This window comes from Canis lupus, chromosome 6 (genome assembly GCF_048164855.1).
Source record: "Canis lupus baileyi chromosome 6, mCanLup2.hap1, whole genome shotgun sequence".
In the NCBI taxonomy this organism is placed as follows: Eukaryota; Metazoa; Chordata; class Mammalia; order Carnivora; family Canidae; genus Canis; species Canis lupus.
The window spans coordinates 42,942,693-43,003,015 of NC_132843.1; the positions used below are offsets into that span (position 1 = coordinate 42,942,693).

Below are 60,323 nucleotides of genomic sequence, written 5' to 3' on the forward strand. Positions count from 1 at the left end.
AAACCCCCCCAAACTCCCATCTTCCGGGACTTGAACAGATCTTAAGGGAAGTGACACCACATAGAGACCTAGGAAACCCCTAAGGAACCCAGGTAACATGGGAGTGTCACAGGACGACCCTGGCAGGTCCAGGTCTGAGACCCAGACTTCCACAGCGACAGACACCCGGTGTCCAGAGACAGACAATGCGCTGGGCGGGCCTTCAGCGTGGACACTAACTGACGTGGCGGTGTCTTCGCCCAGGCGACAGCCCGCAGGCACAGCGCTCTGGGATGTCGTAGGGGTGGCTCTCTGCCTCCAGCGACGGCAACACCCCAAGGGTGGCAAGGCTGAACTGCCAAGGGGATCCGCCAGCTGCCACCCTGGAGGGACCGGCATTGTCACCCGGACCCAGGGCTGCACCTGTTTCCATGAAAGGCTTAAAAAGAAAAATTAAGATTACCAGTATGCATTTCAGCTACACCCTGGGATGGGCCTGGACTTGTAAGTAAAGAAACTCATATTTTTTTTTAAAAAAGAGATTTTATGTATTTATTCATGAGACAGAGGCAGAGACACAGACAGAGGGCGAAGCAGGATCCCTGCGGGGAGCCTGATGCGGAATTCGATCCCAGGACTCTGGGATCACACTCTGAGCCAAAGGTGTCCCTTAAAATATAAATATTGAAGCATAGTATGGCGGGTGCCCTTTTAGAAGATGTGAATTTAGAAATGCGTCACTCTAGGAAGTCAGTTGTGAGGAGGGAACCCATGGAGCAATCACTCCAACCTAAAAATACTTTAATCAAGGACTGGGAGAGTAATTGCCGTTCTCTGCGCCAAGGACGGTAAAGAACTCAGAACATTCTGGATCCACAGAGCCTGAGTCTTGCTGAATGGCTGATCGGGAGCACATCTCAGGTCAAAGGCACGAGGGCCGAGTGGAGGACACTGGACAGACACAGGACCTACTTTCAAGTGGATTCCCCAAATCCCCTGCTGTTGCCATCAAAGAAAGCCTGCCTGGGTCTCTGGTCAGGAATGACGTCTGCTCCGTTTCCCTCACCAAAAACCCCACAAAAACTTGTTTCAGAAGTCATTGGCTCACTGTGCCTGACACTGAGGCCCACACTTCTCATTCTCCCATCAAAGGCCCTGTGTCCTTGCGATCACCCTAGCATGCTTTGGGGTCATCCCCCGCCCCTGGCTGTGGCGTGAGGCGGTGTGCTGTGGGCTCCGTGGATGGGAGGGTTGGCCCACAGGCCTCCACCAGCACCACCTACTTGATTACCAGAGGCCGTGGGCCCCCGACTTCTGGTTCTCTGCCATCTAGATGGGCGCTACCATGCCAATGCCATCTGCTGCCTGACATTCTTGCCCCCCCCCCCCCCGAAGCAAATGCCCCCCAGGTAGTCTTTATGGACCTTGTACTGAGGATGAACCCGATCCAATTGGAATGAGACCAAACACAATACACAACAAACGTAGAAACCATTTGTTTTAATTGAGAAGTACTGTTAGCCCTTGGGTGCGTGCATCAGTGATACCGTTTTAATCTGGAAGACAAGACTAGTCATGGGGAATACAGGAACTTCAAATGCAACTTTTAATTCGCTGCACTGCGCGTTCTGAGGGCTTCCACATCCAAGTGTGTCCAGAAACAGAAAGCACTTCTTTATTTCTAAGTGTGAGAAATTGTTAACATCCCTCCTCCTCCTGGTCTCCCCACGTAACTCATACAAAAGTGGGGGGAATAAAAGACGATAAATGCAAAATAAAAAAGAAAACCTAAGTAGTATGAAATTAGTTTTTATTTTTACCTCAAAATAAACGCTTAACATTTTTCCAAAACTGAAACTAAACGTGAACACTTAGAAGGGCGGAAGGAATACCCCCCGGGAAGCCAGTGAGTAAGGCAGACGTCGTGACGTGCGTGGTTCTTCCTGCAGAACTAGTCTAGAACCCCCTTCCTCTTCTACTGTCAGTCGTCCCCACCAGGGTGCTGGCCGCAGGGGTACCCCCTGCCCCACCCCCAGACCCATACAAACAAAGGATTTGAAAAGCGGGGGAAACATCGCTTAACACGTGAGCAAACATTCGTAGAAAATCCTTCCTAAGGAGACGGAATGGAGGTCGATCTCCAGGTGGTGGTACAGCGGCCATTGCCCAGTCAGGCAGTGCGGGGCACTGGGCACCCTCATCCCTGCCACCAGGCTGTGCCTCAGCCTCACGCCCCAGCTCACCACAGGGACGTCTTGAAGTTGAACTTGAGCTTCAGCAGGTATTTCAGGTTGACCTGAGCGATGTCATAGACAATGTACCTAGAAGGGGAGCGTGTCAAGGAGTGCCTGGTTTCATGCTGGCTGCCCCCGTCCCTCATACCAACCGGGCTTCAAGGGCGGGGGGCCTGGCTTGTCCCCCAGTGCAGGTCCGACAGAGGGTGTGCAGTCAGCCTGCCCCCCTGGACATCCCTTGGGGCATACAGCCTGGCATGCTCAGAAAAGGATACTCGTTATACAGCAGGCAGGTGTCGTTGACGCCAGAGGAAATCCCAGTTCCAAGAGGGACTTCTACGCCATCCAGAGTAATACTAGCGGAAGGGTCAGGAGTCGTCTTGCCCAAACCTGCAGAGCAGAAGGCATGATAGGAACTGTGAGAATGGAGACTGAAAACATTCCAAGAGGAGATCCATTTTACATTGGGTCTGTGTGTTCATCTTAAAGATACGCATGCATTCCATATTCTATCCTTCCAGCCAGAAACCTGTAGTTACCAATCAAGGTCCCAGGGCCAGAGCCTTACTGATCTCACCTGCCCCCACCCCAGTCCTATTTCTGAGCATAGGTCCAAAGCAGCCACTTCAATGTGGCAGGTAAGACCCTGGGTTGCCAGGTGCTTGGAACTCCAGCAAGCCCAGATGTTCTGGGCACCCCAACATCACGAGCCCCACCCCCAGCACCGCAGCTGAGAGTCACGTTAAAACCCTGGATCCTGGCACACGAGCGGCACAAGGGGGTGTGACCTGATTCTCTAAAGAACCTCCAGCTGTTTTACAGCTGGCCACAGACACACAGACTCCTCCCATGAATCCAGGGAGCAGCAGTTTCTGAAACACGTTACCTTTGACACTGTGCTTGCCCTTGGGTAGCTTGCTGATATGTGAAGCGTGCTTTAGTTCGTACCTACACGAGAAAGGACAGTCTCAGAAGGGCCTCTGAGGGCTCCATGCTCTCAAAAGGTCTGACCAGCAGGAGGCCAAGTGAGAAGAAGAACCCAGCCTGCCCTCCCTGCTGGGAGCTCCCTCCCACCCTGGCTTTAGGGAGTGAAGGGGCAGTTCTCTGACAACAGTCTGTGCCAGTGATTGCTACTACGTGGCAACTTTGCAGGAGAGGTCCTGTCCTGAGCTGTGGCTGGCCACTCTGGAGGCTTCTCTGCCCAGGCCACCCTCCCTGGGCCCCTGGTCTATTACATGACTCTGCTCTCCCATGTCATGACTGGACCAAGGTGGATGCCCAATGCAAGCAGGACCAACCTGACTTTTTCTGCAAGGAATCTGAAACTGGGATGGATTCCGGTTTGACCTGAGTTGGTCTCCAACAAAAAATCTAACATCTGTGTGCACACACTTGTGCGAGGGGGTGACCATCCCTTATGCAGCCCACAGAAGGATGGATGCCGCCAGTTCCCAAGGCCTGGCTGGATTCCTCAGCCTGGGTACTGGGAAGCACTCCTGGGTCTCCCTCATTCACTTAACTAGAACCGGTTTCTACCATCGTGGCAGGGAATTTTTAGGGTCCTATCCCGGCCAAAGGGAGCTCCCCTTTCTGGACCCACCCGTCCGTCCCCCCCCACGGGCTGCTCTCCCCAAAATGGGCTGACTCACATGTTCCCAAGGGCAACTTCTCCCAGCAGGATCAGGCCTATGGGGTCTCCCTGGGATGTGTGGCAGTAGTTTGCACTCTTGGAGACCATGTCGGCGAAATAGATCCCCTTACCAAACATGTAGCCTGTCTGGAGGATTGGAAAGGGTCACTGAAGGGGTGTTCGTGGCACCATCGATCCCCTGAGTGCTGACCAGGAGCCAGGCAACAAGGCACACACAGTGGCTGAGCTCATGCAGCAGGCTGTTCAGATCCTGGGTCCCGCCGGGCACCTAAGAAGCTACTTAATCTGCCTGCACCCAGCTTTCTTCCCCTTTGAACAGGAGAAAGAACCTCATGGGGCCCTCATGAAAATTAAATGACTTAGTGAGCAGGTAGATCAGTACCCAGCCCGTGTAAACACCCCATAAATGCTGGCTTATTAAATTTATGTCCTTCTGTTAAAAATGGGGTTCAGGGCGGTCAGGGCATGTGCCCAGGTCACATGGCACTAGCCAGTCACTAGACCTCTTTGCTCTTTTCACAATCTGAAAGCGAGAGGGTTGCAAGACTGCCTCTAAGCCCCCGACCAGCGGGTCACCTCTACAATCCAGTGGGTGATGCACCGACCCCTTGTGTCCGGGCAGGGCTTCACTCAGGCAACGCCACGTTTTCCTGAGGAACACACTGGGTTCATGAGGTCACCCAGCTGGAAGCGGCAGAGGCAGGTCTGGACTCGGCTTGGCCTGTGGCCAAAGCCTGTTCCTTGCATGTCAACACACCCGTTAAAGCAAGGCCCAGACACCCGCTTCTTTTGTTCCAGAAACTATGGCTGATAGAGGTGCAGCCACATCCCCCAGAGTTAGGGGCAGGAGGACAAGGTGAGACACTCTGGGTGCCATGTGTGAGGGGCCCGGAGAGAGAGGTCTGTCAATAGTCTCCTGTTGCCGTGACTCAGCCAATATCTCCTGTTGCAACAGACCCTGTATGGGGGCATAGGCCCTTCCCACCCAGGCCCCCGCCCCAGGCCAGGCACCTACCACAGGGGCCTCAGGTGGGGCTATCCGGAGGCCCTGGGACAGGATCCCCGCGAAGTTGGTGGTCCTGGACCCGTGCCACAGCAACCTCCGGTTATGCAGCTGCTTGAAGGGCTTGTAGCGTTGGCTCTCGCCTTCACGCTCAATCTTAAAGATCTGCTCGGGGGTGGGGGTGGGATTAATGGAAGGAAATGCCAGAAGCCGTTGGTTAACAGATTGGCCTGACCCAGGAGAACAGAACGGTCTCTAGAGCTAGAGGCCACAGCAGAGAGAGAGGTTGGGTCAGGTGGGGATGAGCTACTCCACCAGAACCCCACCTTGCAGAGGCTGCCTTTACCCTGAACGCTACAGGTAGCAGAGGCACCCCTGAGAGGTGCTCCGAGGTGCATCTCATTGTACATTCTGGGTCTCCATCTAGGCTTTGAGATCGGAAAGGAACAGAAAAAGAGATACAAAGCGCCCCCCAAACCACAACACTGCTAATTTTTCTCAACCAACAAATCAGTCACTTCCTCTAGTTAAAGTAAAGGAAAGGTTTTTTTTTCCCCTGCCTAGACCCAGGCGGGAGTGAGTAGGCAGGAGCCTGTGGGACTAAACAATGGTAAGAGGAGGAAGAGTCTTACATCAACAACCTCCAGGTCATATGCGTTGTGCGTGGTCGCGTGAGTGTTCTTAACGTACTTCCTGATGGTCTCGGCTTCCTCAGAATCTCTGTCCACCACCTATAACGTTGTTGGGAGTCAGAGTGCAGAAGACCCCAAGTACAGTCACCCCACACATGGGCCGACACTGCATGAACTGTCAGGTTTTGAGGACAGGATGAGAACTCCGAGTCTCTGGAATTCTCAGGGCTGGGCGCACCATGGCCAGCGTGTCTACCCAACAACCGCCTACTCGTTAACATTATCCACGGCGCACAAACATGAGTGCACTATGAGGAAGGCCGAGGTTTCATACTCTCAGCCAAAGTGCAGAAAACCCAGGAATTCTGGTTTTCTTCACAGCTTAAAAGGCTTAGAATCTGTAAACAGAAAGCAAATAAGCCCTTCACAGAGAACTGGGCCCACAGCACTCCCGTCAGGAGGTGCCCCAGGGACCAAACAAGTGACCTTGGTGGCTTACTCTCTGAGGACCCACAGAACTCTGCTTTGTCTTAGGTAATAAAGCAAAGGCTCTTTCCATTGAGGTAAAATTTCATTCCAGGCTCACGTTAACCTGGCCACACCGCAGGGTCCCAAGAAGGGAGACACGCGGGAAAGGAGATCAGACTCAAGGTCAAGGCAAGCTGGAGGCTGAGTGCCCAAGCCCCCAACACTCCCAGAGTTCAGGGACTGTGCACCACCTCAAGTCCACAGTATGAACCTAGGTACCGTGTACTAGTATGACTGCCACTAGGAGCTTCCACTTTGGAAATGGGCACAACAAGCCTTATAGAGTTCATAGCACACAAGTCTCCAAAAACAGATCCTCTCTAGGTTAAGGAAAAGTGAACTTTCTGAAAGGCTGCTCAAAAACTAGTCTCTGTACCAGAGGCCTGGCTTGGAAGCTGCCTGGCCAAGGTGCTTACATACAGATGAGAAGCTCCTGGGTTCTCCAAGGGCCAGGCACACAGCATCTGGGGAACATGCTGAAATCAGGCCAGCTCCTGGGCCCCAGCCATTGGTTTTAAGGAGGCCTCCAGGAGAAACGCATGTTGTAGTTTGGGGACTGTTGCTCTCGGGATGAGTGGTTGGATGCTCCAGAGAAGGGGGTGCCTATTACCTTAATGTCAGTCTTGAGCTTCTCATAGTTGACGTCGATGGGGTCCTTGCTGCTGTCATCAGAGCCACCCCTGAGCAAACTGTAGGCCACCTCGATGTCCAGTAGGTTGTCCAGCATTTCCACCTTGGCCTGGAAGAACAGATAGGAAACCCTGGGCTACGGACCTGGGTGAGGGAGACACACCTTGTTTTACCAGAGAAAATCCATACACAGAGAACCAGAAGGGACAGTGAAAGGAGGACCCCCCAGCTGGTTGGGGACAGCATGGGACACCAAGAGGGGCGTGCTCCCTGGGGGAGAGGAGAGCCAGAAGCTACAAGGACATGCGGAGAACCGAAGGGGACCTATCGCTGGCACCCAGATGAGGCAGAGACAGAAACCGGGGAGGAACACGTGGTTAGAAAGGGCTGTCCGGCTCCTAAGGCTCGTTCCCCCAGACTAATATGGTAGAACTAGGGAAGGAAAACACATCTGTCTTGCCTGTGGTCGGTCTGCACTGATGTGGGAAGACATTGTACTTCAAAAGGAGGGCCCAAAGGTGGTCCTCCCAGCACCAGCCTCTACTCTGAGGAAGCACCAGCCAGAACCCGCACCAAAGCCCCGCAGATCCGAGGCTCCCTCCTGAACCCCTTGTGCTACCTGCACACAATCCGCGTTGTTCAGGAGTGGGGGCTTCTTCATCCCAAAGTCGTGGGGGATCAGGGTGTAGAAGCGATTCGAGAGATCCAGGATCTGGGAGTCACTGCTGCCCTGGGACACTGCCTTTGGGGGAGGGCACAGAGATTGAGGCAGCAGGGTCCGGGGTGGACACAAGCCAGGAAACAGAGATCATGTTCAAGACCAGTGCACATCATTGTCACACCAGCCTGAGCGCCGGATCCCCCTCCCGTGCAAGCATTCATTTCCAAAAGACCTGTATCGTTATGGACCTGCAACACTCCCCACCACAATGCAAGGTGTCCACTGCAGCATCTAGGTGGTGAGCTCAGGGGCATTCCCATAAAACCTCAACTTTGTGAGTGTTTGGGAACTTTTCACAACAAAATGTTGAAAGGGAAAAAGCCCCTCTCCTATGAATTCTGGTGGCCCCTCCACACCAATCCACTGATCTTCAGCTGTAAGGCAGGGAGTTCAAGCTCCCTTTGCTGCCACAATGCCAATTCGTGTTCCGTATACCTAAGTGCTCAGTATATGCAGAGATGGAGAAGCTAGACTGCCGTGATACTAGACCGACAGGCAGCGGGATGGCCACAGGGTGGTAAAGCACAACAGCTTGGTCCCAACACCCCTCCCTTCCCCCACCACGCAGGCTCTGCATCGTGGGGAAGGACGCGCTACCAGCCTCTCCTGGGGATTCTCGAACAGGGCAGAGCATGGGCGGAGACCGTTCACAGCTCAGCGAGTGGGTAGCAAGGGAAGGGCCCCAGGGCTCGGAGCAGTGTTTGCTGGATTTAAGAGCTCTGTCTCACGGTTTCTTTCCAAGCACCAGCAGGGAGTCTGCTTCAGCAGGAAGGTCTCACTTCAGCTTCCTGGGTGCCCCTCTTCCTTCACAGGCCAGGCCTGCCCCCCTGCCCCCTAGTCAGCCCCTCACAGCACAGTGTTAAAGGACCTGTGGACTAGGGGACGCTGGCAGATGGCCGGTAAGGTGATGTTCAATGAGGATGAACCAAAGTGAAAAAATACTTTGCTTTCCATTTGATTTCCTAGTAACTTTAGCCTTTTTCTACCTTTGTAAAGATTTTCTCTTTGGGCGCCTGGGTGGCTCAGTTGGTGAAAAGTCCGCCTTCAGCTCAGGTCATGATTTCAGGGTCCTGGGATAGAGCCCTGTGTCAAGGTACCTGCTTGGTTGGCATCCTGCTTCTCCCTCTGCCCCCTCCACTCATGTTCTCTCTCAAATAAATAATAAAATCTTTAAGAAAAAGATTTTATTTTTAAGTACTTTCTACACCCAACGTGGAGCTTGAACTCAAGACCCTAAGATTAAGAGTCAAAAGCTCCACTGAGCCAGCTGGGTGTCCCAATTTCAATTTTTTGAAGTTTATTTATTTTAGAGAGAGTGCACACGGGTGCACCAGTGGGAGGGTCAGAGAGTCTAAGGCAGACTCCCGATGAGCAAGGAGACTGACAAAGGACTTGGTCTCTCAACCCCGAGATCACGACCTGAGCCAAATTCAAGAGTTGGACACTCAACCAACTGAGTCACCCAGGTGCCCCTGAGCCTAACTCTTCAGATCACACAAAATCAGGCTATTTTCAGGAGGTAGGAGAACCAAATGCCTTTATTGGTTTCTAAGAGTTTGTTATACATCTGATGACTGAAAATACAGCTAACTCATTAGTTTTGTGACCCCTTTTGACAAGTAGTGGGCACTTACCCTATGTACTGAATTGAAAAAACCTAGGCCCTCATGAGTTGTGGTGCAGTACCTCACTGACCCAGAGTCAATGCCCCTCAGTGAGCCCACTACCCCCAGAGAGGCTGCCCCCTAGCCATGGGCCTGTCTTTACCTGCTGCACTTCACTGAGGATGGAGTACGCGGCCTGAATCTGCCGTTTGCTCAGCTTCCCCAAGGGCATCTTCTGAAGGTCAATCTGAGAAAATAGGGGAGAATTGTCCCTCTGAAAGCCTATCTGTGCGGTGGCCAATGGCAGAGCTAGAGGGTGCCGTGTCCGGCTTCCTGGCCCTGCTGGAAGCGATCACACAGTTGCCTGGTCTTCATGGGGAGATCCAGAGAGTCTGCCCTGCAGGGCCTGAGTGAGAGGGGGTCATATTCCCTTCATTTATGCAGTGATGAGCCACCAGGGACTCCTCTACCCCTGATTTGCACTAGGGTAGCTAACTTCCAGGAGAGGGCCCAGCACGACTCCCACTCAGGCCCAAAGCAAGTATGAGGGCCAGCCTACATGGCATACCCTGGGGTCTCAGAGCCTGGGCAGTTCCCAGGTGAGTAAGGACTATCAAGTGGTGAACAAGGTTTTCAGGAGTACACACTCCTGAACATATCTACTTATATTCAAATTAATGCCATCTTTTTTGAATCGGTTATCTTAAAAGGCTCCACAATTATTTGAGCGACGCTGCTGCTGCTCACAGCTGAGAAATTACCAGTAAGACCCGTGGCAAAGACGCAGTGGAAAAGCAAGAATCGCCGCTAGAGGGCCTGGTCCCCATCAGCTACACCTTCCTCCAAGGTCACCCACAGACCTAGTGAGCATCCTGGCCCATGTGGTTTGCTCCCAGTCCCCAGGGCCCCCTGTGCACCCCCACACGTGCACAGATGGAACAGATGGAGCTGAAGGAGCACCAGGCAGGGGCCAGTGGTTGCAGCATCTGATGCTGACTACACACATGGCTTCTCTCCCCTTGAATAGAAAGAAACTCTCCACCCTGAGGGGAGATGTGGTTTGCAGAACATTACGTAGCCGGAGCCAGGTCTGGGGAAGATAGGAAGATAGGTGAACCATGCTGGGACAATGGGATACGTCAAGGAGCGTGGTATCCCAAGTACGGACCAGAAACTGGCTCTGGGAGCCATAGAGGAAGGAGCTCTGAGCACAGCTCTGAAGGAGGCTGTGAGACAAGAGCAGGGCCAGTGCTCCCAGCTGCAGGGCCCCTGGCCTGTCTCTTCCTGGGAAGCTAAGGCACCTGAGCCAAAGCCAGGACAGGAATGGTATTCTAAAGGAGACTGGCCTGAGAAATTCTATCAACCAGAGCACAGGAAGCTAGAAATGTCATGTGGAACATTTCTCCTAAAACATAAAAAAAATGGAGACCATCCCTCCCCTGCGCCCATGTCCCTGTTGAGCTCGTCCACTAGCTGTCATACTGGTCAGCCTTCCTGACAGAAGTCGGTACAGGGGTTTATTTGAATGGCACTGCATGAGTCCTGGCCATTTGTAATCCTGTTAGAGGACCTCTAGGACTCCACATTGTTCCTCTAACAGCAGCTGGACAGGGTCGGCCCTGCCAGGGATTCCACACTCACCTCCCAGGGAAAGCTGAGCCAGGTTGGAGAACAAACAGGGACAGGTGGTCTCATCCAGGCCCTCCCTATCCTGCCCTGGGCAGGAGGAACAGGACAAACCCACACCCACCTTTCCCTGAAGCAGGAGGAGTTCTGATGGCCTAAGTGTCAGGAATTTCCCACACCTGCTCAGCGCTGCTCACTGGTCACTGTAAATGGGCTACACCTTGAACTTCCAGAACAACTCTGCCTACCCCGCCTCCCTGAGCCACACCCACATGCGTTCACATGGCAGCAAGGGGACAAGAGCAAGGGACGGGGGACCCAGAGGCCAGCTCTCCCTAGCACACTGTACATTTCATGGCAGGTCAGCGATCCCCTGCAAGGGCATGAGCAGCCCAGGCAGAAGCGGACACCTGCCACCAACAGCCCGAGCTCGCTAGTGGCCCAGTGCTCAACTCTTCAACCCCAGCAGAGCTCGCAAAGGAAGAAAAGTTCAATAACCTCATATTCCACCATGGCTTTCTTCATACTTTCCACGTCAAAGATCATTTTAATGAGGTCCTGTACGGGCTTGGGGAGCTTGGACTTGGTGCCAGGCTTCACTGTCAGCTTCTTCACCGCCTCTTCGTCCTTCATGGAAAAGAGATTAAATCGGTAAGAGACCCCCGTTCAACCACCCCAGTGAAATGGTGGCAGCATCTGGGCGGCAGATGAAGGACACCACAAGACCGAGTGTCAATGGCAGCAAAGGCTGAGGAAGTGTTGCCAGGAGGAGTGCGTAGGAGTCTGCCCCAGGATCAGACCCTTCCTCTAAATGCCGCTGGAAGCGCTCAGCTCTAAGCAGGCTGACCTGCAGGCACCCCCTGCCACATGCCCTCACCCCCTCCTGCTCATCACCTGCCCAGGGCCCACTATGGACCAAGAGGACTCTGGACAGATCCTCCCCATTCCTCTCCCACTGCCTCACCCCAGGGCCTCTGTAAGAAGTTCCTACAACCTTCTATACAGTCCCAAAAGATCAAGTACCCAGACCCATTTCCTGCCACACAGACTGATGCATGAGCTCTCCATCCTCCTCTGCCTCATCCCTGCTCCCTGACAAGCTAAGAGCACAAGACTATACTGTCTGGTTCTGCTATCTGCAGAACCCAGGCTAGGAAAAACAAAAAACAAAACAAAACAAAAGAACCCAGGCTAGGTCAGGACCACACTGCATTCAGAATGTCTGAACTCTTGTCACTTAGGAACCAGATAGGATAGGGACTGCGGCCTGTCCATCAGATTGTCCCTAGCAACTAGCCACAGCTGGTATTTGCTCTGAGTGAACATTGATCCTGGAATCTGTTGAGCTGCATGGAGGAACCTGTGCTGTGTTCATGCCCCTGGCTGCAGCCGTCAGCTTGACTTCATGTCCAAACACGGAGTCTGCACCGCTTTTGTATTCCCTGCTTATGGCTCCACTGTAAGGCAAACTGTTAATGGTTAAAACCCTTCGTAAGTACATATTCTCTGTGACTCGATATCTCCAACGCTAGTGGTAATAACCACAGAAATATTTATGAAAGCAGTAGCCTCATTACAGATGATTTATAGGCCATGAACTACAACCTGACATCTGTGCAGCCCTAACAGATAGTTGCTCCAGACCAGTGCAGATTAACTCACGGGCTGCTGTTCTGAAAGACAGCCAGTCTGAATGCAGACGTGTCACAAGGGCTAAAAACACACCAGATTTCAAAGATTTAGTTTCAGAAAGGTGGGGGAGGGGAGGAAAAAAAGAAAGGAAAATAAATTATTAAGATACTTTCAGTTTCTTTTTACTTTTTAAAATGTAGCGCCTGCAACAGTATAATCTACATAGGTGGTTGTGGGTGCTCTCAACACAGCCTGTGGAGCAGGACTCCAGTTCTCTGGTGAGGAAAAGTATCCGTGGAGAGACAGAGGCACTAAAGACATACACCATTATTGTAACCATACTAACTCTAGGTTGACTATGATTTTGTCTTTGTCTTTCTCAAATTTTCTAAAATGTTATTTTTGAAATCAGAAAAATTAATCAGTAGGGAACGCTGCTGAGTCAATCTCCAGGGTCTCAAACTCGTCATTACAGATACAAATTCTATTTTTCTTTTAAAGATTTTATTTATTTATTCACGAGAAACACAGGCAGAGACACAGGCAGAGGGAGTAGCAGGCTCCCTATAGGGAGCCTCATGGGAGAATCGATCCCAGGACCCCAGGATCACAACCTGAACCAATGGCAGATGCTTATCCACTGAGCCAACCAGGTGCCCCTAAGTTCTATTTTTTTTTTTAAAGATTGAAGTAATCTCCAGAGATGCCTGTGGCTCAGTGGTTGAGCATCTGCCTTTGGCTCAGGGTATGATCCCAGGGTCCTGGGATCGAGTCCTGCATTGAGCCTGGTTCCCTCTCTGCCTATGACTCTCATGAATAAATAAAATCTTAAAAAAAAAGTAATCTCCAAAGTCAACATGGGTCTCAGAAACTCACAACCCTAAGATCAAAAGTTGTTACCAACAGAGCCAGCCAGGTGCTTCTAAATTCTATTTTTAATAGTGAGAGCTTAAAATACTCTATTAACTAGAAACCACTCATTTGAAACACATTAAGCCTCAAAGATTAAGAATTAAAATCTCTACTCCTCTATAAATCTCTTGCCCTCTGGGAAGTAAACATGGTCCCCCACCTTTATTAAAGTACAGCTGACTCTTGAACAACACAGGTTTGGACTGTGTGGGCCCACTTATACATAGATTTTTAAATTATTATTTTTTTAAAAGTATTTTATTTATTTGAGAAAGAAAGAGAGCACACAAGTGAAGAGGGAGAAGCAGACTCCTAACTGAGGAGGGAGACCAACAGAGGACTTGATCCCAGGACCCTGAGATCATGACCTGAGCCGAAGGCAGATGCTTCACCCACTAAGCCACCCAGGTGCCCCTGGATTTTCTGTTCTTTAAAAAAGAAATACATGAATGCCCTGCTGGCTCAGTAGAAGAGCATGTGATTCTTGATCCCGGGGTTGTGATTCTGAATCTGACGTGGAGTATAAAGTTCACTTAAATAAATAAAAAATCATTAAGAAAAAAAGTGTATTTTCTCTTCATAATGATTTCTTCTCTCTAGCTTAGTTTATTATAAAACTACGGTATGGAATACATGTAACACAAAATAAGCTGTAACCAACTTTTCCTACTAGTAGGGCTCCTGGTCAACAGCAGGCAATTAGTGAATTGGGGAGTCAAGTTGTATGTGGATTTTCGACCGCATGGGGGGAGGGGTCAGTACCCCAAACCCTCCATTCAAGGGGCAACTGTCACAGATTTTCATATAAAAACCAGGGTAAGCATCGTGCCAGAGAAGACCTCCATAAAGCTATCTGGTGACGTACACAGGAAGGTGAGCTAGCTACAAATGTGTTAACAAAAACCATCAGACCTGGGACCCCCAAACCATGACCTAGGAGAGCCCGGGTCACTGTAATTCTATCTTGATGATAAATCAGTCACATGACCTGTGATGAAACACAGGGTCAGGGAAGAAGACGCATCTGAAGAATTACTCCCGTTGCACCAAATGAGCAAAGACTGACCTCCGCCACGCTACCTGTGTTGTCTGAGCTTATCCTGCACCATGTGGATTTGATTCATACGTACATGCGCTTTCTATCTGTGAGGATGCCCATGTGATTTGTTTACTATATTCTTGCTGCAGTGCACCGGTTTCTGCGTGTTGGGCTGACCTTGCATTCTCAGGTATTAAATCCTGTGCTGCGCCCCATTAATTAGCAGGTGGTTAGGACTGTGTCTATAACCCTACGGACACTGGAGTTGTCCTACCGTATCTCTGGCTTTGGTGTCACAAGCCTCACGTTTGGTAGCATTGGCCTCACGTCACAAGCTGGGAAGTGTCCCCCCACCCCCCCGACTCTTATTTGTGGGAAGAGTTTCAGAAGGATCAGTGTTAGTACTTATTTGAGCATTTGGAACCATTTACCAGAGAGGCTGTCTGACCCAAGGCATATTACAGAAACTCTGGCACCCATTGCTTTTGCCAAAAGCAGATGATGGAAGAAGCTAAGTGATTACCTGGCCATAGTCAATCTCCAGAGGGTAGAATTTTTTGGGATGCTTCGTGAAGTTCTTGGCATGCCAGGCATTCCCAGTTTTCTCTTCATACAATTTCATAAAGTGCTCGATGGCTTCCTCCTTGGACGGCACCTGCTCCAGTTTGTTGCTGCCAATCACGGTGCCCACACGGCCCCAGGACCGAAAGATCCAGTACCTGTGACAGGGCGTGGAGGGAGGGTAAGGATCAGATACAAACTGTGGGCTGGCCACTCACATCTCGGGAGGTTTCTCTTCCCTGCCACTCCACTTGGAGGAGAAAGAGCTTCAACCCCCAAGATGCTGACTGATACAGAGAACAGAAAAAAACACTGTAACAAAGGACTTTTGCTTTTGATGGAACTGAGGAGTAGAACTTTAAAGAAAGCCCCTTCAAATTTCATCATCGGTGAATGGGCCCTAGGACATGCCCAAGAACAGGTTACACTGCCATCTGGCAGGCAAGCTTGTGGAGTGAACCCCGGGGCTTATAATAAACTCTAACTTTATATAAACACCTGATTTCACTCCTCAAAGAAATACAGTAAGCATCATTTGGCAGTCCTGTGCTCAAGAGATGCAACCGTTAGGGACATGCTTGAAAGATTCTGAAGGCTCTGGGGCTCAGCTCAGAGGCTGAGATGTGACAAGCACTGGGTGTGTGTGTCTGTGTGTGCACGGGGGCTCGTGTGCACGTGTGTCAGCAGCATGGAGGCTGAGCCCACAGTGTAAGGCCACCATTCTCTGTTCCCATGTCAACCTGGGGTACACACCACAGGTACCTGACAAGCTGTGCTGCTTAGTTTTTTTTGGGGGGGGGGGGAGTTCGTCTTTCTTAAAATAATGGAAATAATGTATAAGCTGAGTTTTAAGTCACAATAAGATGGTATCAGAACCTCAGACACAAGATTTATTTGTATGCATTTTTTTTAATTTTTTTTTTAATTTTTATTTATTTATGATAGTTACAGAGAGAGAGAGGCAGAGACACAGGCAGAGGGAGAAGCAGGCTCCATGCACCGGGAGCCCAACGTGGGATTCGATCCCGGGTCTCCAGGATCACGCCCTGGGCCAAAGGCAGGCGCCAAACCGCTGTGCCACCCAGGGATCCCATGCACTTTTAAGAAAACCAAAGAATTTAAAGAAGATCTAGGGCTTCCTGGAGATTTTCTGGGTTCTTGCACAGAGATTCAGAAACACAATCCCTGCTTGTGTTTTTCCCTGGAAAGGTCTGGGAGGTGCTTTCCCCAACTGTCCTGAAGAAATGTCCAGATCTGAAAGCCCATGCTGCCCCTTCAGTGAAAACCAGTTAAAGTGGGCCACCAGAGCAGATGATAATCCACATGCTGGAAGGCTTATTTCTTCAGAAAATCTAAGTAGCCTACTAGATAGTTTGGACCCTCAGGGTCACTTCTGAGCCACTTTCCAGGTGAAACTTTTGGTGAGAAGTAGAGGCAGTGGGAAGAACCAAGCCACCCACTGCTTATAGATAGCCGCTGGCCACGGTTTCTTAAAAGGGCTGAGTTGGCTCCCACAGGGCCACCGCTACACAGCTTCTGCCTTTCAACTAACTCCTGGACTTCCAGTGGGGAAAATTTCTACTTGCTAACAAGAAACAGTCCAGGTTAACCCACAAGTTCTGGTCCCACCAAACTGTACCTCCAAACGTGTGTACAGGGGTCAGACACTCTGGATTCAAAGGGCTGTTAAGAGTCCTGGGAGATGGTGGGACAAAACACACCCTGTGAAGCTGGGGGGCCGGACTCTAGGGAACCAGGCCTCCCCACACCCCTCTCGGGCCTACCCCCTTCACGGGGCCACCTCGCAGGCATTCCGTCCTGTCCCCAGAACACACCTGCTTTCTTTGTCATCCTCCAGGAGCTGCAGCTTGTAGTAGGAGTTGGTTCCCTTCACGATGTCTACCAGGCCTAGGGTGGCGCTGAACACTTTACCACCTTTCTCCAGAACATGTGCAGAGTGTTCCAGACCTGTGGAAGAGGCAGGGTGCCCTGTTTTAACTCCCATGAGGGGCCAATGCACTCCGGGAGAAGGAGGTCTGCAGGCGGTAAGGGGCGGGGGGCTTTCACACCCCCAGACACCATACTGCCAGTCAGATGACGCCCAAGAGGTAGGAGGGCACAGGTGCAGCCTGGGCACCCTAGTCTCTTGACCACCCATCCACTCCCGCTCCTGTGAGCTCACCTGAATCTGGATCAACAGCAGCACCACCTTTCAGAGTTAATTTCATTCTCTTCTCAGATTTGTTGACGCCTTGGAAGGGGACAAGAACCGTAACTGCTCAAGTAAAACAGAACTAGGAAATACGGGTGGGGTGGAAGGCAGGGCGAGGGAGCGGTCTGCCAGCATCCACAGACCATCTCAGGAGTTTGTGGGCCTCACCTTCCTCCTTGACCGGGCCCTTGCTCTTCTTGGAGAGCGCAGCTCCTGATTTGGCTTTAGGGGCTGCAGGCTCTGCTGGCTCTGCCTTCACCTCAGCCCCCCAGGGAGCCAGCACATGGGCGGAGAGCAAATCCTGAAGGCTCCTGGTGGAATCAGACACGTCCCGGAGAAAATCCTCAGATACCACTCGGATGCTGGCCTCTCTCACCTCCTCCATCTTCTTGTTCATCTTCTCCACCTCCTCTGTTCAAACCAGGGGAAGAACGGCCTAAGCATTAACTGTGAAGTAAAGCCAGAGCCCTGCTGACTGAGCCTGAGCCCCTCCTTGTCACCTAGTGCTGGGGGCCCATGTACAGTGCCGCCTCCTGCACACGGGTCTAGGCCTGTGGGCAGATGCACCCCAGAAGAGGAGCCACCTGCAGCCCAAACGGTAGGAAAGTGCTCGACCCTGCACCTCCCCAGGGCATCCCCAAGCACACAACAAGCAACTGGTTGCCCCTGCTCTGCAGGATGCCCCTTAATTCTATGGACAATTTCCCTTACATGTGGAAGCATTCTAGTTTGATGTGGTCCTGTTGGTCTGTTTTTTTTCTTGGTGCCAGAGTCAAAAATCACCAAAACCAGGGTCAAGGAGCTCACCGTCTATTCTGTGCTCTCTTCTATGAATTTTGTAGTTATGGGTCTCACATACAAGTCTACAATCCATTCTGAGTAAATTTTTGTGAGCAGTGTGAGGCAGGGATCTGGCTTTCTCCAGAGTGTATTCTTGGCTTTCTACCCTGTTCCGCTGACCTCTGGGTGTTCACACGTCAGCTCCACACTACTCTGATACTAGAGCTCATAATGTAGTTTGCAATCAGGGAGCATGATGCCTCCTGCTCTGTCTTTTCTCAAAACTGCTCTGGCTGTTTGGAGCATCTGTGGTTCCACATGCATCTCAGGATCGTCTGCTCCACTTCTGTGAGGAACCAGCACCAGCTTTTCACAGGTAATGCAGGAATCTGTCCTGCTTCCAGTGTGTGGAGTGCTTTTGACTAGGTAAGCTACTTATCTCCAATCCTTCAAGATTTTTTCCTCTGAGACTTTACTGTGTTCTTTTGTTTTGAATTCATCCCCATTTTTCTGTCTTGCCTCACTCTATGGGTAGGTGAGACAAGTACCTCTCCTGGTCCTGAAGGAGCCCTCGTATAGGAGATGAGTGTTTGTCAGCCCCGCCCCGGCTCTGCTGTTCCTCAAACCCCCAAGCTTGTCCATGCAGCTGCTGTGCTTTTCAGAGCCCCCAGTGGTTGTGGTTGTGCCAAGACCATTCATGTCCCCAAAGTGAGGCGCTCTGGTCAGCTCGGGAGAGAAAGCATGTGAACACACAGGACAGAGTGGCTTCACAAAATACAGGCACTGGTATCCCTTCAGACCCAAACAATGCTGCTGACCAGACACCTACCTGGGAGTGCCCTGCGGATGCCACACCATACTCAGTGTCCCCTTACTCAAGCTCACCGCCATGGCAGGAAGCACACTGGGCACCTGTTCTACAACCAGGTTCAACTCACTTTTTTTTTTTTTTTAAAGATTTTTATTTATTCATGAGAGACACATAAAAAGAGAGACAGAGACACAGGCAGAAGGAGACACATGCAGGGAGCCTGACGTGGGACTCGATCCTGGGACTCCAGGATCATGCCCTGAGCCAAAGGCAGACGTGCTCAACCACTAAGCCACCCAGGTGTCCTGGTTCAACTCACTTTTGGTACTGATGCACAGGGAGGCCTTGTTGGCTGTGCCTGTCAACTTTCCCCCGAGTTTCTCAATCATGGCCTTCACTTCATCCTTGTTCCGCGAGAGTTTCCCAAGAGTCAGGATCTTCATGTTGGACAATGGCTTACCTGGGAAAAGAGAACAGTGGTTAGGCAGCGAGGTCTCAGGGAGGCTGGGACAGGCTGCAGGGCCTGGACACCCTCAGCTCCCCTCTGGTGCCCGAGTGATAAGTATATGAAAATAGAGGCTGAGGGCTATTGGGAAAGCAGGATAGGACAGCAAGTGGAGAGCCTGTCTCGTCCCCTAACACACAAAGGACCAGGCTAGGGGAAAAGCCACATAACAACACTGTCCTGTGAATAGGCTGGCCTGGCCAGCAGGGTCTCCTGGCTCTGTCCCACAGGGAGACCCAGAAAGCTGCATGTGGGGACCACCAGGCTGGTAGTGGGATGGGAGGCAGAGAGCTGAGCTCCCAATTACTTTTCTTTTCCCAACTCGCAATTTCTTATGTGATACTTATGAACCTCATCAAATAGATTAAGACTCATTAAGGGCAGTCACTCCACGCTGTGGTCAGCAGGATGCCAAGCTAGGTAACCGATTCCAAACACAAAGACCCTGGCACTTCCCTAGAACGGAGCCCAGATCAGAAAGCCCCATGACAGGGGCTGTGCCTAGGTGTGGTGAGGGTGGATCAGGGCTGGCTCCGCACTCCTAGAACAGGGAGGGAAACGTCCCTCAAGCCCTTCCTGTGAGGGCAAGTCAAGACTGACCCCACACCCCAAAAAATAGACTGACTCAGAATGACCATGCACACGTAGGCCTCCTTGGGAGGAAGGAGGAGGTCATTAACAGGCTCACATGCAGGGTCAGCCCCTTGTCTTCCACCCACCCACCTGTGGCTGTAGCCCTTAGGCTATACCATGTGTCTCTGAGTGAACAAAGGCAGCAAGTCTCTTCTCTGGATGGAAAACCACCAACTGATCTGTGTCTGTGGTGTGGAATATTTGTATTCATAGGAGTTGGAACCTGCTTTAGCGGCCAAGGTCTCTAGCAGGTCTCTGTGTGCAAAAGACCCAACCATCCCATCAGGCTCAGGATGACTGACGGACACAGGGCTGCCCAGAGGCACGAAAGCAAAGTCTGTCGTGTGGTTTGGACAACATTCTGAATGTCACTCTCGGTAAGGCTGCCCTAAGGATTGGCAAACAGAGAATCTGGAGAGACCCTCCTCCTGCTAAGATCATGGGCCCCCCCTCCCTGCAGGCGGCCCTGGAGCCCTACCTGGCGGAGTTGAGCTGTTTACACTAGCAGGCGCCAAGGCAGTGGAGGGCGGAGGTGCCGCTGCCACTGGGGCACTGGTCTCAGGGGGAAATATCCGGTCCTGCTTTTTGATCTTCAATTTCTTGAGATAAGAGATTTCTCGGAATTCCTAAAGAATTAAAGTTTCAGTTAAGAAACCAGTTCTCCCTTAAAATTACCGTCTGCCACAGCAAAGGTTTGGTCCGTTCAAACTAAGGAATTTCATTTTACTTCTTGTGATAAGGAATGACAAGAAAACAAGACAATGGGGCACCTGGGGGGCTCAGTGGGTTATGTCTGACTCTTGGTTTCCATTCAGGTTGTGATCTCAGGGTCGTGGGATGGAGTCTGTTAGGCTCCATGCTCAGTGGAGGGGGAGGTCCTGCTTGAGATCGCCCCCCCCCCACCGCCCAAAGATATTCTTTCTCACCCTCTGCCCCTCCCCCTGCTTGCTCTAAAATAAATAAATCCTAAAAAAGATTCGAGATTTCCAGCACAAAATACACGATCACTGCAAACACAGTGCTTATTTCTAGTGCTTCCACGTTTAGGATAATGCTGGCATGGATGCTGTAAGCAAAGAGTTTTCCTTAAAGATCAACCAACCAATCATGAATCAGCTGCCACGGCCTGAAAACCCCAGGCCTGGCCCTCGAGAGGCCCCTCAGGGGTCACATGCCCACTTCCCGAGACTGCACTGACTGGGAGAGAGGTTACTTCCCGAGAGGAAACCAGAGAGCTCCCCTCCCTTCTGAGAAGGTAACGTGGCTGCTGAGAGCAACAAGTGTTCCATAAGGACTCCGCCGGAGTTCAGGAACAGCATGGTGCAGGCAAGGAAGAGCCCACTCCCGTGTACCTGTGCTCCATGAATGCCCCGGATCAAAGGAGCAACAGACCATCTCCAAGTCATGCTGAACACTTACTGTGCCATATTATCATGGTGAGGTTATGAAGAGTTTCTTCTTTCAAGAAAGCAGTTCAGTGCTGACTGGGTCAGACATCTGAAGGCTAATGTGACAACAGATGGGGAACTTTGGGGGGGCTCCCTGGAGGCAATGACCTGTTTAGGCAGCTAGGGGCCAAAAAAGCAGGGTCCAAGCAAAGACGTATGACTGACATACTGTGGGATGCAGGGAACACTGGGGGGTCAGTGTTCTATTGCTGGGAATGTAATGAGCTAGAGAGACCGTGTGTGTGCATGTGCAGTGGCAGTGACAGTACCCAGGAAGACAAGGGCAGCACAGAGCCTGAGGAAGGCCCACAGAGAGCAGCAGGCTCGCATGGAGCTGGGAATCCGTGAATCTGCATAGGCAGCAAGCACTGTGGACCTGAAAATAGGTCCTACACACACAGGTACCTTCAAAAGTAAGCACAATGCTGTGCAACTGGCCTGTGAAATACAAAATGGGTCCCCACTCCTTATGATCTCATTTTCTCAGAGATAGTAAAAGGGGTACAGGTACCACATTCAGGTATGTGACATTTGCAAACTCAGAAAAACTGGGAGAATATTTCCACGTGACCCAAGGAATCACTGAGGTCTTAAGGACACAAGCAGTGATGAGGTCAGAGCTGTTTTTGAGTGATTGCTCAAGTACAAGTTTAGAGAAAACAGCGAGGTGGGGTACAATGATGGCAGCAAGCAGGGGAGGCAAGAGGGTGGCAGGAAAAGAGTTCGAGTGTAGGTGCTGTGCTGACGGAGCCAGGGGGACACCCGAGTGACATGCTAAGTCCCGTGCCACCGGCCCACAGGCTTGTTGGCCTCCTGCACAAGCACAAGAAGTGAGGCAGCCCTGCCCACATAGAGTCTGAGGGTGCAGACAGTCCCAACTGAGGATTTCCAAGTGAGTTTTTGGTATCCTGAGAATTCAACATGCATTCCCATTAAAAACAAAAAAACCCAAAAAAACCACTACAACAGGAGGAGATACTTGAACTCCGGACCCAACTCCCCTCAGAACTAAGGCAGGAAGTCTACGGCCATACCACCCTGAACGCGCCCGATCTCGTCTGATCTCGGAAGCTAAGCAGGGTCGGGCCTGGTTAGTACTTGGATGGGAGAACTAAGGCAGGAAAACATCCTTAGGAAATTGTCTCCTATCACCGAGGTGAGAATTATCATCATTCATTTGTTCACCAGCGGGTCTTTTGTGCCTAGAACAGTGCCTGGCACACAGGAAGCCCTCAATAACCAAAGACAAAGGTAATTCATAGTCTTGGCAAGCAAGAGGACAATGCCAATCATCAAAACCTTATGCCAATAGGACAAAACTTGTACTCCTGCTAGGACTGCTTGTGCTTCTATGTTTGTGGAGTTTGCAAACTTACAGACCAATAATACGGTTTTATATTCTGAGTGTAAGGATGGCCTTGTTGGAAAGACTAAGAACACAGCACTGCAGTCATGGAGACTTGGAGTGTGAACAAGCCCAGAAGAGGGATGACGGTGTTCTTCTGCTAACATCCAAGAATCCACCCCCTCACACACCCACTTACCTTCGGGGTCACCCACTCCTTCCGGCTGGGTGTCTGTGTCTTCACCATACACTTGGTCCAGGCAGTGACATCCCCGGTACAGTAGTAGGCATCACTCTTGAAGACCAGCTGGCCTGAGCATTCCTCACAGGGAAGGAGGGCACCGAACACCATGCCATCAGCCACTCGGTCCAAGATCTGAAGCCAGGTAGCAAACAGGTCAAGAGAGGAGAGGAGAGGCTATAGGGAAGGACACTTACCGACCCAGGAGGAAGAGCAGGAAGACCTTGCTAACTAAGAGAGAAAGGGCTGGCCCCGACACGGACTCCTCGGTGCAGCTGGTTACAGGCAGAGCTTGGACTTCTCTGAGAGGCCTCATGTCTCCACGTGAAGTGCCACAGTCCCTACCCCCTGGTGACTTAGAATAGTGTCCTGCTACCGCACAAGGAGCAGAGCCAGTGGGGCAAACCAGTGGGGTGCAGGTAGGCCTCCCTTCACCATGGGGGGCTCCACGCCCTCCAGACCTGCAGTCCCTGGGTGTCTGGGCCAAAATGTATGGCACATGCACCCAAGGCATATTCATAGCCCACCCTGGTCTCCTCCCTAAGCCCAGGGCTGACGTATGGAGTTTTCCTGTCCCCAGATGTGGTGACTGCGATAGCAAAGACCACACCACTGAACCACAGCATTTCCACTCCTCCCATCACCACCCTGGCCACCTCCTGCGTCTCACTGTACACGAAGGCAGCTCACCGCTGACTCCCCAGATGGCACTTGCTGCTTGTTGAAGATGAGCAGCTCTTTCAGGTCATTTGTAGAACACACTTTCTTTAGCTCGTCCTTGATGTTCCAGATCAGCTCGTTCTGGGCCTGCAGACAAAGCCAGGCAGCTGACAGACCAGCCCTGTCCATACAGAGACCCCACCGGGGCTGGTGGAGTGTGTGTGTGTTCTACCCGCCTCCACTGGTGTCCTCTTGGGGCAGCTGAGCTGTGCCTCTAAGCTGGTCCCCTCCACACGCCCGTGGAGTCTGTTCTAACCAGAGCATGCCGGGGACAGACAGACCTCAGAGGGAAGAGCCGGGACGTGGCTGTAGGGACGATTCCCAAGCACCCCTGCTGGCCTCAGTGGCATATCACACTAAGCATCACACAGGAACAGATCTCTGCTTTTCAGGACACGAGTTTTCCATCTTGGAGGCAATATGCATGCAGTGCCTACTCTTTTTTTTTTTTTTTTAATTTTCATTTATTTATGATAGTCACAGAGAGACTATCAGAGAGAGAGGCAGAGACACAGGCAGAGGGAGAAGCAGGATCGCGCCCTGGGCCAAAGGCAGGCGCCAAACCGCTGCGCCACCCAGGGATCCCAGTGCCTACTCTTTGTGGAAGCACTACAGCATCTTGTTTACCCTGACCACCACCCTGCCCATGATTCCATCAACCTCCTTCCTTGCTACAGTCCTGGACAAGCTCTTCACCACTCTCGGCCGCAGACCACACCCCTGCAAACCAGACATAAAAATGCTGGCCCCATTGACCCCATGGAGTTGCCCTCCACGCCACGTGAGGATTTTAACGGCATCTGGTTTTCAAAATATCTTACTTTTTTAAGTAATCTTTACCCCTCACAGAATAGGGCTCAAACTGAGGACCCTGAGATCCAGAGTCGCACACTCTATCCACTGAGCCAGCCAGGTGCCCCTCAAGTGAGGAAGGTTTAAATGCGACCAGCAAAGTGCCACCACACACATCTGGTGTCTGCTCCCAGCTCTGCTGTACCTGCCCTGCATCCCCCTGCACCTGTGCCACATTGCCAGTTACGGGTACAAGGTGGCAAGTCTAGCAGGACAAGTTTATTTTTAAGCATTTTTTAAAATTTTCACTTATTAAATCATGAGAGACAAACAGAGAGAGAAAGAGAGAGAGGTAGAGACACAGGCAGAGGGAGAAGTAGGCTCCACGCAGGGAACCTGACGTGGGACTCAAGCCCAGGTCTCCAGGACCACGACCTGGGCTGAAGGCAGCGCTAAACCGCTGAGCCACTCAGGCTGCCCAAAGCAGGACAAGTTTAAACGGAGGAAATGTACTACTTCACCTGCTTGACTAAAGTCAGAGGGCCAGTGGACATGGATGCGCCAGGCCGGCAAGGCCAGAGGAACATGTGAATTTCCAACTTTCTTTTTATCTATGATGGTGCTTGAGAAAACACCCAAAAAGGCAGAGGGCAAGTGCAAAAGAACACCAACCACAACCCTGCCAAGCCAGTTTTACACACTTCAGACATGGTTTCACTGAAGGACAATTACACTGTATCGATGATTCTTATCAAGAAGCTAGAACCAGGGCAGCCCCGGTGGCGCAGCGGTTTAGCGCTGCCTGCAGCCCAGGGCGCGATCCTAGAGATCCAGGATCGAGTCCCATGTCAGGCTCTCTGCATGGAGCCTGCTTCTCCCTCTGCCTGTGTCTCTGCCTCTCTCTCTCTCTCTCTCTGTGTCTCTATGAATAAGTAAATAATAAAAATAAAAAAAAGAAGCTAGAACCAAATCAGAAACTGCTTCGAATTTCTACACCACTGGCAAAAACTGAATTCTCTCATGAGCACCAAGCAGATGGCACACAGAAATCATGTTCCCAAAAATGACTGAGGACGGTTCTCCCAAACACCCAGCATTTTCTGATCAATACCTTCTATTTTGATTCAACACATCATCATCAACACAGTGCTGAATCTTTCTGGTCGATGACAATAGACTTAATGGGTGGTTATGTGTCCTTATGTGTTCTCCTTCGCTATGTGTCTTCTATTGCTTTTGCAAACAAGAACTAGGAAACAAGCCTGTCCTTCCAGCCACTCATCTGGACCGAGCAAGTCTGCTATGCCAAAACTGAACATTCTATGTGCAACATGTGCCAGATCCATCAGATCCAGGATGCATGGCGATGTGCCCGGGGTGTGAGGCTGGTGAGCCACTGGTCTAGAACCCATTGCCTAAGCTGGGCTTTCCTTTAGGCAAGAAGTGGAGGACGGGAGGGACCATGCTATTTCTCAACTGCTTTCTGTTTGGGAATTCTTAGAGGTCTTGGCTAAGTGGGACGCACATACCCCCTGGAAATTTCTTCCCAGGATAAGGACAGAGAATAGACGGAACAGTGAGCAGAGACACAGTTCAGAGCTCACCTTCAGGGCCTTCTCAAGCCTACTGTCCTTATCCTTTTCTTTTTTAGATTTCTTCTTGGCCACTTCATCCATCCCATCCACCTCATCTCCTTTCCTCTTCCTGAAAGAGACATGGGATGTGACAGAGCCATCAGAACCCTGGAACCAGTGACTCAGGCGATTCAGAATCTTCCTGTCCCTGCAACTCCTGTCTGCCAGGCCCTGAATGCACTGCATCTCACTCTGCCCCCACTTTGCCCCCAAGAGCTTGCAGTCCACCCAGGTAGTGTTGGCCAACAGGCACCACACACCTCATGGCATACTCTGCTGCCAAGGAGAGGCTGGGGTTTGCCCTAGGAACTTGGAACAGCCCATGTAGGAACCAGGGCTCAGGCCCCACCCCATCTGATGTCAAACCCTCATGTACCTCTTCGCACAAATAAAGCACCTGGAAAGTTCTGGCAGGGACCATGACAGGTAAGCCCATTGCCGGGGGCAGGGTTTGTAAAAAGATGAATCACTTGTCCCAGGGGCCAAGCCTTTCAAGCTAAATATAGGGCTGCTCCTAGGGCTGTTCTCAGAGGTGGGGCTGCACTGTCATTCAAACCCCTACCAAGGCAGCGATGGTCTTGGCACCACTACTCAGTCTGCCTGGGCTGGTTGCAGTCACCCCTGACTTGAAGGAGGCAGGGAGGGTCAGCAGCAGCCCCCAGGAACAGGGCAGTCACAGTGGTTAAGACTCACTTTCAGCTGTTATGGACCCGACTTCAAACCGTAACAAGTTTCCTCATCCATGAAACAGAATACCATGTACCTAACAAGACCATGGGGATGGCTAACTAAATTATCCCCATCACATCAGAAGCACCCCATCAATTCAGGTGCTGTGATGGCATAAACATGAGCTTATGCCTTCCTGCACACATCATGGGCTGTGCTGTCCTGAGGACTCAATCCATGAGCTCGATTTTCCACTTTCCATACATATTCCAGAGCCACATATACTGTGCATGAACTGGTGTGTGATGAACTCAGTGCTTGACAGCTGCTTGATCATGGGGAGGTCAGGGTTACCCCAATCCTAACACTGACCACAGCCCTGCATGGCCCTGCCATGCCTCCCTAGCTAGGCCTGTTACACCAAGCAACTCCAGACTACAGCCCAGGGAGCAGCAGAGGGAGGTGACCTGGGCTGGCCAGACAGTGGGGCCTTGGGTCCACACCAAGGGCATGGTGAGGGCTGCTGGGAGGTGCTGGCTGTTTTGTTACCAAGGATTGTGTGCTACCCTAAATCTCAGCACAGGCAAGAACAAGTGCCTGTGGACTCCAGATTGGCATGACTGGGCTCCCCCATCCTAAATGTTGAGACCATATGAAACCCATACTATTTTGAAGGTAAACCAAGGAGCTTCTAATCTACTGCTCTCCGTACTCCTGTCACGATCCTCCTAACCATCATCAGAGACCCAGACACAAAGTTTGCAATGGGGATGGGGAAGCAGGTCATGCAGGGAGTCACAGGACACGTGGTAGTTGGCCCTGGCAGGGAGAATACTCAGGACAGGAGAGCCCTCCCTAAATGTGTGAAATGCTAACCTGGGGGTAGAGGGGATGACTGGCTGGTTCTGCCGGTCTGCCGATCAGATATGGAAGCAGGAACCCCCACAGCTCTCCCTATGTCCTCTGCCCCATAGCTGGGAAGGGGTTGAGCGCGGCTGTCACTGTCTCTCACTCTGCAGCCCCTGGCTTGCTGGCAGTCACCAAAGGGAGACACGGGAGTGGCCTGGAATCTGCAGGGTCTCACGGAACCCGCCCCTGCCCCGCCCACCTACCCTTCACTCTTGACTCCTGGGAGCTGCTTCTTCAGGGCTTCTTTATCTTCTGGAGTGAGGAGGCCAAAGCCCTTGAACTGACTGGCGCTGTACTCGGGCCGGAACCCCAGCTCCTCCCTGTTCTTAACAAAGCAGTTCGGGTGGTACCAGCGGTCAATCATGCCCAGTTGGGGCTTCTCTGGATCCAGCATCTTCTTGGACAGGCGTATTTGGCCCTGCAGGAAGAACCACATGTGGTACAAGAAATCCAGAAGTATGGGGGTGACCTGGGCTGGCCAGACAGTGGGGCCTTGGGTCCACACCAAGGGCATGGTGAGGGCTGCTGGGAGGTGCTGGCTGTTTTGTTACCAAGGATTGTGTGCTACCCTAAATCTCAGCACCCCATTTTAAATAGGGTCGACTCCAACTAGCCATTTACCCACCCACCCAGGCAGAAGAGCACGTCTTTCCTGAGAATGTTCTGCTGGCCAGGAGCAGACATAAGCACAGCCAGCCTTAGGCCACCAACTAGGACGCCATGCACCCCTGCCTGCAGACCCTTCAGCCTTTTTTTAATACATGAAGGTCCCAAGGAGGCAGAGAAAAACCCACAATCCAGAAGCTCATGAGGCCTCGGGGACCAGGTTTATGAGCTCAGACGGGACATTCTCAGCAGTTCTGGGCTTATGAGATCCTCAGGTTATGCTTAACCACTAGTGCTGGCTAGCACTGGAAGCCCCCGTATATCATCTTAAAACACCTAAGGATATAGCTCCGGACCCCCAGAGGCTCTGGGAGTTAACACTCCTACCCCTAGGCTCACCTTTTCTATCTTCTCCAGGCAGCCCTTGCACGTGCTCCTGTTGGACTTGGCATATTCAGCTGCGAAGTCAGCCAGTGTCTTGTCTGTCTTGCCACCTCCTCCATCCTGGCCTTTGCCTGAAGGATCGGACATAGCAGCGCTGCACTCAGCCTCAGAACAGCTTCGGAGAGCCCAAGCCCGGGAGCTTTTCACTGGGACACCTGTGCCTACAACTGGCCCAGCTCCCCCACATCTGTCTCTACTAGCTGTGGCTGCTTTTCTGGCCATAAAAGACAACCCTTCATCAGACAGGCTCTCAGAAACAGCACAGGGCTCAGTCTTTCCTGGTTCTCTCCTTCTGATTCTCTCCATCACCACCCTGGGTGCTCCCTCACTTTGAAAAATACTTCCTTAGCTCTGATCTTCCATAGCTCTCTGATCAGAGAGCTATGCACTCTGCTACATTCTAACTACCCCTTCTGATTTCCGTTACATTTCTAGGTATCAAAGTTACAGGCATGTCTTCATACAGAAGTACAAGAAACAAGCAGTGAAGGCAGCATTTCTAAATTGGTGGGAAAAGCTGGGGTCATTCAGTAAGGAGCCTTGGCAATGAAGGGCCAAGCATCTGGGAACAAAGGAGAGTCTTATACAAAATAAGTCAATGACTGAATGCTTCTACCTTGAGGACAGACACCAGGCAAGGCTATCTCTCCCAACCACATCTATTCAACATTGTATTGGAGGCTCTAGTGAGTGCCATCAGGACAAGAAAAACAGACAAAAGGTGTAAGCCTGGAAAGAACAAGTACAGCCACTTCTACCTGTAGGGACACGATTGCACAAGCGGGAATATAGAAAAAAACTACTTCTGCCATTAAGTAAATTGAGCAAATTTGGACAATGTAAGGTCAACATGTATCATGTTCCTATATGTGAACAATAAATCTATTAGAAAATTAAACTAGACTCCTGTTTAAGAAGCATTTAAATACACAGAATACTCAGAAACAGATTTGACAAGACCCACAAAACCTCTACACAGAAGCTTTAGGATGGTATGAAATTAACGAAAGCCTAAGGACATGGAGAGTCTCATGTTTATGAATTGACTCAATTTGTTGACATATCAGTATGTCAATTCAATTTGATCCATAAATTCCATGTGATGCTAATCAAAATCCTAGCGGGCCCATTTGGCAAGAAATCAGTAAGGTTACCACAAAATTGGTAAGGAACTACAAAGGACCTAGAAATGTCACCAAGATATTGAGAAAGAACAAAGCTCAAAGATTCACATTAAGCGATTTCATGACATCCTACAAGTTGCAGAACTTAAGACAGTGGGGTTCTGGCAGAGAGGACCAACCCAAGGAGCCAGAGTCCAGACTCATACCTATAGGTATGCAGTCACTTGGTGTGAACAAACAAGTCTTCTTCACAAATGGAGTGGGTACAACATGGTCTCCACATGAACAAAACAAAAACCAACCGCCTCCCCACAACTACCACAAATGTTCACTTAAGACATATGAATGTCAGGACTACACAACTTTCAGAAGAAAACAAAGAAGGGTATCTTTGCAATCTTAGAACAGGCACAGATTTCTCAGGAGGTGGAAACCATCAACCAAAAAAAGAGGAAAAAACTTAACTACTGCTCTTTATAAAATCAGTAATTAAACAAAAGGCCAGCCCCACCAGAATGAGAAGGTATTCACATCTAATAAAGGACTTGCATCTAGAATATTCTAAGAACTCTTATGACTCCATAAAGAGACCAATGCAAATTAAAATCATGACGAGCTCTCACTACACACCTATCAGTGTTAATACTGAAGACTGCTTGTGCCAGGCCAGGTGATGGCGAGGACATGGAGGAGCTGAAACACTCACATCCCCCGGGTGGGGACATGAAATGGTACAATGTGGGAAGACAGCCTGGCAGTTTCCTTCAACAGCTGCACATACACCTACCATTCATCTACCACTCCATTCCTAAGTACTGGCCCCAGAGAAACAAAAGTGTGGCACACAGAGTGGTGTACACAAATGTGAATAGCAGCTGTATTTCTAACAGCTCAAGGTTGACCACAGAATGTTGGATGGACTGTGCAAGGTGATTACCCCTCAGCAATGAAAAGTGTAACTCAAGACAAATGAGACAACCCGAGTGAGTGGAAGGAGGTTATAGGAGAAGCACAACCTATTCCTTTCCTTCTGAGATCCTAAGTCACACAAAGTTAATCCACGGGGACAGAAATCAGAGCAGTGGTCACCCAGGTGGTGAGGATAACTGAGAAAAGGCACAAGGGAACCTTCTGGGGGGAATGGAAATGTTCCCTAAATCGATGGGTATGTATGTGATGGCCCATGAGTTAGTTCTCACAGGACTGCATGTAAATTATTTTTAAAATTCCAGATGAAGAACTTAAAACTAAGATCAGAAGTAGAAACTAGGGATCCCTGGGTGGCGCAGCGGTTTAGCGCCTGCCTTTGGCCCAAGGGCGCGATCCTGGAGACCCGGGATCGAATCCCACATCGGGCTCCTGGTGCATGGAGCCTGCTTCTCCCTCTGCCTATGTCTCTGCCTCTCTCTCTCTGTGTGTGTGACTATCATAAATAAATAAAAATTAAAAAAAAAAAAAAGAGGTAGAAACTGTAAATGAGCAGCCAAATATGACTAAAGAACATTTAGTCCAGGGGATCCCTGGGTGGCGCAGCGGTTTGGCGCCTACCTTTGGCCCAGGGCGTGATCCTGGAGACCCGGGATCGAATCCCACGTCAGGCTCTCTGCATGGAGCCTGCTTCTCCCTCTGCCTGTGTCTCTGCCTCTCTCTCTCTTTGTGTGACTATCATGAATAAATAAATAAAATCTTAAAAAAAAAAAAAAAAAAGAACATTTAGTCCAAGACAAAGCTTCATGTGGCAAAACAGACAAATCTGCTTCAAAGAAAAATGTCAAAGGAAAGCCTGGCTGGTGGTGGAGCAGGCAGTTCTTGATCTCAGGGTTGTGAGTTTGAGCCTCACATCAGGGGCAAAGTTTACATTAAAAAAAAAAATCTTTGTAATAAAAAAAAGCATTTTTATATACATGTGTATGTGTATACATATACATAAAAACTCAAACTTGTAAATATATTTGCAAAACAAAACCCAAAGAATTCCTATCATCCGTTTCATTAAAATAAACACAAAATTCAAAAAACAAAAACAAAAACAAAAACAAAAAACCACAAAATTCAGGCACTTGGGCGGCTCAGTGGGTTAAGCATCTGCCTTCAGCTCAGGTCATGATATCAGGGTCCTGGAATAAAGCCCCACATGGGGCTCCCTGCTCAGCGGGGAGTCTGCTTCTCCCTCTGCCCCTCCCCCTTGCTTGTGCTCTCTCAAGTAAGTAAATCTTAGAAAGACAAACACATAACGCCTAGGCACCTGGATGGCAATGTGCCAAGCATCTGCATTGGGCTCAGGGTCCTGGATCAAGTCCTACATCGGGCTCCCCACAGGGAGCCTGCTTTTCCCTCTGCTTCTCATGAATAAATAAAATCTTAAAAACAACAAAAAAACCACCAACAAAAAACAAGCCTACACATATAATGCTCTAAAAGATAAGGCAAGGACACCTACAAATATCAAATTAATAAAACTGACTAAATGTGACAAAACATTCCATTCCATCAGGAACTAAGTAAACAGGAATGGAAATACTTTGTGGTGGGATGTGGATGCAGAGATGTATCCATGGGTGGCATGACTAAGGGATGCAAGCCTTCTGAAACACAATTGGACACGAGCACAGATGGCTCAGGACAATTCAGCCCTTTGAGCAGCCATCCTGCGTCCTGGAATTAAAGAGGTAACTGGACGGGTGCCCTGGCTAGACAGGAAGTTTGCAGCAGCTCAATCTGCTATGTTGCAAAAACAGGTGACAGTGTAGCCTCCAAGGACGGGCAGTCTGGAGCCGAATCCTGGCTCATGGGCCCTTGGCATTGTCCTAGCCCAGTGAGCTCACCTCTCGGCATCTGTACTGGATCTGGGCTACTGCACAGGGGCGAGAGGGCATTCATGTCAAGGGTCATGAATGAAGCACAAAATGTAGCAAAACCTAGATAAATGACTACTACATAACCGTAAAACACAAGGATGGAAACTTACAACTTTTTAACACGAAAAGAGTAAATATTAGGGGTGCCTGGGCAGCTCAGTCGGTTGAGTAGCCGACTCTTGATTTTGGGTCATGGTTGTGAGATCAAGCCCTGGGTTGGGCTCTGCACTCAGTGGGAAGTCTGCTTGAGACTCCCTCTCCCTTTTTCTGCCTCTCGCCGGATCACACACTCTTTCTAAAATAAACAAATAAATCTTAAAAAAAAAAAAAAAGTAAATATTAAACTGTAAAATGTAACATATAGATCAACATCATAGGAAAATGCAAATCAAAACCACATGAAAGGGATGCCTGGGTGGCTCCACAGTAGAGCATGTGCCTTTGGCTCAGGCCATGATCCTGGGGTCCTGTGATCCAGTTCCGCATCGGGCTCCCTGCCTCCCTGTATGGAGCCTGCTTCTCCCTCTGCCTGTCTCTGCCTCTGTCTCTCATGAATGAATAAAATCTTAAAACACACACACACACCACATGAACACTTCACACCTTAGGCTGGGTATTATAAAAACAAGAACAGAGACAACACACCCACCCACCCACCCTCAGACCATAAAGCACTGGCAAGGATGCAGGGGAATTGGAAAACTGTGTATTTCTGGAGGGGATGAAAAATCGTGCAGCCCTTGCAGAAAACACTATGGCAGGTACACGGAACATAAAACACAGAATTACTCTCTGATTCAGCCATTCCCCTTCCCACATATGGACCTAAGAGAACAGAAAGTGGGGTCTGGACTGGGTATGCCACCATAATGTCCACAACAATGTTATTTGTAATTGCCCAAGGGCAGAAACCATCCAAATACCCCTCAATGAGTGAACAGATAAACAAAATGTGGGGCACCTGGGTGGCACAGTCAATTAAGCATCTGCCTTTGGCTCATGTCATGATCTAGGATTTCTGAGATCCAGGCCCCCTTCAGGCTCCCTGCTCAGTGGGAAGTCTGCTTCTCCTCCTCCCTCTCCCCCCGGTTGTGTGCGCACGTGCTCTCAAATAAAAAAATAAAATCTTAAAAAAAGTGATGTATCCATGTTGCAGGTATATGCAATCTGATAGCGGCCACAGCACTATACCACGGACAGAGCTGAGGACAGATGTCGAGTGAGATAAGCTCATCCTAGAAGGACAAACCCTGTATGATTCCACTCACAGAGGCACCCAGAGTCCCATTCACAGACAGAAATCGTAGCAGGGGGACACGAAATTGGGGAGGGGGGCCGTTTACTGTGAATTGGGCTCTGAGTTTCAGGTTGGGAAGATGAGAACACTCTGGAGGTGGAGGTGGGTGGGGCGATGGTCGAACAGTGTGAATGTGCTTCATGGTGATGAAGCCCACACTTAAACTTGGCTAAGATAGTGGATTTCATGGTATGTGTATTTCACCACACACAAGAAGCATTTTAACAAAATAACACTTAGGCAGAATCCCATTTCTACAGGAAGAAAAAGTGACACACATGTGAATCAATACTGGAATAGAAAATTTCAAATAGGGAGACACCCCACAACGCCAAAGATAGTTGGAATTACAGGATCTAGGAAGATGGAAACTTCTTGTGTGTCTCTGTGATTAAATTAGGCTCTTTGAATACAAAAATCACTGGACAATTAACAGGTGTTATCTTAACTTTGATTTCTGAGGTTTTCAGAAACAAAATAGTTTATAGCAAACTTACTGTGCCTTTCCTATTATAAAATTACATAATTTGATACACATAAATTATAACTAGATGGGACATAGTCCTAAGACAACCCCCACTAACCTGAACACAAAAGGGAAAAACGACCACAGAATAAGAAAAATTTGTTACACCTGCCCTCTGCTAAAATGGACAGGCTCACTCTCTGGACCCTTTCTTAGCGAATTTGCTGTTTTTATTCACAGTGAGCCATGTCATTGACCTCCCAGCTCCCAGCGCCCCGACTCAAGTTCATATGAAGGCAAAAGACTCAGAACAGCCAACACAGGTTTGAAAAAGAAAAACAAAGTCAGAGGACTAACACCATCTGGCTTTAAGATTCACCATGAAACTAGTCATCACAACGGTATGGTACTGGCAGAATAGACAAACTGATAAAAAGACCCCACAAATATACCCACACCAACACAGTCATTGACATCTGACAAAGGAACAAATGCAACACGATGGAGGAAAGACAGAATTTCCAACAGGTGGTACTGGCACTGGACATATGCATATACACAATAAATCTAGACTAAGACTTTATCTACTTTACAAAACTTAAAACGAATCAGGATCTTAAAGGAAAACACCATAATGTAAAACTCCCAGAATGTGACACAGGAGAAAATCTAGCTGACCTAGGTGTGGTGAGGACTCTTAGATACAACAGTAAAGACACAGGCCAGGAAAAAAATAATGGATAAGCTGGAACTTATCTTACAACTTACAACTGAGAACTTCTGTAACAGACGCTGTCAAGAAAATGGGAGAAGAAACAAACCAGACATGAAAAAGACATCTGCAAAAGACAAAAGACCACTATCCAAAATACATGAACAACTCTAAAACTCAAGGAAAGAACATGAAAGATGAATGGCAAAATATCCAGACTCTTTCCCAAATAGAGATGCAGATGGCAATAAGCACACGAAAAGATGCTCCACATTGTAGGGTATTAGGGGACTGCAAACCAACTCAAGACACCTGTACACACCCATCAGAATGGTTAAAATCCTGAACCCAGACATACCAAGTGCTAGTGAGGGAGTGATGGAAATGCAAACTGGTACAGCTGCTTAGAGAGCTGGTTTGCGGGTTTCTTTTCTTTCTTTTTTTTTTTTTTTTTAAGATTTTATTTATTTATTCATAGAGACAGAGACACAGGCAGAGGGAGAAGCAGGCTCCATGCAGAGAGCCCGATATGGGACTCAATCCAGGGTCTCCAGGATCACGCCCTGGGCTGCAGGCGGCGCCAAACCGCTGCACCACCGGGGCTGCCCCTGGTTTGCGGGGTTTCTTACAAAATGAAGCCTACGCTTCCCCAGAGGATGAGCAGTCATGCTCTTTGCTTTCTATCCAAATGAAAGTCTGCACAAAATTTACACATGGATGTGCACCTAAGTCTGCACAAAAATTTACACACGGATGTTCACAGCACTTTTATTTGCATTTACTGAATCTTGGAAGCAACCAAGATATCCTTCCTAACGAACAGACCGTGGTCCATCCAGACAATGGAATGTTATTCAGGGTTAAAGGGAACGGAGCCATCAAGCCCCGAAGAGGCACAGAGGAACCTGAAATGCCTGTTAATTATTAAGTAGAGAAGCCAATCTGAAGAGACTACATACGAATGACTCCAAATACAGATGACACTTGAACAAAGTGGGAGTTGGGATGTTGACCTTCCTCGTGCACTGAAAACCTATGGGTCACTTGAGTCCCCTGAAACCTTTTTTTTTTTTTTAAAAGATTTTATTTATTTGATAGAAAGCAAGCGAGTGTGAGCAGGAGGAGTGTGAGCAGGAGGAATGGCAGAGGGAGAAGCAGACTCCCCACTGAGCAGGGAGCCTGATGTGGAACTTGATCCCAGGACCTGGGATCATGACCTGAAGGCAGATGCTTCACTGAGTGAGCCTCCCAGGTGCCCCACAATACCCCTGAAACTTAACTACTAACAGCCTACTGTTCACGGGAAGCCCTACTGATAACCAACAGTTAACACATCCTTTGTTATAAGTATTAAATATTGAACTCCCAATAAGGTAAACCTCAAAAAAGAAAATGTTATTAAGTAAACACATTTATAGTAGTGTTGAATTTACTGAAGATTAGACAGAAGCAGACCAGTTCAAACCCATGTTGTTCAAAGGTCAATTGTGTATTGTCCAAACCCATACAATGTACACTACCACACGTGAATCCTTAAACCTTGGACCTGGGGTGATAATGAAGGGTCCACTTGAACACATGTACCGCTGTGGAGGGAGACAGAGGGAGAGGCCCTGCCTGTGTGGCGGCAGGAGGTAAATGGGAAAACTCGTTGAAAAACAAAAACAGCCTACCATAGGCAAGCCAAGGAGGTGCTGCCGAAATCACAGGTAACAAAGCTGAAGGGCTCCCCACCCCCCAGAAGAGGTCCCCAGGGAAGCTGCCCAGGTGGGACTGGGGGTCTGCACCTGCTGCCCCCAGGTCCATACACACCTGTCACGCCTCCAGCCTCCGCAGTCTTTTTGACTTTCTGCTGGTCATCCCACCTGAGTTCAGAGAACCCGTCCACCTCCACGTCAGGGTGCCGGATGGAGTGGCCGACCTTCCAGAAGCAGGAAAAGTGGTACCAGTGTGGGACTTTTCCATCGAACATGGGTGACTAGGAGAGAACAGAGGGAGATGAGTGAGCAGCCTCAAGCCCAGCCCTTGGCAGCTGGCCCTGTCCCGTGTCATGTGAGAAAATGCATCCCAGTCCACAGTTCTCAAGATCTTCCCCAACAGCTGTCTGCTGAAGGTGGGAGTCTGTTCTCAGGACATGGGACACAGATGGGAACAGGGGAGCTTCTAAACAGAACCTAGCCCCAGAGGCCTTCTAACCACAGGCTTCACGCTTCAGTGACATGACTTCCCTCCCAGCATCCTGGAATGCACACAGGACCCCCGCTGCTGCCCCTGTGGGGCCTGTGTGGCCCAGAAAGGGTTCCCTTAGTGCGTCTGCAGTTAAAATAATGAGGAACAAGTCCCAAATAATGAGCAAGGCAGAGAAACTGTGTCAGGAAACAGTGTCAAGCTGGCGGTCTGGGGAGCAGATGACAGAAGTCCCCAGGGCCTGGAGCCAGACTATCAGCTCCCTCACTGGCCTCTGGGAAGTCTGGCCAGGGGGGAAAGGTGCTTCCCCTCTCATGGTGGACTTCCTCTTTCCTTTGATGCTTCATACTCAACAGGCTGCTGACTCCACAGCACCAGGCTCTTCTCCCTGTGTGGTGTCACCTTTGGTCTCCTGGGCCCCTAGCACCTCTGGCTTCAGAGAAGGCACAGTGGTGGTGACCAGGCACAGTGGGGCTAATGCTGGCACTTACTTGGTCCCTGGCCCTCTTCGCAAGCCATCACACGTAACCTTCAACTACCTCTGGGTGGCAACCAGCATCCCCGTCCACAGATGTCTGCGGCAAGTGACTCAGCCTGACTGCACCGACACCAAGTTTTAGTCCACTACTCTGCTCGGCAGGAAGAGCTACCGAAACATACACAAACTTTTTTTTTTTTTTTTTTACACAAACGGTTCTGATCAAGGCAGAAGAGGCTCCAAATATCTGCCTTTATAGAAAATAAAGCTAAATGCCACACAGATGGAATAAAAGCATTAAAACAGCATCAAAAATAAATACCACATACAAATTTTTGGATGGAACAGTCTGACAGGGGAAATATTCTGGAAAAACAGTGATGAGTTCTCCCACCAAGCCCCCTCCTGCTGGGAGTGGCCTCTTAATCAGTATAATACATGCAGAGGGAGGGTTCAGGCCAGGGTACTTCAAGGACTCCCTAGCATCAAGCAGCCTGGTTTACAGCACAATAGCTCTTCCCTGGGCCCTGAATGCTCCACTGCCCTATTCAGAGCAAGTGGCACCTTCCCATCTCCCCAGAAGGTTCCTTACAAGCTCCTCCTTGCTAAGAAGGATCCATTTGGGCCATTATTCAATGTCCATGTCCTGCACTAGGCTGGAAGCTCCCGGAAGGGCAACAATGCCCACCTTGGTACCATCATGCAATGCCTACTCATAGAGGACACAGAGAGAGTGTGGAACACCCCAAGTTTGGAGATAAGAAAGGGAAAGGATGGGGGAAGTCCTGCTCTGGAAAAGATGCCCTCCCAACAGAACAAAAGATGGTGCCCCCACCCCCCAAAAAGGCATTTCAGAATGGACTTGCATTTCAGCTCTCAAACTTCCAACAAGGCAGGCGAAGCGTATTCCACCTTGCTGTACATCTGCAGAGACTGGCACTTGGGCTCCTTTTGCCTCCGTGTCCCTCGTCTGCCCCTCCTCTGCGGCGCTCAGGTCACATTCGCACAAAGGGAGGGAACACACTGGACCTTGTGGCTGTTGCATGGTTTCCTGGCTCTGGTGGGGTCCCTGCACCTGCCCCCTAACCTCTGGTGTGGGTGCTGTGTCCCAACTATCAATGCAGCGTGGGGCAACCAAGAGGTGCAGCCCAAGGGCATGCAGCTTGAGGGACTTGAGAGCAAGGACCCCTGATCAAAGCAAGGCCTTACCCTAGAATGTAGGATTCACAAGGATATGGCAGGAAGGAAACCAGAACAAGGTCATAAGGCTACGCTTCCACTTGGCAACCGTAAGCAGAAGAATTTCTGTGTACCCAGCAAACACACACCAGGTCCTCGCCCAGCCACTATTTCCTTCGGCATAGAACAGGCCATCCCACTGCCCACCTATCCACCGAGAGCACGGAATGACCATTAACAGTGTGTGACCCCACAGCAAGCCCGCCCAACACAAAAGAACCCAGGGTCCAAGGGTCAAGAAGCTACAAGGCCTGGTTAGTCCCCTGGAGGCTGCCCCCGGGCACACCACCTAAAGTATCAGGTATCTGACACTTGGAGAACAATCCGCCCATACAAATGTAAAAGAAGGTATTAGAACCCAAGAGGGAGAAGAATGGCTTCTTTCTTTCAGGCCTCCAGCTCTGCCTACAAAGACCAGATTTTACATTCTGAATTAAAACTCCACCCCCAAATACAGTTACAGAAAACCACTTTAACTCATTTATTTCACGATCTGGGAACACCAGGCCAGCCCTATGTATTCGATATACTGGCTCTACTATGGTTTTGTCTGTCCTTCCTGATCAGGGAAGGTCCTCTCTGGATGATTAGTGAAGCCTAAGGATACGTCTTTCTCCAAATAAAATTTAAAAACGAGTAATACAATACACAGGCTCACAGAAGAAAGCAGTTAGACTGAATTATCAAAATGTTTAAAAATATGGTAATGGTGAGCTCTAAAGCATAAAATAACAAGATTTAGTGCCCACTGTAGCAACTACAGCAACTTTGAATGATGATGAATGTAATGGATGTTTTGAGATATCCCCAACAAACGTACAGTGATATGAAAATATCTGTAATTTCCACTGGTGACAAAAACCATAGGTACTGCTTTTGCTTTTCTGCCTTCACATTCATAACTGGAGAAAGTAATGAAGTTTATTTAGAGATTAGAGATTAGTGACTAGGACGCCTGGGTGCTCAGTGGTTGGGCACCTGCCTTTGGCCCAGGGCGTTATCCTGGAGTCTCAGGATTGAGTCCCACTTCGGGCTCCCTGCATGGAGCCTGCTTCTCCCTCTGCCTGGGTCTCTGCCTCTCTCTCTCATGAATAAATAAAATCTTAAAAAAAAAAAAAAAGAGAGAGAGAGAGATTAGGGACTACAGAGATATAAATTTCTCTTCTTCTAAACTCAGATTTTAGGTTAAGAGCCCCGGCACCGAGGGAGCTTCTCCTTTTTATTATTATTTTTAAAATGTTAATTTCATGATAGTCAACAATGTTAAGGGGAGAGCTTCAGATTAGGCGACCCATACATTCAGGTGTAAGATCTGGAGAGCCTCAGGGGCAGATCTAGCTCTGCAGATGGTAAGACCTGGTCGGCTTCTCCAACCTCAACTTCCTGCTACTCCTGCGCTTAAGAACCCCTATCCAGCTCTCACCCCAGGCCCTCAACGCCTGGTGGGTGCACAGGTATCCTGGGTGGTCTCCACTCACTACAGCCACATTTCCCAGTTATCTTCCATTTAACCGAGCTGGTGGCTGCATGGGCAGAGGGCTGTCTCCGAGGCCCTAGAACCTAACACGGTGCCTGACACGCCTGGTGTTCACTGAAGGGAAGTACTGCACGGCAGGTGCGAGTTAGACTGGCTCTGATACCAGAACAACATCCTCCATCTTTAACCCCACTTGGCATTTGGTACCCACTCTGCTCCACCTGGTTAGAACTGAAAACCCAGTAAAGTCTACAGGGTTGTTCTTTCTTTCTTTCTTTTTTTTTTTTTTTTTTTACAGGGTTGTTCTTAAAACATGCTGCTGCCTCACTGCAGGAAGGGAAAACCGAGTTACCCTGACTACCAGCACTGAACTTAACCAACAGGAGCTCCATGTTGGAGAAGAGCAGGACTGGACAGGTAGACAGGAGCAGACTGGCAGCTGGAGGACGCAGGAAGCCCCCCGCCTAGGTAGGAGCCCTCAGACACACGCCCAGTCCCACGGCCCGGCCTGGGAAGCCTCAGCAAATTCACCGGGGCACCCCCAGAGGGTCCAGAAGCCCCGAGGACACCCCTCCGGCCTTTTACTCAAATCAGACAGCTGTAAATGCATCAGGGTGGGAAGGCGCCGGAGAACCTGCAAAGTTGGGGGGGGGGTGTTATTTCAAACCCCGAATCAGTGAATGCGCTGTACAGAAATCACACCGACTGGTACAGTTCTGCATAATTAAGAAAAAAAATCGAGAGTGAGCGGATGTTGTACAAAAATAGATTAAAATGATCCTCACGCGCCAGGCGCCATCATCAATGTAGGACAAACCTTCCAGCACGAGGGAGGGCAGAAGCGGCGGGCTTCAGAAGCCCAGGCTCGCCTCGTCCTCAGACTTCGGCCGGCGACAGGCAGGAGGAGCCCCCCACCCCGCAGCACCGCTCCGGGCCGCCCTCCCCGGCTCTCGCGGGCGGGCTCCGGGGCGGCCCCTCCCCCTCCCCGGCTCCCCTCCCCCGCGCCCCCAACCGCGCACAAAGCGGCCGCGCGCACCTGCACCATGATGGCCATGCGCAGCGAGTCCTTGGGGATGCTCTCGCTGCATTTCTTGCAAGACGCGCGCCCGCTCTTGGCGTACTCGACCCGGTAGAGCTTGTCCGAGGACTCCGCCATCGTCCGCCCCGCGCCGCCGCCTGCCCTGCGCCGCGCCCTGGACACGAGCCGCCGCCGCCCCCCACTCCCGCTCCCCGCAGACGACCGAGCGCCCAGAGCCGCCGCCGCCGCCCCAGCACGCCGCGCTGCCCGCCGCTCCCGACCGACCGCAGACGCCCGGCCGCAGGCACGCCCCCCGCGCACGCGTCCTCGGGGCGGGGCCGCCGCGCACGCACGTCCTCGGGGGCACGCCCCCGGCGCACGCGTCCTCGGAGCACGCCCCCCCCCGCCCCCCGCGCACGCGTCCTCGGAGCACGCCCCCCCCCGCCCCCCGCGCACGCGTCCTCGGAGCACGCCCCCCCGCCCCCCGCGCACGCGTCCTCGGAGCACGCCCCCCCCGCCCCCCGCGCACGCGTCCTCGGAGCACGCCCCCCCCCCGCCCCCCCCCCGCCTGCCCACTGCGCGGGCGGCGGTTCCCGGGCTCCTGCGGCTGCGCGAGCCGGGTGGGCAGCGGCTGCGTGCAGGGGCGGGGCGTGGGGTGCGCTCCGTCTGCTGGCCTCAAGTCGGGGGAGGGCCTTGTGGTCTCCCGGAGAATCCCCTCCGCCGCTCTCAGGAAGCGCGTCCCGCTTCCCCGCTGTGCCCTGGGACCGTGCGCCGACCCGGGGACCGCGCGGAGTGGGGCGGGGAGCCTCGCCGGTGTCTGCGCTCCACGCGACCGGTTCCCGTGGGAGCTAGAAGACCTGTTGCTCTACAGCTCCGTCGCCCTAGAACTGGCTTCTGTTTTAAACCTGTGGATTTTATTTTCGTCATTTAAAGCATCGCAGTGGCTCAGTCAGTCGTGTCCGGCTCTTGAATTGCCCTGGGGTTGTGATCTCGGGCTCGCGTCCTGGGATCCTGTCCACGGATCCGTGCTAAGCAGGGAGTGCGTGTGAGATTCTCTCTCTCTCCCTCTGCTCCTCCGCCCTCCCTCGCTCTAAGACATAAATCTTAAAAAACATAATTAAATGCATTTTAGTGGCCGGGGCCTGGCTGGCTGGGTCAGTAGAATGTCTGGCTCTTGAGTTCAAGCCCCACCTTGAGCATGGAGCCTACTTTTAAAAAACACGAAAGTAAAACATTACTGTGGAGTGTGCTGTATCTGAGGACTCGGTTCTGGTAGAGCAGACAAGAAAAACGAACAGGATCAATGAAGCTGCTGAAGCACGCCAGCATAGAGAAGAAAGCTAGTAACCGGAGAGGTGATGTTGAGAGGTGGAGCAAGTAGGTTGCGAGCCCTAGGCAAGAATCTGAAGTAAGGGATGTTAGCTATGTTGAAGGTGAATAGAATAAGTGGAGTGTGTGATAGAATAAATAAAATAACTTTTACTTAGAGAATAACCAAATCCAAAGATAGGATCACTTGACCTCTGGGTTCACTTATTGGTACTAACATTATGGTCCTGCTCTGGCTCCCATATGCTTTGCCCAAGAACGGCAGATAACACCCATGTCTGTTCAGCAGGCTAGTTGGCAAGCTACAGCTGTGGCCCAGTGCATTTGCCACTGTGTCTCTCTGAGTAGCCTCTAGGTACTTGGACTGGCCTTGAGCATCCTCCGCTCTGGTGTTCACAACCCGACTGTCAGGCCAGCTGATGCGGTGGAGGGATACAGACCTTACCAACACAGCATGACCCCAGATTTAGATGGTGTGGTCTATCTAGCCTCTACCCAGTCCTGTGTGTGTCATCTACCATATATTTTGTTTCTTTCTGCAGGGAGTTTAAATCAGATATTTAAAATTCAATGAACCCTGGAGTACAAGCATCTTAATTTGGTCTGTAAGGCTTTTTTCTCTTTGGTCACTTCTGGGATACCTTGCCTAATAGTGTCTCTGGGAGCTACCATGGCTTTTGAGGTCCCTGGACTTCACTGGACTGACAGAGGTTAGGAATTCCTGCCTAAAACCAAGGGATGGCCAGCTAGATCCTACTGCCTACTCAATACTTTTGCTAGGATGTCTTCAATGCTTCCCCAGTGATGTCTAAAACCTCCCCTGGTACTGCCCATTCAGGATGTGATCCCTGGTTCTCCCATCACTTAGGACAAGCACCTTGCAGTCAACTTTTCTCTTCTGTCCCACACCCAATCCACCACCAAATCCTGATTTCTGATTCCAGTAGTTGCTTCATTTTTAACATTTAACTACTTATGATGTGCCTACTGCTCTGTATCCCTGCCACCTGCCATGACTCTACCTTCTCAACTGCAAGGGATGCCCATGGGACCCCTGAGCCTGCAGCTTGCTGTCTTGCAGGGAGATAGGCCGTGAGAGACTGATCTCTGGATGAGCTTAAGGAGTTTTCTGTGATTTTCCTTTGATGAAGGTAGTCAACAAAAATGATTAAAATGACACATAGAATAATGTGAGAATCTCTCTTCCTCTCCATCTGTCCCTACTCCCATATCCCAGAGGTCATTACTTGTCACTGTGTATCATTTGGCCTGCATCCTGCTGGACTCTCTCACACACACGCAGAGTTTGATCTGATTATGTACACACTCTAATTTGTTTGGAAGGATGAAAGGTAATTTATAGTATTTTATTCATATAGTTTCCATAGCTCCACATGATATACAAACATGTCCTTTTTGTGAAGTATTCAGACCTGCTCTGTCTGATACAGCAGCCACAAGAACTACTGGGCATGGCTGAGCAATGGATTTGAACTGAGATGTGTTGTTGAGTGTACCCAGGTGCTCCAAGCACCCAGGTGCTCCAAGAGGGAGGATCTTAAGCTGACTCCCTGCTGAGTGCGGAGCCCAATGCAGAACTTGATCTCATGACCCTGAGATCATGACCTGAACTGAAACAGAGTCATACTCTTAACTGATTGAGCCACGCAGGTGCCCCTCTAACGTGTATTTAAAGCTATATAGCTTATCCTGAGTTCTGTTTTGCCCATATTCTTCCAATTGTGTGTCTATTCTTCTTTGTTTTTGAAAAAAGTTATTCTAGGGATGCCTAGGTGGTTCAGTGGTTAAGCGTCTGCCTTTGGCTCAGGGGCATGATCCTGGAGTCCTGGGATCAAGTCCCACATCAGGCTCCCTGCATGGAGCCTGCTTCTCCCTCTGCCTCTGTCTCTGCCCCTCTCTGTGTGTCTCTCATGAATAAATAAACAAAATCTTTAAAAAAAGTTATTCCATTTCCATAAATACTTTAATTGCAAAATACAGTTGCTTGTAATTACAGGAGTAATATATGACTATCTTTTGCCTACTAAAATACAATGAACTCTCCTCTCTTCTCTCCAGCCCTGATCCCTCTCCAGAATGCACTATTTTAGATATTGACATTGTCATCTACTCAAATGAGAACAGAAATAGAAATGCTGATGTCTAAACAATCAATCCCAAAACGAAACAGAGAAATGGAGAGACAAAAATATTCCCAGAAATAATGGAAATGAATTCCTCAAAGTTAAACAAAACACAAAAGACTTCCAATTGAAATTTGAGAAAAGGAAATACCCACTAGTCAACTCACCGTGTAGAACCATGAGAATACCAAAGATAAAGAAAAAAATCATAAAAACCCACATAGAGAAAGAGAAGATCACGTGAAAGACCCAGAATCAATTTGCCATCAGATTTCACCGACTGCAGAATCGTTTAGTGTTGATCAGAGAGGAAATTCAGAGGGAGATGTATCTTCTACAGGGGAAGAAAAAAGGCCCAAGACTAGGAAATTAGCACATTTAGGCGAAGCTGCAGGAGAGTCAGGACTTAAGGGGAGAAAGAGGCACAACAGGGAAAGAACTGGCAAGGCTTCAGAATGCCTGACACACTTTGACCCCAAACAAGGGAGCCCAGAGAGGAGAGAAGTGAGGTGTCAGTGGGAGTGGAAACCACACACATTCCAGCCTCGACTGGCCCATCCCCGGCCATCCTATTATACTTAGAAAATCCACATGCTAACGAGAAGAGCCTGGGTTAAACATCCCACTCCTGATTTCCACTCCGGTCAAGATCTCAGGGTCCTGGGATCAAGTACTGCGTTAGGGCATGGGGTGGGAGTCCCTACTCAGTGGGGAGTCTGGTTCTTCCTCTCCCTCTGCTGCTCCCCTGCTCTCTCTCTCTCTCTCTCTCTAAAATAAGTAAGTCTTACTCATTTATACCCCTGGTGCTCTGTGAATGAATGAATGACACTTGGCAATATATCTAAATTTTAACACATGAATTCTTTTGTATTCTTTTTTTAAAAAAGATTTTACTTATTTATTCATGAGAGACACAGAGAGAGAGAGACAGACACAGGCAGAGGGAGAAGCAGGCCCCCCGCGGGGAACCCAATGTAAGACTCGATCCCAGGACCAAGGATCACAACCAGAGTCCAAGGCAGAAGCCTAACCTACTGAGCCACCAGGCACCCCAAATTCTTTTGTATTCTTAACCCCTAGCTAATATCTGGCACATGATGGGAATTTAGTAAATGTTTGTCAAATGAGTGGATGATTGAAGACATACATAAATGTGTAAAAAAATGGTTTACAACTTGCCTTGAAAACTGTCCTGGTGAGTCCACTAGGAGGACATGGAGCTGCTAGGGGTCCCCGTGCCAAGAATGCAAAGCTATTTTGGAGATTGTTACATAATTCTCACTGGAGTGCGGACCTCCCAACCATGTTTATGAAGTTACAGTTTATGTTTCACTAACTCTTCTTTTAAAAAAAATGGCATCAAAATTTTGTGATTCTTTTTCCTCTGCAATTTCGAGGGCAGGACATTTAGTTTGAACTAAATATGCACACATAATTTCATGTTATAAGATTTGATTATTTTGAATTACAGGAGAATCCTATGGTGATATGATTTATTTGACTTACTGAAAAATAATTGAGTGAAATTTAATTCCATGGGGTACAAAACATATAGGAAACTCCCTGGGCTTTTTAAGCAGAGAGACATCTCAGAGCTATGTCTGGTCTCTGGATTTACAGCTGGGCAGAGGTAATATGATTCCTAAAGTTCACCCAGCTAGCAAGTGGCAGAGCAGGAGAGCATGGCTGTTCCATTTATTTTTCTCCCATGCTGCCCAACAGGAGCACAGTTAACTTATCCCCATGGAGGGCTAGTGTTCTGGAAAGAGGCGTTCCTTTCTGAGATGAGGCCATGGACAGGGGTGTCAGGAAGCATCAATGAGTGAGCTCTGAGGATTCAGACTCAGGAAGTAAGTCCACCCAAGACAGGCTTGGTCTGCCTGGATCGTACCACCAGTGGGGCAAGGATGGCAAGACCCATTTTAGAACCAGGGACTATGCCCTGGGGACACAACCAAAGGCCCTTCTCTCAAAGCTGCCCAGAACCTAGCATAAACTCGTGCACTCTCCCATCTAACCTGAGAACCCTTGAGGACAGAGGCAGTATCTAGCTCTATACCTAGCACAAAAAGAACTCAATAAATGTAAACAAAATGGCAATTTCCCCATTTAGAGCCAACCTCAGGGCAGAATAAAATCACAATAGCCATTGCCTAATACAGTTGAACTTGCTCATCACCTCTGACCCATACTGCTATTGCTAGGCATGCTTAGGGAAATGCCAGCTCGTTGGCGTCAGGAAGACCTTGATGTTACAAAAATATTTACTGCAGGAATGTTCACAACAGCTCCAAATGCAAACAGCCCAAATACCCACAAATGGTAGAATGAATGTATTGTGGTATGCTCACTCAAGTGGAATACTATACAGCAACGTAATTGAATGAATTACAGCCCACACATTAATATATATAAATTGCAAAACACAGTGCTCAGTGAAAAAATTTAAATCAGAAGATCATTAATTTAGATTAGCTCCATTTAGGGATCCCTGGGTGGCGCAGCGGTTTGGCGCCTGCCTTTGGCCCAGGGCGCGATCCTGGAGACCCAGGATCGAATCCCACATCAGGCTCCCGGTGCATGGAGCCTGCTTCTCCCTCTGCCTGTGTCTCTGCCTCTCTCTCTCTCTCTGTGACTGTCATAAATAAATAAAAATTAAAAAAAAAAAAAAGATTAGCTCCATTTATATAAAATTCACAATGAGAGAAAACTAAACAATCTATTGTTTAATTCTTTTGAAAGATTTATTTATTTTAGAGAGTGCAAGTGGGGTGGAGAGGGGCAGAGAGAAGGAGAAAGAGAAAATCCTCTCGCTCAGCATGGAGCCCGACGTGAAGCTCAATCCCATGACCCTGAGATCATGACCTGAGCCGAAGGCAGATGCTCAACCAACTGAGCCCCCCAGGCACGCCTAAACAATCTATTGTTTTGGTTTTCTCACATATTATATTACATTAAAGAAAAGCAAGGAAATGATTTACACACATTTTCATAGTAATTATTTCAAGTGAGATGGAAAGAAATACATCTCAGGAGATTTGAAGTCATTGGTATTACTCTATTTCTTAAGTCAGATGATGAGCACATGCCTATTATTATTCCTTTAAAGGTTGTACATAATATGCACATTCACATATTTCATGATGAGAAATTCCAGATAACATACCACCACCAAACAACTTAGGTGGAAGCTCTCCCTAGCACTTGACGTGTCTGTCCTCAGAGGAGGGAAACCCGTGGCCCTCAAACAATCTGACTACACTGAATGGATTTGTCCATGGGGGGTTGAAACAGCATCCATTTCAGCACCTGGCTGCTGAATGCTGTCACTCTGATTGAAGGGATCTGTCTGTAGGGTAGGCAAGGACATGGAAGGAAGGATCCTTGGTTCAGGGGGAACTATGTGTCTCCCCATAGGAGCACTTCTTTTGGAGTATCCTTAAAGGGAGAATAAATCAACAATCCCCCAACCCCATCACAGGGGCCAAGGGGCTGTGCTCACCAGGCACTGGGAGTTCGTGAGCAGACGGGCTCCCTGGGGTTCATCATTCACAGGTCCTTGTTAAAAGCCAGGACAACTGTTGCCTCTGCAAGATCACAGAGCTGAGCCTATAGCAACTCAGGCACTTCATTTTCTCAGAAAGCAAGGGGGAGGAAAGTTTTATTTATTTTTTTAGTTTCTTTATTTGAGAGAGAGAGAACTCACAAGCAGGGGGAGAGGTAGAGGGAGAAGCAGACTCCCCACTGAGCAGGGAGCCCTATGCAGGACTCAATCCTGGGACCCTGAGATCATGACCTGAGCCAAAAAGGCAGACACTTCACCGACTAAGCCACCCAGGTGCCCCTGGAGGGAAGCTTTTGACCAGGTCCCTTGCTGATGGTCCATACTGTCTTTCCATTACCTGAGGCACAGCAGTTCCAGAGCCCCAGGAAGACCTAGGTGTGAGCCTTGGCCCTGCCTCTTGCCTGCTCTGTCTATAAGCAAGGTCCTGACCTCTCTCCTCTTCCATTCCTTACCCGTGGAATCGATAATAGTAGTAGTACCTCTGAGGGGCTTTGGGGAGTAAGATAAGCATGTTAAGCCCTATCCTGCCCATAGAAGGAGCTCAGTAAATACTTGAACGAATGGCCTCTGGCCAGCACTGGGCATCCTGAGACAAGCCTGTGCTCTGGGCACTCAAATGGGTGGTGTGTGACTGAAGAGGTGACAAGATGGCCTTTCTACAGGGAGGTGGGCTGACTGGTGCCCAGATAGGGGAGGACCAGGTGTCTGCACCCCGACAGACTCACCCCAAGGGTCAGTGTCTGTGCCACAAACAGAAGGTCTCAGGGGCCAAAGCCGTGAAGCCACAGACCGCCCTGTGCTTCAGGGTCATCCGGGCACTGTGCCTCCTCTGTGCTTTGGCTCCATTTGGGGTCTTGGCGTGGGCAACAATCTGGCATTCCCCGCTGACTTCCCACTGGCTGGTGTCAGGGGTGGAGCAGAGGTGTTGACTGTCCCCGGGGAGGAGTCCCCCCCCCCCCCCCCCCCCAGCTCAGCCCTGAAGCATTGCAGCTGGGTGCCAGGCTGTGATTACAGGCCCAGGCCAGGTCAGGCCAGCGTGCTCCCTACGACCAAGATTGTCCCAGCCCGTGCTCTTGAATCCTCTGGTGTGCTGACCTCTTCCCTACAGTTCCTGAGGTCATTTTGTGCACAGCAAGAATGACACCCCAATGAGCACTGAAGACTGTTCTGAAGGAGTGACTCCTTTTTGTGGGCCAGGTACAAGCGGAGGGAGATAGGAAAGCACAGACCCTAGTTTGGCCTCCCTGTTGTCTGGGTGTCCCAGGGGCTTCCCAGTACATGGCACTCCCTCTTCTCTACCCCGGGCTTTAGAAACACGGAAAAATAAAACAAGAGGAAGGACAAATATCTCCTTCCTTATAGGTGGGGACCAGCGCAGCGGACAGCACTTTGGGCCAGTGGCCCTGCTGACACGGAGCTGCAGGCAAAGGCAGACTTCGGAGGTGTGTCTGGACCCACCCTGTGGGGGATGATGGGGACCTCAAGTCTGAGGGCCAGGTGAGTACGGGAGAGAGAAAGGTCACGCCTTAGAAAGTCTTTCCTGTGGGCAGTGAAGAAGAATCCTTCCTCCTACAGGGTTGGTGGTGGGTTTGGGGGTGCTTGTGGGTTCCTCTGATGTTTTACGATCCAACCCTCCATTTTTTTTATATAAGTGTCAGGCAAAGCAAGCTCATTCTTTCCTTCTTTTTTTCTTGCAACGTTGCCTCCATGATATAGTGAAACCTTTCCCAAAGCCCAGCATAACAGACTCTGGGGGTGCCCACAATCCCTTGTGTCCAGCACTCACTGCATGCAGCTTCCCACCCTGTTCCAGCAGCAGGGAATCTGCTCCTTGCCAGAGGTCACCCCCGTCCGTACCCATGCCGCAGCCTGTAACGGGCTGGTGGTTGATGTATAAACACCCCAGCTCCCTATCCAGGATTAGGGGGGATTGTTGTGGAGCTCCCGGGGGATGTCCCATCAGGGTTCAGCTCCAGCCGCCCTTGGAGGTGACAACCTCTTTGGTGATGGTCCTTCCCATGTCATGGTCTCCCCACTTACCTTCTGCTCCACGAAGGACACTACTTGCCTCCTTTTGTCAGGTCTGCTTTCAAGGAATACAAGCTAAGGCACTCTGGACAGAGGGACTCCTGTCCTCCTCACTCTGTGAGAAGTGGAACAAGCATGGCAGGGTGTTGGGTTGTGTCCTTATCCTGTGTGTGGCTGTCACAGATGGTTCCAAAGAGCTGTCTCTTTGCAGGTGGGTTTGCCTGGACTGTCCAATTTACCTCATGCGATCCTGGTGCACCTGGCTTAGCATTTCCCTGGGAGGGAAGTGGCCTGGCTTGGAGATCAGTTCTACAGTTGTGGTTGGACGGGAGAGTGGGGTTTAATAGAACCCCAGGAGGTTAGAGGCCACAGGCCTTTGGATTCTTCTCAGAAAAGCTGCTCCTTACAGATGAGACAGCTGAGGCCCGAACACTAGGTGACCTGCTCATGGCCAGGCAGCTGGCAGCAGACCTGGCCCTGGGAAGCCAAGCGATGCTCTACTAGGCACCACCCTAATCCTCCCTTCCCTTCCCCTAGTCCTCCAGAGGGGCAGCTGTTTCAAAGCACGCTATATGTCATCTGTGTGCCATTGACTTTACTGTGGGGGCAAGAGCATCCTTGCTTTTAAAATCTGTGTTCTAGGGATCCCTGGGTGGCGCAGCGGTTTGGCGCCTGCCTTTGGCCCAGGGCGCGATCCTGGAGACCCGGGATCGAGTCCCACGTCGGGCTCCCGGTGCGTGGAGCCTGCTTCTCCCTCTGCCTGTGTCTCTGCCTCTCTCTCTCTCTCTGTGGCTATCATAAGTAAATAAAAAAAAAAAAAAAAAAAAAAAAAAAAAAAAAAATAAAATCTGTGTTCTAGAGGAAGCCTCACCAGAACTGGGGGTGTTCAGAGCCTGGAGACAAATTGCCTCACTGTGCACTAGATGGTGTCCAACACTCACACACATCCCCGGCACACGCAAAGACAGCCCCGTGTCAACAAGGGAAGAACCTACAAGATCTAATCGTTCAGTGGTGTCTAGTCTTGTTTGCTCCAGAAGGGGTTTGGGAACTGGCAGGAGAGGCAGGAAATGTATCTGTGGATGATCACTCCGGTCGAGGGTTGAAAGACTGAAGGTGGAGACATTCCAGGGCTGTCCTGGTAGGAGGTGAGGTGGCCTGGACTGGGGCTGTGGGCCCTGGGGATAGAGGACAGTGGACAGATGGAGGAAAGACAGTCCCCCCGCCTCCCTGGGCAGAATGGGTGTGCCAGCGTCTGAGTTCACTAGTCTCCTTTATAAATTGTGAGCCCCAGGGGGCCAGAGGTGCTGGCTTCTCAGGGTTGCTATGTTTCATGCTACAGACTTCTTGGATAATGCTAAATAAAATAGCTAAGATTTATTGAGTGCTTATGTGAGGCTTCTAAGCACTTGACATGTATTAATTTCCTTTATTCCCCATCACACATCATGGGTGCCTGCCCAGATTAAAATCTCTGGGATAGATGGGCCTGAATCGTTGTATGCTGAAAACCTTATACAGCGCTCCCCCCCACCCCCTGCCCTCCCGGGAGAGGCTGGAGACACCGGGCAGGCTTGTCCTGGGGTGAGGACCATAGGCTTCCAGCTGGCAGAGCTGCTGTCCTGGGTCCTCCAGTGGCCGTGGACCATGTCTCTCTCTTCCTCTCAGACCTGCTCATCATTTTGTGCCATGTATCACTCATGCTTCCTTTCTTCCTTTTGGGACACCTCCAGCATACCCCCCCCCCATTTTCTCTCCCTGTCCCTTGTCCCTCCTGTGAATTATGCACAGCATGGGTCTCTCCCACCAGCATGTGGAGCACACACAAATCTGGACAGCAGATGGTGCAAAAGGCCTGGGCCAAAGGATGCCTAAGCACGTGGCTGTGGGAAATGTTCCAGCTTTCTACACCTTCCCCAGCAAAAGTGAGAACCCTGAGCCAACAACCATCCATCAGGTACCTGCTGTACACCAGGCACTGTGCTAGTATCATGTCCTCCCAGGAAAGCCTCCGTGGGTAGAACCTGGGTTGATTAAAGAGCTCTAATTCCTGGGGTCCCTCTGTTCCTCCAGGAACAGCTTCAGGCAGGAGCTGTGTCTCCACTTTTCCCTGCAGAAATCAGGGCCTAGCACACAGTGGGTGTTACATGTTTGCTTATTGAATGGATAGAAGTGTCTTTGTGAACAGGGAGGGTTTGGAGGGGATGGTGGGGTTCGAGGGGGGGTGTCTTTTTTTGGGGGGGTCTTATTAGGGAGAGAGGAAGCAAAGGCAAGAGGCTGAATTGCTTCTCTCCCCACTCCCATTACTCTGGTGGGGGCGGGGGGGGGCACCTGAGCAGCAGGAACTCCCTCTGTCTCCAGAAACACTGAGCTTTGCAGAGCCACCTCCTCCTTTAGAGCTGGGTGCACTTGCCCAGGCTCTACACCTCACTCCCTCACTCCCTGGTTCTCTGGACATTTGCACAGCCTTACAGGGGAGGCGTGTGGTAGGCTTGACTCCGTTTGCTCAGGGGTGCCCCCCTCCTCAAGCAGTTATAGCTGAGCCTGTTGCTCTTCTCTGGGTGAACTTCAGAATCACCGGGGAAGCTTCTCAAAAATGTTGATGCTTTATTTAATTGGCCGTGGTGGGGCTGCCGTGAGAAGTCCTGAGCTGGCCCCACAGGGGAGGAGGCCCTCCTTCCCTCAGGGCCTCTCCCCAGTCCATTCTGGTCTGTGCCCCCCTTCCCTGCAGCACATCCCAGAGCCTGGGCGCTGAGTTACACCTCCCAGCAGACTGCTGCGCTGCTGTCTCCTGCCAAAAAAATGAAAGTGTTCAATCATTCAGCCAAGAGCCACACAGGCAGACTCTCAGCTCCTGGAAAGGAAGACTGCGGGGGTGGGGGTGGTGAGTGAGCACATGGGGTGGGGTGGCAGGGGGGCTGAGAGAGAGGGAGAGCAAGCTTGCTGGGGCCTCTGAGGCAGAGGGTGAGAGCAAGAGTGTAGCGCTCATACCACAAGGACTGAAGCAGACCCCGCCCTCCCTAGAGTCCCCTCTTGGGAAGGCTGGGACTGCAGACCCGCCTGAGCTGTGGAGGCCATGGCAGGCAGCCCCAGGGGTGGAAGGCTTTTCAGTGTGGGACATATACTCTCAGCCCCCCTAAAAGTGGGGTGTTTGAATGCCGCTTCCCATAGTGGCCCTTCTGGGCCGGGGCCAGAACTTTCCTTCCTGAGGACCAAGGATATGGCCTCCCTGTCCTGAAGACACTGACTATCGGGACTTCCATAGGCAGAGGCTCCTGGGGGGCTCTCAACACTCTTATTCATGCGCTGCTAAGTGATAGCCCCAACAGTGGCCCTGGCTGTGGACGAGGATGGGGACGTGATGGGGAGGGCTTGGCTCCTCAGCTGGGGGCCCTCCCACCCTGGCCCCGGTTGGGGTTCAATGCTGCTGTGTGGCTTGTGGCACAGGTGTGGGGTGTGGGGGTCCATGGGGGGCAAAGGGACAGCAGGAGGGTGGCAGTGCACGTGTACTCTTACCCGGACAGCAAGTGAATATCAGGGCCTTTGTGCAGGAACGGCCAGTGGGCTATAGATGCTACCCTTGTGGTTGCTCCCTGTCTGGGCTCCTGGGGTTGGTGCTGTGTCCGTGGGATGGGCTGGCACTGCTGGAAGGACAAACGGCAGTGTCTGCCACAGAGGGAGCAGGGCTGCGGGACACAGCTTGGGGTGAGGCCCCGCCACCGGCCCTGGGGCTGTGGCCAGCTGAGCCCATCCCTCACCCAGAGGCTGTCAGCAATTTTCAATTAGCCGGAGGCTGGGCAGGCAGCTGGGGCTCCAGGCTCCAGACTCCAGCATGCTAATGAAGGCGCTGTCCCTGCTGGAGACAGCGCTGGACCAGGATGGGAGGCAAATTAGGTTATCCCTGTAGAGGGACAGCCAGGCTTTGGTTTGGGGCTGTTGGCTTACCTCTGGCAGGGCTGGACATTTCTCTGGGCTTGGAGGGTGAACTCTGCCCAATGTCTTCCTCTGGGCTGGAGAGTGGGGGAGGGGGGTTGCAGAGAGGAGCCTCAGGGCCCTGGGTCTTCCTTCTTAGAGGGGCCAGCACGAGCTGCAGACAGAGCTGTGGGGTTTTCTGTCATCTTGGGCTTGCAGCAGAGGGATCACTAGGAGCTCAGAACTTGGGGGAGGGGTGTCCCAGTGGGTGGCTGTGCCCACCGTCCCTGTGGATGGGAATGGTCCGCCCTCCCCAGTGATGGAGATGGCTCAGGCCCCATGGTCGGTAGCCTGTCGGAAGGCAGAACCCAGCAGGGACCGGGAAAGTGCCATCTCTCCTGTCAGAACAGCGGCAACGCGATCCAGGGCAGTTGCTAGGGAGTCAGTGTGGGAGCCCACACTTTCTTTTCTTCCCAGGCAAAGCCCCCAGGGAGTATCAGCTTTCCTGACTGAGTTGCCCTAGTCCATCAGATGCAAATCGGTTTTCATAAAACCCAAGGAGACATCTGCTGAGAAAAATTAAGTTAATGACCACTACAATGTTTCTCTGGAGAACTCCATGCACATTCTGGCCTCCTCTCTCCCCTCTGGCTGCACAGAGGGCTTGGGATGTCCGAGGATACCATCTTGAGGCGCTCCAGGTGAGCCACAAGGCCAGGGCACAGAGCCAGCCCTTTGCCTTTTGCCTGGATCCTCAGGAAGCTGGAAACAACCAGGGGTGATGATATGCTGGGGACCTGGCAGAGGGGATGGGCAGGGGCCCGTCGTGACCTTTGGCACCCAGCTCACTCCTATGATTTCTCTGCTGTGAGCGGGCGGAGGCTCGACTCTCCCAGGCCTGGCTTCCCGACACCCAGAAAGTGATAGCTCCCTGACAGAAAAAGAAGGAGGCCAACCTATGGAACACACCTTTTCCCTCAAGTGTCATTGGCTCTTTACGATGGGTCCTGGTGCCTTTCACACGGGCATGCGGGTGGCACTCAGAAAGCATGTGGGGAGTCGATGCACGAATGGGTAACTCTTTGGGGCCATACTGCATTCTCTGCAGTTTTACAGGTAAGACCTCGGGGTTTAGGGAGGCCAAACAACGTGCTGGAGGTCCAACAGCAATAATGAGATTTGAGTGCCCTTCAGAACTCCATCTTGCCCTACACCCACAAGTCTGAAATCACAGTCCACGCCACCTGCCAGGGCCACTTGCCCGGGGAACCAGAGTTGCTGCTGGGATGGTCTTCTGGTGGTCCAAGGGGAAGGGGTTTGGGAGCCCCGTGTGAGATTTACCATGTGGATTTTCAATAGTTTTGCTCTCCATGGACCAGGGAGGGAGAGAGAGCGAAAAAGCTGTATTCACTAAATTCTCTAATTCAGAATCCATTAGGATACTTCCAATGGCTCGAAACAAAAACTTCAACTCAAAATGATCTAAACAATATGATTATTTCATGTAAAAGGAAAATCCACAGCTAACCAGGCTCTAGGGCCAGTTGATCCCAGGGCTGTTTGTGTGACGTGTGGATGGGGCCACTGGGCCTGCATTAGATCCTCCTCTGGAGTGGAATGGGTGTTGAGGAGTCAGCGATGATGTACCCAGTCCTTCGTGCACACAGGCAGCCCTGCTTCAGGACCTCTCTGGAAACATTCTGGAAGACCCTGTCCTTCCTGCACTGCCACAGACCACTGCTTAGAATGGGCAGCTTGATGGGTCCAGCATATCCGCCAGGTGAGCCAGGTGGCAGCCCGGGCAGTAGTCTCAGGGTTCGTGGGGCCGACAGTGGGTGCATTGCTGCAGCACCTCCACAATGCTGGGTAGTCGGCAGAGGTGCCAGCAGGAGGTGGCCTGGAGAGGCCTGCCCCCAGAAAGCAGGAGAGGGAGGAAGAGAGTTAGCAGGCACAGGGCAGCCAGGGCTTGTTCCCTAGTACATCTGACATGTCCCCAGGGAACTGAACGGGTTTCTGCAGGCGGCTGGTATCTGAGCATAACAGATGGGACAGGAGGAGCTAGCAGAGCTGGGCTTTTCTTGGCAAAGTGATCCACTGGCCCCTGACGTTGGGTACGTGTGTGATGCTGGGGCTGGGTGGGAGAGCACAGCATGCAGCTCTCTCTCTCAGCTCCCACTCCTCCCCCAGGGAGGACTTATCACAGCCTGGACACACAGCAGGAGAGGGCTTGGCCAAATCCTTCCCTTTGTGCAGGGCTGGTGGGGGTGGTCATGTAAGGTCCTAGGTGGTACCTTTAGACTGGGAGAATTTTCTCCCCTCTCCATATGCTTTCATTTCATTTAAGCAGTTTCTCAGAAGTAGAATTTCTGAGTAATACAAAACATGTATGTTTAACTTGATAAGAAACTAGCCAACTGCTTTCCAGAGTAGTTGTACTGTTTCACACTCCCAAGGAGGAGAATTCAAATAGCTTCCCATACTCATGGACACTTTGTACGGTCTTCAAAATTATAGCCATTCTAGTGCATAGAGTGGTAACATCATAGATTCAGTCTGTATTTCCCTGGTGATTAGTACTTCAAGCATCCTTTTGAGTGCACATGGGCCGTTTGTAACCTTTTGTGAACTGTCTTTTCAAAGCCCTGTCCCATTTTTTTTCCTGTTCCATATTGTTATTTAGTTCTTTGTCCTAAGACTGAATTATGAGGGATATCCCTGGGTGGCTCAGCAGTTTAGCCCCTGCCTTCGGCCCAGGGTGTGATCCTGGAGTCCATCGGGCTCCTTGCATGGAGCCTGCTTCTCTCTCTGCCTCTCTCTGTGTGTCTCTCATGAATAAATAAATTAAATCTCAAAAAAAAAAAAAAAGGCTGAATTATGAGAGTTCTTGATATATTTCTCAGGGAGGATATATTTTACATTTTTGGTTATAAATGAGGTGGAGTGGCTCTTTGCCTGTGTAAGCACCAATAGTACTTCCTTTTCTGCAAACATCGCAATCCTTTGCTCACTTTTCCACTGAGCTATGAGTCTTCATTCTATTGATTTCCAAGAAGTCATTATACGTTAGGCGGATTAACCCCTTGTCTGAGATAAGAATTGTAATTACTTCCCCTCATTTGTGGTTTGCCTTTGCCTAGCCTACGGTGTTCTTATTTTTATTTATTTGAATTAGCTGGTCTTTTCTTCTATGGCTCTAGGATTTTGACTCCTAGTGAGAAGGGTCTTTCTCACCCCAAGTTTGCAAAGGAAGTTCACCATGTTTTCTTCTCCCATGTCTTAGCCAGGTTACCCAGAGAATAGCAGAGGGCAAAGCTGGACGTTGCTTTATCAGGTGATGTAGCTCCCCTGCAACAGGAGAGGGTGTGAGAGGAAACAAGGCAGGAAGGCACAGGAGAGATAGCTCATTATTGAGGGGTGCTGGGTGGGGGGAACTCAGTCCATTGAGCATCTGACTTGATTTCGGCTCAGGTCATTATCTCGGGGTCATGAGATCGAGCCCCAAGTTGGGCTCTGTGCTTGGCAGGGAGTCTGCTGGAGATTTTCTTTTTCCCTCTCCGTCTGCCCCTCACCCTCCCTCTAAAATTAATAAAAATAAATCTTAAAAAGAAAAGATAGCCTGTTATCCAGCCAACCATAGACCCACAAGAGATAGAGCAGATTACTTCCCAGTGGGGGCTTCCACCATCAGGCTGCAGAGAAGCCCCTTAGGGGAGGAGCGAGAGGCCTCATCCACTGGCTCCTTCTTGTCTGTTGTGTTTCATTGGTCTGGGGGCCCCGGGCCCATTACTGCCCTGGACTTCTGTTCTGGGGGCCAGACCTCTCACCGGCCCAGCCCCAGCTGGAGTTTCATCACAATTTGGAAGTGGTGGGGGGTCAGGCTTGCCTGGGTCTGATCTTGTCGCCATGGAGGCCATGCCAGAGCCTGGCCCCTACCTGGGAGTCTGGGACTGGCGCATTCACAGCAGCAGCCGGTGTTCTGCAGGAACATATAACGCAGGCCCGGGGAGATGCCTGAACCTTCTGGTTCCTTTTGTTCTCGTCCACCTCCTTTTTTTTTTTTTTTTTTTTAAAGATTTTATATATATATATATATATTATATATATATTTTTTCATGAGACAGAGAGAGAGAGAAGCAGAGACAGAGGCAAAAGGGAGAAGCAGGCTCCCCTACAAGGAGCCCGATTCAGAACTTGATCCCAGAATCTAGGGATCATAACCTGAGCTGAAGGCAGACACTTAACAACTGAGCCACCTCCTTGTATTTAAACACTTACATATTTAGCCTATTTGGATTTTCTCCTGGCCTATGCTGTTGGGTGGTGCGAGGCCTGACTTAGACTTAATATTTTTTCCAGACAACCACTGAGTGTTCCCAACTCCCTTCACTGCATGGTTCATCTTCTTTCCTGTCCATTGGAGAGTCTCTTGTGTCATATACAAAATCTCTGTATCTGACATCCCAGTGCAAAATTTCTTTTCCATCCCTCAGTCTGTTCAAGTTGTTTTAAATACTGAAGTTCTAGGGCAGCCCGGATGGCTCAGTGGTTTAGTGCCACCTTCAGTCCAGGGCGTGATCCTGGGGTCCTGGGATTGAGTCCCACATCGGGCTCCCTGCATGGTTCAGAGTCTAATTATTTATAAATAAATAAAATCTTTAATAAATAAATAAATGAATACTGAAGTTCTACTATATGTATTAATATCTAGTATGTTTCCTGTTTAACATCTTCCTAGTCAACCTTTGTTAATATGTTCTCTTTCCTTTATTAAATTTTTTTTTTTAATTTTTATTTATTTATGATAGTCACACAGAGAGAGAGAGAGAGAGAGAGAGGCAGAGACACAGGCAGAGGGAGAAGCAGGCTCCATGCACCGGGAGCCCGATGTGGGATTCGATCCTGGGTCTCCAGGATCGCGCCCTGGGCCAAAGGCAGGCGCCAAACCGCTGCGCCACCCAGGGATCCCTCTCTTTCCTTTATTTAAGCAGGCTCCACACCCAGAGTGGAGCCCAACGCTGGGCCTGAACTCATGACCCTGGGATGGAAACCTGAGCTAAGATCAAGTGTGTGACACTCATTCGACTGAGCCATCCAGGCGCCCCTCGTTTAATGTTTTTTTTTTTTTTTTTAATTTTTATTTATTTATGATAGTCACAGAGAGAGAAAGAGAGAGAGGCAGAGACACAGGCAGAGGGAGAAGCAGGCTCCATGCACTGGGAGCCCAATGTGGGATTTGATCCCGGGTCTCCAGGATCGCGCCCTGGGCCAAAGACAGGCGCCAAACCGCTGCGCCACCCAGGGATCCCCACGTTTAATGTTTTTAATAAATGGTGCTTTCCATAATTGGCTTACGTGCACTGTTGAGCCAATTTTGTTTTATCCTGTCTGTTCTCCAGTTTTATTCTTCATCATACTGTTTTAAAGGTATTTTGGCAAATAGTCACATGTTATGATTTTGTACTTGAAAGAAACTTTGAAACAGTCTTATCTGGGAAGGGTGAGGCAGGCATCCAGGAGACAGATGAGGCTCTGGGTGCCTTGGGGCTGGCTTTGGACAACATTTTAGTTTTCGTTGTTTTTTTTTTTTTTAAGACTTGTTTATTTATTTTTTAGTGAGAGAAAGCACGTGTGCATACACATATGAGTGGGGTAGGAGGGGCAGAGGGAGAGAGAACCTCATGCAGACTCCCTGCTAAGCATGGAGCAGGATGCCTGGCAGGCTCAATTTCACGACCCTGAGATCAGGATGCAAGCTGAAACCAAGAGTTGGGTGCCTAATCGACTAAGCCACCCATCCTCTGGATGGCTTTTTAGAATAATGTAATTCTTTTCTTTTTAATTTAAATATTTTATTTATTTATTCATGAAAGACACAGAGAAAGAGAGAGGCAGAGACACAGGCAGAGGGAGAAGCAGGCTCCATGCAGGGAGCCTGATGTGGGACTCGATCCCAGGACTCCAGGATCATTCCCTGGGCCGAAGGCAGGC

At 50.3% G+C, this 60,323-nt stretch overlaps 1 protein-coding gene and 2 long non-coding RNA genes across 3 annotated transcripts; 2 read left to right on the forward strand and 1 right to left on the reverse strand.

Annotated features, from left to right (window-relative positions):
* Positions 1-1,772: 1,772 nt before the first annotated feature.
* On the reverse strand, positions 1,773-41,609 carry PARP1 (poly(ADP-ribose) polymerase 1). Its single transcript, XM_072830196.1, has 23 exons — positions 41,376-41,609; positions 36,771-36,936; positions 28,457-28,572; positions 27,655-27,869; positions 25,844-25,943; positions 23,418-23,534; positions 22,686-22,862; positions 20,172-20,319; positions 18,875-19,015; positions 17,133-17,375; positions 16,935-17,003; positions 16,588-16,720; positions 14,715-14,910; positions 11,107-11,235; positions 9,146-9,229; positions 7,277-7,399; positions 6,638-6,766; positions 5,500-5,598; positions 4,880-5,032; positions 3,863-3,990; positions 3,100-3,161; positions 2,489-2,603; positions 1,773-2,300 (listed from the first exon to the last, which is right to left on the reverse strand). Exons 1-23 carry the CDS (start codon positions 41,493-41,495, stop codon positions 2,219-2,221), a joined length of 3,045 nt encoding a protein of 1,014 aa, XP_072686297.1. The 5' UTR covers positions 41,496-41,609; the 3' UTR covers positions 1,773-2,218.
* Positions 6,105-13,710, forward strand: LOC140635488 (uncharacterized). Its single transcript, XR_012032801.1, has 4 exons — positions 6,105-6,242; positions 9,693-9,845; positions 10,970-11,259; positions 13,428-13,710. It is a non-coding gene; the product is annotated as an uncharacterized lncRNA (long non-coding RNA).
* A 7,772-nt stretch (positions 41,610-49,381) lies between the features above and the next one.
* Positions 49,382-59,491, forward strand: LOC140634704 (uncharacterized). The gene is made up of 4 exons (XR_012032094.1): positions 49,382-49,592; positions 49,758-49,892; positions 56,003-56,115; positions 59,324-59,491. It is a non-coding gene; the product is annotated as an uncharacterized lncRNA (long non-coding RNA).
* Positions 59,492-60,323: the final 832 nt, after the last annotated feature.

Bases quoted from the DNA above. Each gene is read 5' to 3' on its own strand.
- PARP1 (XM_072830196.1), bottom strand. From the start codon at position 41,495: ATGGCGGAGTCCTCGGACAAGCTCTACCGGGTCGAGTACGCCAAGAGC. The intron at 23,535-25,843 runs GTGAGCTCTGAA...CTTTGTCTGCAG, and splicing joins GGCTTGAGAAGGCCCTGAAG to GCCCAGAACGAGCTGATCTG. The intron at 5,033-5,499 runs GTAAGACTCTTC...ACCCCCGAGCAG, and splicing joins ATGACCTGGAGGTTGTTGAT to ATCTTTAAGATTGAGCGTGA.